The 72,089-nt window shown below is 48.5% G+C and overlaps 10 non-coding genes across 10 annotated transcripts; all 10 read right to left on the bottom strand.

The window, feature by feature from the left end:
* Positions 1 to 495: 495 nt before the first annotated feature.
* LOC134988332 (U1 spliceosomal RNA) lies at positions 496 to 658 on the bottom strand. The gene has a single exon (XR_010193817.1). It is a non-coding gene; the product is annotated as a U1 spliceosomal RNA (small nuclear RNA).
* Positions 659 to 810: 152 nt separating this feature from the next.
* Positions 811 to 974, bottom strand: LOC134988337 (U1 spliceosomal RNA). Its single transcript, XR_010193823.1, has one exon. It is a non-coding gene; the product is annotated as a U1 spliceosomal RNA (small nuclear RNA).
* An 8,204-nt stretch (positions 975 to 9,178) lies between these two features.
* On the bottom strand, positions 9,179 to 9,341 carry LOC134988330 (U1 spliceosomal RNA). Its single transcript, XR_010193815.1, has one exon. It is a non-coding gene; the product is annotated as a U1 spliceosomal RNA (small nuclear RNA).
* Positions 9,342 to 9,493: 152 nt separating this feature from the next.
* LOC134988319 (U1 spliceosomal RNA) lies at positions 9,494 to 9,657 on the bottom strand. Its single transcript, XR_010193805.1, has one exon. It is a non-coding gene; the product is annotated as a U1 spliceosomal RNA (small nuclear RNA).
* A 671-nt stretch (positions 9,658 to 10,328) lies between these two features.
* Positions 10,329 to 10,491, bottom strand: LOC134988333 (U1 spliceosomal RNA). The gene has a single exon (XR_010193818.1). It is a non-coding gene; the product is annotated as a U1 spliceosomal RNA (small nuclear RNA).
* A 152-nt stretch (positions 10,492 to 10,643) lies between these two features.
* Positions 10,644 to 10,807, bottom strand: LOC134988320 (U1 spliceosomal RNA). Its single transcript, XR_010193806.1, has one exon. It is a non-coding gene; the product is annotated as a U1 spliceosomal RNA (small nuclear RNA).
* A 670-nt stretch (positions 10,808 to 11,477) lies between these two features.
* Positions 11,478 to 11,640, bottom strand: LOC134988326 (U1 spliceosomal RNA). The gene has a single exon (XR_010193812.1). It is a non-coding gene; the product is annotated as a U1 spliceosomal RNA (small nuclear RNA).
* Positions 11,641 to 11,792: 152 nt separating this feature from the next.
* LOC134988316 (U1 spliceosomal RNA) lies at positions 11,793 to 11,956 on the bottom strand. Its single transcript, XR_010193803.1, has one exon. It is a non-coding gene; the product is annotated as a U1 spliceosomal RNA (small nuclear RNA).
* A 670-nt stretch (positions 11,957 to 12,626) lies between these two features.
* On the bottom strand, positions 12,627 to 12,789 carry LOC134988327 (U1 spliceosomal RNA). Its single transcript, XR_010193813.1, has one exon. It is a non-coding gene; the product is annotated as a U1 spliceosomal RNA (small nuclear RNA).
* A 152-nt stretch (positions 12,790 to 12,941) lies between these two features.
* LOC134988313 (U1 spliceosomal RNA) lies at positions 12,942 to 13,105 on the bottom strand. The gene has a single exon (XR_010193800.1). It is a non-coding gene; the product is annotated as a U1 spliceosomal RNA (small nuclear RNA).
* Between the last annotated feature and the right edge of the window lie 58,984 nt (positions 13,106 to 72,089).

Genomic DNA, 72,089 nt, shown 5'->3' on the forward strand with positions numbered 1-72,089 from the left:
GCACCCCCAAACAACAAACCAAATGCAACAACTAGTGCAAGCATTCCTGGGGGAAGGCCTGCAGCAGATGGATTTGCATATGGTGATGTCCTCCAAGCAGTGGGTCAAAGTTGGCTTCAACCCTCGTCTGCATATGAAAAGAGAAAAGGGGCGTGCAGGGCATGGCGGCCTTTTGCGGCGCTTGGATGACCCCTAGTTCGCATTAAACACCTCCACCCTACTTCGGTGTGGGGCTATGCCCCAGCCCCTGAAGCATTCAAGCTGATTTCTTGCAGCAGCTGGGCACTGTAACAGCTCCAGAGCTGCTCTGTAAGGCAAGTAAAAGGGTGTGGGCCCTGCAGCACTACCTGTAGTTTGCATTGTGCGTTGGAAGGCACAAAGTAAGCAGACGGGAGAAGTCAGGATAGTGCGCAAGGGCATAGAAGGGAGCAACTCAAGAAAAGAGAAGTGGAAACAGACAGCAAACTAGGCTGGAGAGAGACCAGAGACAAAGAGATCTGAAATATACGAGAGCCGACCAGGGGAAACACAAATTATGCAGTCAAGTGTCCAACATTTGGGGAAACCGCAGGAGCAGCACACCGAGAGTGCAATGGGTGAGCCTTGCCCGGGGAGAAGCACCTTCATGATCATAGTATCTCACCTGGCAGGTAAGTAGGAGTTGGGCTAGAGCTGGGGAGGGTCGCTGCTCGGGCACCCCCCTGTCAAGTGAAGGAGATCCAACTGAGGCAGCATATGGAAACTCTCGAAAGAAGAACAAGGCTAGAGGAAGATCTGAGACAAATAAATCTGACTTTTACCAGAGCTGACCAGAGGAAAGCACAAAAACAGTCCCCCACTACCACAAATAATGCAGTCGAGTTTCCCACATTTGGGGAAATCACAGGGGTCAGCATACCCAGAATGCAATGAATGAACCTCACCCTGGGAGAACAATCTTCATGACCATGGTATCTCCTATGCAAAATAAGTATGATTTGGGATAGGGCTGGGGAGGGCCGCTGCTCAGGCACATCTCTGTCAAGAATTTATAAAGTCTATACATATATATAACCAAATGTCAATATATATATATAGAACCCAGCGCTCCTATCAAAACTTATCTATTTCACCAATTTGTTGCTTATTTAATCTTTATACATCTATTAATTTTCACCATATATTATAAAATGCTGCTCCCATAGGTAGTACTGTTCTACCAATAATAAACCAAATTTTAAAGATAATCACACTTGTTATCAAGGGAGCGCAAAAAATAAAATATACAAGCTCTTTATTTTTAAAAAATATATATAGACAGAAGAAACCAACATTCAATAAAATACAATGGAGTCAACATATATAGGCACCACTATCCATATCTAAATGTAATCAGGATCTATTTCATATTGCCCTTGATGACAACGGAATGTTTATTAAAGGGTCCAAAAAATCCTACTGGATACAGCTGTTGTAATTTAATCGTTACTTTCCAATTGTAATTGATACATTAAATTCCTTCTTGTGGATGAACAGCAACAGTTGTAACCAACGCCTCTTTTCTCTAACGTCCTAAGTGGATGCTGGGGACTCCGTAAGGACCATGGGGAATAGCGGCTCCGCAGGAGACTGGGCACATCTAAAGAAAGCTTTAGGACTATGTGGTGTGCACTGGCTCCTCCCCCTATGACCCTCCTCCAAGCCTCAGTTAGATTTCTGTGCCCGACGAGAAGGGTGCACACTAGGGGCTCTCCTGAGCTTCTTAGTGAAAGTTTTAGTTTAGGTTTGTTATTTTCAGTGAGACCTGCTGGCAACAGGCTCACTGCATCGAGGGACTAAGGGGAGAAGAAGCGAACTCACCTGCGTGCAGAGTGGATTGGGCTTCTTGGCTACTGGACATTAGCTCCAGAGGGACGATCACAGGCCCAGCCTGGATGGGTCCCGGAGCCTCGCCGCCGGCCCCCTTACAGAGCCAGAAGAGCGAAGAGGTCCGGAAAAATCGGCGGCAGAAGACGTTCCTGTCTTCAATAAGGTAGCGCACAGCTGTGCGCCATTGCTCTCAGCACACTTCATACTCCGGTCACTGAGGGTGCAGGGCGCTGGGGGGGGCGCCCTGAGACGCAATAAAACATGATAAAAATACCTTACATGGCAAAAAATACATCACATATAGCTCCTGGGCTATATGGATGCATTTAACCCCTGCCAGAATATACAGAAAAACGGGAGATAAGGCCGCCGAAAAGGGGGCGAAGACTATCTCCTCAGCACACTGGCGCCATTTTCCCTCACAGCTCAGTTGGAGGGAAGCTCCCTGGCTCTTCCCTGCAGTCACTACACTACAGAAAGGGTTAAAAAAAGAGAGGGGGGCACTAATTAGGCGCAGTATTAAAACATACAGCAGCTATAAGGGGAAAAACACTTATATAAGGTTATCCCTGTATATATATATATATAGCGCTCTGGTGTGTGCTGGCATACTCTCCCTCTGTCTCCCCAAAGGGCTAGTGGGGTCCTGTCCTCTATCAGAGCATTCCCTGTGTGTGTGCTGTGTGTCGGTACGTTTGTGTCGACATGTATGAGGAGAAAAATGATGTGGAGACGGAGCAGAGTGTCTGTAACAGTGATGTCACCACCTAGGGGGTCGACACCTGAGTGGATGTACTGTTGAAAATTACGTGACAGTGTCAGCTCTGTATAAAAAAACAAAAAAAAAATACAGTGGTTGACATGAGACAGCCGGCTACTCAGCTTGTGCCTGTCCAGACATCTCATAGGCCGTCAGGGGCTCTAAAGCGCCCGTTACCTCAGATGGCAGATACAGACGCCGACACGGATACTGACTCCTGTGTCGACGGTGAAGAGACAACCGTGATTTCCAGTAGGGCCACACGTTACATGATTGAGACAATGGAAAATGTTTTATACATTTCTGATAATACGAGTACCACCAAAAAGGGGTATTATGTTCGGTGAGGGAAAAACTACCTGTAGTTTTCCTGAATCTGAGAAATAAAATGAGGTGTGTGATGATGCGTGGGTTTCCCCCCGATAACAATTGATAATTTCTTAAAAAGTATTGGCTGTATACCCTTTCCCGCCAGAGGTTAGGGTGCGTTGGGAAACACCCCCTAGGGGGGATAAGGCGCTCACACGCTTGTAAGAACAAGGGCTCTACCCTCTCATGAGATGGCCGCCCTTAAGGATCCTGCTGATAGAAAGCAGGAGGGTATCCAAAAATGTATTCACACACATACTGGTGTTATACTGCGACCAGCAATCGCCTCAGCCTGGAGGTGCAGTGCTGGGTTGGCATGGTCGGATTCCCTGACTGGAAATATTGATATCCTAGATAAGGATAGTATATTATTGCCTATAGAGCATTTAAAAGATGCATTTCTATATATGCATGATGCACAGCGGAATATTTGCCGACTGGCATCAAGTATAAGTGCGTTGTCCAATTCTACCAGTAAAATGGTCAGGTGATGCGGATTCCAAACAGCATTTGGAAGAATTGCCTTTGAAAGGGGACATTTGGGGTCGGTCTTTTAGACCTGGTGGCCACGGCAACAACTGGGAAATCCACGTTTGTACCCCAGGTCGCCTCTCAAAATAAGACGCCGTATTATCAGGCGCAGTCCTTTGCTGGCAAGCGGACAAAAGGTTCCTCTTTTCTGCTCGTGACAGAGGGAGAGGAAAAAGGCTGAAGAGATTAGCCAGTTCCCAGGAACAGAAACCCTTTCCCGCCTCTGCCAAGCCCTCAGTATGACGCTAGGGCCTTACAAGCTCAGGCACGGTGGGGGCCCGTTCTCAATGAATTTCAGTGCGCAGTGGGCTCACTCGCAAGTAGACCCCTGGATCCTTCAGGTAATATCTCAAGGGTACATATTGGAATTCGAGACGTCTCCCCCTCGCCGTTTCCAAAAGTCGGCTTTACCGACGTCTCCCTCTGACAGGGAGGCAGTTTTGGAAGCCATTCACAAGCTGTATTCCCAGCAGGTGATAATCAAGGTACCCCTCCTGCAACAGGGAACGGGGTATTATTCCACACTATTGTGGTACCGAAGCCAGACGGCTCGGTGAGACCGATTCTAAATCTAAAATCTAAAATCTTTGAACACTTACATACAGAGGTTCAAATTCAAGATTGAGTCACTCAGAGCAGTGATTGCGAACCTGGAAGAAGGGGACTACATGATGTCTCGGGACATCAAGGATGCATACCTTCATGTCAAAATTTACCCTTCTCACCAAGGGTACCTCAGGTTATGGTACAGAACTGTCACTATCAGTTCAGACGCTGCCGTAGGGATGGTCCACGGCACCCCGGGTCTTTACCAAGGTAATGGCCGAAATGATATCCCTTCGAAGGAAGGGAATTTTAGTTATCCCTTACTTGGACGATTCCCTGATAAGGGTAAGATCCAGGGAACAGTTGGAAGTCGGTGTAGCACTATCTCAGGTAGTGTTGCGGCAGCACGATTGGATTCTCAATATTCCAAAATCGCAGCTGGTTCCGACGACTTGTCTTCTGTTTCCTAGGGATGTTCCTGGACACAGTCCAGAAAAAAGGTGTTTCTCCCGGAAGAGAAAGCCAGGAACCTCCTAAAACCGAACCAAGTCTCAGTGCATCAATGCACAAGGGTTCTGGGTAAAAATGGTGGCTTCCTACGAAGCAATCCCATTCGTTATATTCCACGCAAGAACTTTCCAGTGGAACCTACTGGACAAATGGTCCGGGTCGCATTTTCAGATGCATCAGCGGATAACCCTGTCACCAAGGACAAGGGTATCCATCCTGTGGTGGTTGCAGAGTGCTCATCTTCTAGAGGGCCGCAGATTCGGCATTCAGGACTGGGTCCTGGTGACCACGGATGCCAGCCTGCGAGGCTGGTGAGCAGTCACACAGGGAAGAAATATCCAGGGCTTAGGGTCAAGCCTGGATACATCACTTCACATAAATATCCTGAAGCTAAGGGCCATTTACAATGCTCTAAGCTTAGCAAGACCTCTGCTTCAAGGTCAGCCGGTGTTGATCCAGTCGGACAACATCATGGCAGTCACCCACGTAAACAGACAGGGTGGCACAAGAAGCAGGAGGGCAATGGCAGAAGCTGCAGGGATTCTTCGCTGGGCGGAAAATCATGTGATAGCACTGTCAACAGTATTCATTCCGGGAGTGGACAACTGGGAAGCAGACTTCCTCAGCACGACCTCCACCCGGGAGAGTGGGGACTTCACCCAGAAGTCGTCCACATGATTAAAAAACTCGACAGGTATTGCGCCAGGTCAAGAGACCCTCAGGCAATAGTTGTAGACGCTCTGGTAACACTGTGGGTGTACCAGTCAGTGTATGTGTTCCCTCCTCTGCCTCTCATACCCAAGGTACTGAGATTGATAAGATGGAGAGGAGAAAGCACTATATTCGTGGCTCCGGATTGGCCAAGAAGGACTTGGTAACCGGAACTTCAAGAGATGCTCACGGAGGATCCGTGGCCTCTACCTCTAAGAAGGGACCTGCTCCAGCAAGGACCCTGTCTGTTCCAAGACTTACCGCGGCTGCGTTTGACGGCATGCCGGTTGAACACCGGATCCTGAAGGAAAAAAGGCATTCCGGATGAAGTCATCCATATCCTGATCTAAAGCCAGGAAGGATGTAACCGCAAAAACATTATCACCGCAATTGGCGAAAATATGTTGCGTAGTGCGAGGCCAGTAAGGCCCGACGGAGGAAATTCAACTGGGTCGATTCCTACATTTCCTGCAAACAGGAGTGTCTATGGGCCTGAAATTGGGGTCCATTAAGGTTCAGATTTCGGCCCTGTCAATTTTCTTCCAAAAAAGAACTAGCTTCAGTCCCTGAAGTTTAGACGTTTGTAAAAGGGGTACTGCATATACAGCCTCCTTTTGTGCCTCCAGTGGCAATTTGGGATCTCCATGTAGTTTGGGTTCCAAAAGTCACATTGGTTTGAACCACTTAAATCTGTGGAGTTAAAATATCTCACATGGAAAGTGGTCATGCTGTTGGCCCTGGCCTGGGCCAGGCGCGTGTCAGAATTGGCGGCTTTATCCTGTAAAAGCCCTTATCTGATTTTCCATTCAGACAGGGCAGAATTGAGGACTCGTCCTCAGTTTCTCCCTAAGGTGGTTCCAGCGTTTTCACCTGAACCAACCTATTGTGGTGCCTGCGGCAACTAGGGACTTGGAGGAATCCAAGTTGCTGGATGTTGTCAGGGCCCTGAAAATATGTTTCCAGGACGGCTGGAGTCAGGAAATCTGACTCGCTGTTTATCCTGTATGCACCCAACAAGCTGGGTGCTCCTGCTTCTAAGCAGACTATTGCTCGTTGGATTTGTAGTACAATTCAGCTTGCACATTCTGTGGCAGGCCTGCCGCAGCTAAAATCTGTAAAAGCCCGTTCCACAAGGAAAGTGGGCTCATCTTGGGCGGCTGCCCGAGGGGTCTCGGCTTTACAACTTTGCCGAGCAGCTACTTGGTCAGGGGCAAACACGTTTGCTAAATTCTACAAATTTGATACCCTGGCTGAGGAGGACCTGGAGTTCTCTCATTCGGTGCTGCAGAGTCATCCGCACTCTCCCGCCCGTTTGGGAGCTTTGGTATAATCCCCATGGTCCTTACGGAGTCCCCAGCATCCACTTAGGACGTTAGAGAAAATAAGAATTTACTTACCGATAATTCTATTTCTCATAATCCGTAGTGGATGCTGGGCGCCCATCCCAAGTGTGGATTGTCTGCAATACTTGTACATAGTTATTGTTACAAAAATCGGGTTATTATTGTTGGGAGCCATCTTTTCAGAGGCTCCTCTGTTATCATACTGTTAACTGGGTTCAGATCACAAGTTATACGGTGTGATTGGTGTGGCTGGTATGAGTCTTACCCGGGATTCAAAATCCTTCCTTATTGTGTACGCTCGTCCGGGCAAAGTATCCTAACTGAGGCTTGGAGGAGGGTCATAGGGGGAGGAGCCAGTGCACACCACATAGTCCTAAAGCTTTCTTTAGATGTGCCCAGTCTCCTGCGGAGCCGCTATTCCCCATGGTCCTTACGGAGTCCCCAGCATCCACTACGGACTATGAGAAATAGAATTATCAGTAAGTAAATTCTTATTATTTACTGCAGTTAAAGTTCATATGTAACTCACGTGAGTAATGAAAGAAAACAGGGGGAGAGCGCTGTGATGGTTGGTGAAACACAGCGGTATGCTACGACCCCCGTTAACCGTGGATGGATCTTATTGGCACTCGCGGTCGGGATATTTCTCCCTGCCGTGGGGTAGAGACCTCCTTTTGCTCGGTCTCAAATTGCTTTTTCCCCTTCACCGCTGTCTTTACATCAGACGTCCGCCGTGATGTAGCTCGTTCATGAACGGGCTTATATCTCAGCAATCAGAGTGTCCGGTAATCACCTTCCTTACGCGTTTCTCCGCTGTTATCCAAGAGCGGTTTCGTCAGAGGATACATCAGCAGCCTAGCAGGCTCTTTTTAAAATGCACCGGACCAATAGCATTACTAATTAGTTGATTGGATACATACATGTACTAATTGGATGCATACATGTAATGACTCACATATGGAACAACTTTCTAATTGCAATTGCACATATAAAGGCATTTCATAATATAAAAATAAGCAACATGGTGATTAAAAATAATAATAAAATAAGCAACAAGGTGGTTTAAAAAAATAACAGAAAATATATAATCTATATACAGATTAACCTATAATCTTTCAATCAATACCTCATATCTATAATCACATATACATAATTCAGAGACTCAGCACTAAGGATCCCCATTTACTTATATAAAACCTTTTAGGGTAACATAAATCCATGCCACTACTAAAGCAGTTTCTTGTGGCGCAGGGGAAACATCAAATGCACTCTATGCAGCTAGTCCCATGTTTGAATCCAACCCGCTCAGCTTAACATCCATATTATTTATTTACTTTTAATGGGATCATTCTATCAATTCATTTTTACCTTTAATTTTTGTTAATATTATTTCTATATTTCATTATTTTAACCCCTGGAATAACTACATTGCTGTTTAAACAACAAAAAGAATTGAAGAAAAAATAAATATTAAACAGACAATTTAAGGATTCGAAGATTTAAATATTTAAAGATTTTAAAATTTAAAACAGGGAGGGGGGGGAGGGAGGGGGGCCTTTTGGGAGAAGGAGGGGAAAAAAATAAAAATAGAAAAAAAATATATATATATAGAACCAAGAGAAAGTGTAAAAAGAGGATGGAGGAAGAAATCTGATGTTCATCATTACTAGTGGATTTTACTAAAGAACTTTAAAGGAACACACACAACAGGATTATACAGTTTCATCCTAAGAGGAAAGCTGTTTCCAAAATAGCTACTTCTAATAATTTTGTTTATTTATTAAACATACAATAAATGGATATTCAATAAATAATATATTAGGTGAATCAATAGATAAAATCTTCAGAGACTGCCAATGTTGTTCAGTTCGATGCTCTCATTCAGACCATCAGGTGTAAGGGTACCCAAAGAAAAAATCCAAAATGCCTCCCTTGTCAAGTAAAGGAGATTCAACTGAGGCAGCACAAGGGAACTCTCATCTGGGGACAACAACTGCAGGGAGAACACATATTTTCAGATGAACATGGGAGGGCAGAAGGCTGCCTAATACTGAAGCACCCCCAAACAACAAACCAAATGCAACAACTAGTACAAGCATTCCTGGGGGAAGGCCTGCAGCAGATGGATTTGCATATGGTGATGTCATCCAAGCAGTGGGTCAAAGTTGGCTTCAACCCTCGTCTGCATATGAAAAGAGAAAAGGGGCGTGCAGGGCATGGCGGCCTTTTGCGGCGCTTGGATGACCCCTAGTTCGCATTAAACACCTCCACCCTACTTCGGTGTGGGGCTCATGTTGGCTATGCCCCAGCCCCTGAAGCATTCAAGCTGATTACTTGCAGCAGCTGGGCACTGTTATAGCTCCAGAGCTGCTCTGTAAGGCAACTAAAAGGGTGTGGGCCCTGCAGCACTACCTGTAGTTCGCATTGTGCGTTGGAAGGCACAAAGTAAGCAGACAGGAGAAGTCAAGATAGTGCGCAAGGGCATAGAAGGGAGTGGCTCAAGAAAAGAGAAGTGTAAACAGACAGCAAACTAGGCTGGAGAAAGACATGAGACAAAGAGATCTGAATTATACGAGAGCCGACCAGGGAAAACACAAATTATGCAGTCAAGTTTCCCACATTTGGGGATATCGCAGGAGCAGCACACCCAGAGTGCAATTGGTGAGCCTTGCCCTGGGAGAAGCACCTTCATGATCATAGTATCTCACCTAGCAGGTAAGTAGGAGTTGGGCTAGAGCTGGGGAGGGTCGCTGCTCGGGCACCCCCCTGTCAAGTGTAGGAGATCCAACTGAGGCAGCACAAGGGAACTCTCGAAAGAAGAACAAGGCTAGAGGAAGATCTGAGACAAAGAAATCTGACTTTTACCAGAGCTGACCAGAGGAAAGCACAAACACAGTCCCTCACTACCACAAATAATGCAGTCCAGTTTCCCACATTTGGGGAAATCACAGGGGTCAGCATACCCAGAATGCAATGAATGAACCTCACCCTGGGAAAACAATCTTCATGACCATGGTATCTCCTATGCAAAATAAGTATGATTTGGGATAGAGCTGGGGAGGGCCGCTGCTCAGGCACATCTCTGTCAAGTAAAGGAGATTCAACTGAGGCAGCACAAGGGAACTCTCATCGGGGGACAACAACTGCAGGGAGAACACATATTTTCAGATGAACATGGGAGGGCAGAAGGCTGCCTAATACTGAAGCACCCCCAAACAACAAACCAAATGCAACAACTAGTGCAAGCATTCCTGGGGGAAGGCCTGCAGCAGATGGATTTGCATATGGTGATGTCATCCAAGCAGTGGGTCAAAGTTGGCTTCAACACTCATCTGCATATGAATAGAGAAGAGGGGCGTGCAGGGCATGGCGGCCTTTTGCGGCGCTTGGATGACCCCTAGTTCGCATTAAACACCTCCACCCTCCTTCGGTGTGGGGCTCATGTTGGCTATGCCCCAGCCCCTGAAGCATTCAAGCTGATTTCTTGCAGCAGCTGGGCACTGTAACAGCTCCAGAGCTGCTCTGTGAGGCAAGTAAAAGGGCGTGGGCCCTGCAGCACTACCTGTAGTTCGCATTGTGCGTTGGAAGGCACAAAGTAAGCAGACGGGAGAAGTCAGGATAGTGCGCAAGGGCATAGAAGGGAGCGGCTCAAGAAAAGAGAAGTGGAAACAGACAGCAAACTAGGCTGGAGAGAGACCTGAGACAAAGACATCTGAATTATACGAGAGCCGACCAGGGGAAACACAAATTATGCAGTCAAGTTTCCCACATTTGGGGAAATCACAGGGGCAGCACACCCAGAGTGCGATGGGTGAGCCTTGCCCTGGGAAGAGCACCTACATGATCATAGGATCTCACCTGGCAGGTAAGTAGGAGTTGGGCTAGAGCTGGGGAGGGTCGCTGCTCGGGCACCCCCCTGTCAAGTGAAGGAGATCCAACTGAGGCAGCACAAGGGAACTCTCGAAAGAAGAACAAGGCTAGAGGAAGATCTGAGACAAAGAAATCTGACTTTTACCAGAGCTGACCAGAGGAAAGCACAAACACAGCCCCCCACTACCACAAATAATGCAGTCGAGTTTCCAACATTTGGGGAAATCACAGCGGTCAGCATAACCAGAATGCAATGAATGAACCTCACCCTGGGAGAACAATCTTCATGACCATGGTATCTCCTATGCAAAATAAGTATGATTTGGGATAGGGCTGGGGAGGGCCGCTGCTCAGGCACATCTCTGTCAAGTAAAGGCGATTCAACTGAGGCAGCACAAGGGAACTCTCATCTTGGGACAACAACTGCAGGGAGAACACATATTTTCAGATGAACAATGGAGGGCAGAAGGCTGCCTAATACTGAAGCACCCCCAAACAACAAACCAAATGCAACAACTAGTGCAAGCATTCCTGGGGAAGGCCTGCAGCAGATGGATTTGCATATGGTGATGTCATCCAAGCAGTGGGTCAAAGTTGGCTTCAACCCTCGTCTGCATATGAAAAGAAAAAAGGGATGTGCAGGGAATGGCGGCCTTTTGCGGCGCTTGGATGACCCCTAATTCGCATTAAACATCTCCACCCTCCTTCGGTGTGGGGCTCATGTTGGCTATGCCCCAGCCCCTGAAGCATTCAAGCTGATTTCTTGCAGCAGCTGGGCACTGTAACAGCTCCAGAGCTGCTCTGTAAAGCATGTAAAAGGGTGTGGGCTCTGCAGCACTACCTGTAGTTTGCATTGTGCGTTGGAAGGCACAAAGTAAGCAGACAGGAGAGGTCAGAATAGTGCGCAAGGGCATAGAAGGGAGCGGCTCAAGAAAAGAGAAGTGGAAACAGACAGCAAACTAGGCTGGAGAGAGACCTGAGACAAAGAGATCTGAATTATACGAGAGCCGACCAGGGGAAACACAAATTATGCAGTCAAGTTTCCCACATTTGGGGAAATCACAGGGGCAGCACACCCAGAGTGCAATGGGTGAGCCTTGCCCTGGGAGAAGCACCTACATGATCATAGTATCTCACCTGGCAGGTAAGTAGGAGTTGGGCTAGAGCTGGGGAGGGTCGCAGCTCGGGCACCCCCCTGTCAAGTGAAGGAGATCCAACTGAGGCAGCACAAGGGAACTCTCGAAAGAAGAACAAGGCTAGAGGAAGATCTGAGACAAAGAAATCTGACTTTTACCAGAGCTGACCAGAGGAAAGCACAAACACAGTCCCCCACTACCACAAATAATGCAGTCAAGTTTCCCACATTTGGGGAAATCACAGGGGTCAGCATACCCAGAATGCAATGAATGAACCTCAACCTGGGAGAACAATCTTCATGACCATGGTATCTCCTATGCAAAATAAGTATGATTTGGGATAGAGCTGGGGAGGGCCGCTGCTCAGGCACATCTCTGTCAAGTAAAGGAGATTCAACTGAGGCAGCACAAGGGAACTCTCATCGGGGGACAACAACTGCAGGGAGAACACATATTTTCAGATGAACATGGGAGGGCAGAAGGCTGCCTAATACTGAAGCACCCCCAAACAACAAACCAAATGCAACAACTAGTGCAAGCATTCCTGGGGGAAGGCCTGCAGCAGATGGATTTGCATATGGTGATGTCATCCAAGCAGTGGGTCAAAGTTGGCTTCAACCCTCGTCTGCATATGAAAAGAAAAAAGGGATGTGCAGGGCATGGCGGCCTTTTGCGGCGCTTGGATGACCCCTAATTCACATTAAACACCTCCACCCTCCTTCGGTGTGGGGCTCATGTTGGCTATGCCCCAGCCCCTGAAGCATTCAAGCTGATTTCTTGCAGCAGCTGGGCACTGTAACAGCTCAAGAGCTGCTCTGTAAAGCATGTAAAAGGGTGAGGGCCCTGCAGCACTACCTGTAGTTTGCATTGACGTTGGAAGGCACAAAGTAAGCAGACAGGAGAGGTCATAATAGTGCGCAAGGGCATAGAAGGGAGCGGCTCAAAAAAAAAGAAGTGGAAACAGACTGCAAACTAGGCTGGAGAGAGACCTGAGACAAAGAGATCTGAATTATATGAAAGCCGACCAGTGGAAACACAAATTATGCAGTCAAGTTTCCCACATTTGGGGAAATCACAGGGGCAGCATACCCAGAGTGCAATGGGTGAGCCTTGCCCTGGGAGAAGCACCTTCATGATCATAGTATCTCACCTGGCAGGTAAGTAGGAGTTGGGCTAGAGCTGGGGAGGGTCGCTGCTTCGGCACCCCCCTGTCAAGTAAAGGAGATCCAACTGAGGCAGCACAAGGGAACTCTCGAAAGAAGAACAAGGCTAGAGGAAGATCTGAGATAAAGAAATCTGACTTTTACCAGAGCTGACCAGAGGAAAGCACAAACACAGTCCCCCACTACCACAAATAATGCAGTCAAGTTTCCCACATTTGGGGAAATCACAGGGGTCAGCATACCCAGAATGCAATGAATGAACCTCACCCTGGGAGAACAATCTTCATGACCATGGTATCTCCTATGCAAAATAAGTATGATTTGGGATAGGGCTGGGGAGGGCCGCTGCTCAGGCACATCTCTGTCAAGTAAAGAAGATTCAACTGAGGCAGCACAAGGGAACTCTCATCTGGGGACAACAACTGCAGGGAGAACACATATTTTCAGATGAACATGGGAGGGCAGAAGGCTGCCTAATACTGAAGCACCCCAAAACAACAAACCAAATGCAACAACTAGTGCAAGCATTCCTGGGGGAAGGCCTGCAGCAGATGGATTTGCATATGGTGATGTCATCCAAGCAGTGGGTCAAATTTGGCTTCAACCCTCGTCTGCATATGAAAAGAGAAAAGGGGCGTGCAGGGCATGGCGGCCTTTTGCGGCGCTTGGATGACCCCTAGTTCGCATTAAACACCTCCACCCTCCTTCGGTGTGGGGCTCATGTTGGCTATGCCCCAGCCCCTGAAGCATTCAAGCTTATTTCTTGCAGAAGCTGGGCACTGTAACAGCTCCAGAGCTGCTCTGTATGGCAAGTAAAAGGGTGTGGGCCCTGCAGCACTACCTGTAGTTCGCATTGTGCGTTGGAAGGCACAAAGTAAGCAGATGGGAGAAGTCAGGATAGTGCGCAAGGGCATAGAAGGGAGTGGCTCAAGAAAAGAGAAGTGGAAACAGACAGCAAACTAGGCTGGAGAGCTCTTCTGTCTATATTTTGCAAACCTGCTCTTGTCCTCTCCAGCTGCTCCATGTAGATTTGACGTCTGGAAAGGTGCATAACCCACTGACAAGCAGGCACACTCCTGCATGAGTTTTCTCTCTCACTAGCTGGATGATACACAATCATTTGCATGTGCTCCACCTCCGACACACCACCCACCCAACCACCCAGTGACCAGAGCCACCCACAAGCCAACTGGCTCCGTGATTTAATTTGCACAGTGTAGTCATCCAGGCAGCAAGTCCTTCTCAATGGAAGGATCTCTGGTTCCATGGAATCTTCCACATTGGAATGCTGCGGAATAAAAAGGATTTAAATATTCAGCTTGCTAGCATTCAATGTACCTGCGGCTTGGCTTTAGCACATGGGTCTTCATCCTGTGGCCCTCCAGCTGCTGTGAAACTACACATCCCAGCATGCCCTGCCACAGTTTTGCTATTAAGGTATGCTAAAACTGAGGCAGGGCATGCTGGGATGTGTAGTTCCACAGCAGCTGGAGGGTCGCAGGTTGAAGACCCATGTTCTAGCATGCCTGTTCTATGATGCATGTACCGTGAAGTCACAATCAGCTTGGAATGGGGTATCTAGCAGGCATTTGCTGACAGCCACTTGAGGTAGACACACATCAGGAGATGCAGCATATCGGAGGTCTTCGATGCCTTTCCAGCAAATGCACACCACCTGCTGCTGGTCTGGACACAAAACAATGCCCACAATCGAAGTCCCAAAATGCCCAACTACAGGATTCATGTAAGTAGTGAATTTAGGAATGAATTTAGAAGTAGGAAATGAAGATAGTTCACAAGTACATTCAAATTCAGATCTAAAGTCTAGGTAGGCCTCACGTCCTGGCAGCCCCCAGCACTTAAAAATGCCTTGATTAGAGGTAGAGAATTAAATGTAGATAAAAAGTAGACACAAAATAAGACTCCACAGAGCAGTTATCAGGTGTCTTTATCAATTGTTGCATTTAAAAAATCAAGCAATTAGGGAACACAATGTTGCAACAATGTAACCCTATTTGCAAAATAGTACTAAATAAGTTTGTCGATGTAAGACATTTGCAAAGGCGCATTTAAAACACACTGGAAAATGCAACTGAATCTGTTTTTGGAGGCTAGAATAGGAAATGTGCATCGGTCCAACAAGTACTGAAAGCTCTTCTACCATCTTCCTTTTCTGAAAAGCCATTTAATATATGGTTCCCAGATAGGGGACATATCAGATATTGCCTTTCAAAAGCAGCAAATATCATACCACTTCTATTGCCATCAAAGATAAACATTGATTGTTTTCAGATATTGGATTGAAAAAGCAGTCTTTATTGACATAAAGAAGCAAAAAAACATACATAAACATTACACACATAAGTACTGTGTTGCAGCACAGCCAAAACACAATACAAATGCTGTCGGTATAGTACAGTTCAAGAACTACAGCACAGGCCAGCCTACACCAGTGTTGCCAACTCTGAAATGGAAAACAAGCAACCGATGACTGAAAAATAAGCCCAAAACAAGCCCAAACCAATCCTAAAAAGCCCCAAAAAAAGCCCAACTCAAGGTTTTTTTTTTTTTATATATATATATATATATATATATATATATATAAACAGACATTATTGTTTGTCTTATTAAAATACATATAATTATTTATATAATCTGCCTTTAAGGTCTTTACAATGATATTTATCAGCACAAAACTGGCTTTTAAAGAATACTGGAATTTTTATAAATATTATAGTTAGAGTTGTGAATTTAAGATACTATGCTTTCATGTTTCCTCTAAAGAAAAATCTCAAGTGAAAATTGCCAACTGTATATACTGTATCTGTGGTCATTTGTATTCACTGTGAAATATTTATTCTATGGAAAGATAAAACAAATAATCTTACAACATCCAACTTTGTACTTCTATTAAATAAATTAAGAGGCCAAATCAAGGTAACAAAACAAAAGATTATTAAGACAATTCAAAATAATAAATGCATATATAAATATTAAATAGTAACTCAATTCAATAAATAACAAAGGAATTACTGAGAGGTAAAGTGCATTGCAGATGGCACACTGTGAGGTAAAGTGCATGGTACACTGTGTGAAGTAAAGTGCATTGCAGATGGCATACTATGTGAGGTAAAGTGCATGGCACACTGTGTGAAGTATAGTGTATTGCAGATAGCACACTGGGGGTCATTCCGAGTTGTTCGCTCGTTGCCGATTTTTGCAACGGAACGATTAAGGCAAAAATGCGCATGCGTATGGTACGCAGTGCGCATGCGCTAAGTAATTTAGAACAAAACTTAGTAGATTTACTCACGTCCGAACGAAGAATTTTCATCATTGAAGTGATCGGAGTGTGATTGACAGGAAGTGGGTGTTTCTGGGCGGAAATTTACCGTTTTCTGGGAGTGTGCGGAAAAACGAAGGCGTGCCAGGATAAAACGCAGGAGTGTCTGGAGAAACGGGGGAGTGGCTGTCCGAACGCAGGGCGTGTTTGTGACTTCAAACCAGGAACGAAACGGGCTGAGCTGATCGCAGTGTAGGAGTAAGTCTCGAGCTACTCAGAAACTGAAAATAATTATTTATTCGCAATTCTGCTAATCTTTCGTTCGCAATTCTGCTAAGCGAAGATACACTCCCAGAGGGCGGCGGTCTAGCGTGTGCAATGCTGCTAAAAGCAGCTATCGAGCGAACTCGGAATGACCCCCACTGTGTGAGGTAAAGTGCATGGCACACTGTGTGAAGTAAAGTGCATTGCAGATGGCATACTGCGAGGTAAAGTACATAGCACACTGAATTACAAAGGTTTTATGTAAAATGGATATAAGCAAATTCATCTGAGCTGTCTCCATCGTCTATAGAAGCTTCCATGTTATATATTCCTGAGTTGAAGCGCTGAAGCATATTGGTAGTTGGTTTAAAAATCCTTGCAACAAATACCCAAGCGTCTTAAACCATATCTGACATAAAGAATACCACATAAAGTGGTCCTAAATTGCTTCACTGTTGTGTGTCTGGTCAGTGTCTTTGTTGTTGTCATTGTTAAAAACAAATTAGCCCTACTGAATACACACAACCGGCAGTCGGCAACAATAGACATAATGAATGACTCATCATTTCTTTAAGACTCTATTCATCCACAACGTCTCACCTACAGTATGTCTGTGTGAGGATCTGTGTTATATGGATGAATGACTAATTATCTCTGGAAGTCGGTATCAGTGATACCTAAAAACAAAAGAAGCCCAAAAACAAGCAGCAAAAAAAATTATAAGCCCAAAAACAAGCAACCACCCCAAAAAATAAGCAACCAGAAGAAAAAACAAGCCCAATTCCGCTTGTTATAAACTGAATTGGCAACTATGGCCTACACTATAAATCATGAACTGCACTATACATTTAAACTATACAATAATACAACAGTTAATAAGGCTATGTGTGTGGAGTGTAAGAGGGTGAGGGAATCACAAGACCGAAGCTTTATTGTAACACAGACACATATAAGGGGAGGGGCAATAAATAGAAAGGTATCCTTTACTATAGAATGTAGTCCAATCAGACCTCTGTGCTCTTCCACAACTGAAAAACGGATAGTGTTCCCAAGCCTTCCATCCTGGAATATCTTTGGTCTTTCGCCAATGAAGAAAACAATCCCTCCCTCCAGCAGACCCTTCAACCACGATACAAGATCACAGCCAAAAGGCCGAGAAGCAACTACACTTGAGCTTAACAAAAATGGCTAAAACTTAGTGGAGGAAAGTGCAGTGCACCAAAACATAAGCTGTCACAATCATGGAGAATGTGCCAGCATATATGCTCTTCTATCTATATTTTGCAAACCTGCTCTTGTCCCCTCCAGCTGCTCTATGTAGATTTGACGTCTGGCAAGGTGCATAACCCACTGACAAGCAGGCACACTCCTGCATGAGTTTTCTCTCTCACTAGCTGGATGATACACAATCATTTGCATGTGCTCCACCTCCGACACACCACCCACCCAACCACCCAGTCACCAGAGCCACCCACAAACCAACTGGCTCCGTGATTTAATTTGCACAGTGTAGTCATCCAGGCAGCATGTCCTTCTCAATGGAAGGATCTCTGGTTCCATGGAATCTTCCACATTGGAATGCTGCGGAACAAAAAGGATTTAAATATTCAGCTTGCTAGCATTCAATGTACCTGCGGCTTGGCTCTAGCACATGGGTCTTCATCCTGTGGCCCTCCAGCTGCTGTGAAACTACACATCCCAGCATGCCCTGCCACAGTTTTGCTATTAAGGTATGCTAAAACTGAGGCAGGGCATGCTGGGATGTGTAGTTCCACAGCAGCTGGAGGGTCGCAGGTTGAAGACCCATGTTCTAGCATGCCTGTTCTATGATGCATGTACCGTGATGTCACAATCAGCTTGGAATGGGGTGTCTAGCAGGCATTTGCTGACAGACACTTGAGGGAGACACACATCAGGAGATGCAGCATATCGGAGGTCTTCGATGCCTTTCCAGCAAATGCACACCACCTGCTGCAGGTCTGGACACAAAACAATGCCCACAATCGAAGTCCCAAAATGCCCAACTACAGGATTCATGTAAGTAGTGAATTTAGGAATGAATTTAGAAGTAGGAAATTAAGTTAGTTCACAAGTACATTCAAATTCAGATCTAAAGTCTAGGTAGGCCTCACGTCCTGGCAGCCCCCAGCATTTAAAAATGCCTTGATTAGAGGTAGAGAATTAAATGTAGATAAGAAGTAGACACAAAATAAGACTCCACAGAGCAGTTATCAGGTGTCTTTATCAATTGTTGCATTTAAAAAATCAAGCAATTAGGGAACACAATGTTGCAACAATGTAACCCTATTTGCAAAATAGTACTAAATAAGTTTGTCGATGTAAGACATTTGCAAAGGCGCATCCAAAACACGCTGGAAAATGCAACTGAATCTGTTTTTGGAGGCTAGAATAGGAAATGAGCATCGGTCCTACAAGTACTGAAAGCTCTTCTCCCATCTCCCTTTTCTGAAAAGCCATTTAATATATGGTTCCCAGATAGGGGACATATCAGATATTGCCTTTCAAAAGCAGCAAATATCATACCACTTCTATTGCCATCAAAGATAAACATTAATTGTTTTCAGATATTGGATTGAAAAAGCAGTCTTTATTGACATAAAGAAGCAAAAAAACATACATAAACATTACACACATAAGTACCGTGTTGCAGCACAGCCAAAACACAATACAAATGCTGTCGGTATAGTACAGTTCAAGAACTACAGCACAGTCCAGCCTACACTATAAATCATGAACTGCACTATACATTTAAACAATACAATAATACAACAGTTAATAAGGCTATGGGTGTGGAGTGTAAGAGGGTGAGGGAATCACAAGCCCAAAGCTTTATTGAAAGACAGACACATATAAAGGGAGGATTAATAAATACAAAGATATCCTTTACTATAGAATGTAGTCCAATCCGGTCTTTCAACTCTTCCACAACTGAAAAACGGATAGTGTTCCCAAGCCTTCCATCCTGGAATATCTTCAGTCTCTCGCCAATGAAGAAAACAATCCCTCCAGCAGACTCTTCAACCACGATACAAGATCACAGCCAAAAGGGCGAGAAGCCACTACACTTGCGTTTAACCAAAATGGCTAAAACTTAGTGAAGGAAAGTGCAGTGCACCAAAACATAAGCTGACACAATCATGGAGAATGCGCCAGCATATATGCTCTTCTATCTATATTTTGCAAACCTGCTCTTGTCCCCTCCAGCTGCTCCATGTAGATTTGACGCCTGGCAAGGTGCATAACCCACTGACAAGCAGGCACACTCCTGCATGAGTTTTCACTCTCACTAGCTGGATGATACACATACATTTGCATGTGCTTCACCTCCGACACACCGCCCACCCAACCACCCAGTCACCAGAGCCACCCACAAGCCAACTGGCTCCGTGATTTAATTTGCACAGTGCAGTCATCCAGGCAGCATGTCCTTCTCAATGGAATAATCTCTGGTTCCATGGAATCTTCCGCATTGGAATGCTGCGGAACAAAAATGATTTAAACATTCAGCTTGCTAGCATTCAATGTAGCTGCGGCTTGGCTCTAGCACATGGGTCTTCATCCTGTGGCCCTCCAGCTGCTGTGAAACTACACATCCCAGCATGCCCTGCCACAGTTTTGCTATTAAGGTATGCTAAAACTGAGGCAGGGCATGCTGGTATATGTAGTTCCACAGCAGCTGGAGGGTCGCAGGTTGAAGACCCATATTCTAGCATGGCTGTTCTATGATGCATGTTCCGTGATGTCACAATCAGCTTGGAATGGGGTGTCTAGCATGCATTTGCTGACAGCCACTTGAGGGAGACACACATCAGGAGATGCAGCATATCGGAGGTCTTCGATGCCTTTCCAGCAAATGCACACCACCAGCTGCTGGTCTGGACACAAAACAATGCCCACAATTGAAGGCTCAAAATGCCCAACTACAGGATTAATGTAAGTAGTGAATTTAGGAATGAATTTAGAAGTAGGAAATTAAGTTAGTTCACAAGTACATTCAAATTCAGATCTAAAGTCTAGGTAGGCCTCACGTCCTGGCAGCCCCCAGCATTTAAAAATGCCTTGATTAGAGGTAGGGAATTAAATGTAGATAAGAAGTAGACACAAAATAAGACTCCACAGAGCAATTATCAGGTGTCTTTATCAATTGTTGCATTTAAAAAAATCAAGCAATTAGGGAACACAATGTTGCGACAATGTAACCCTATTTGCAAAATAGTACTAAATAAGTTTGTCGATGTAAGACATTTGCAAAGGCGCAAACAAAACACGCTGGAAAATGCAACTGAAACTGTTTTTGGAGGTTAGAATAGATGCAGGATCAAGTAGCTCAATGGGTAGGGTATTTGATTAGAATTCAACAGGTTATAGGTTTGAATCCTGGGTATGATAGTTTGAGGTGTTATTTAATAAAGTATGTTTATATATTAGTCACACATGGCTTACTTGTACAAATGGCATGTCACCAGTTAGTGCTGACTGCTGATATGCCATTTGCACAAACACGCCATGTGTGACTGTATATGCATTTAAGGAGGGCACCCCGGCAATACCACAAACCATTGAGTGTCAAGTATACTAGATATATCTTCATATCTCATGTGCTTTCTCTGAGACCAATCTTGTTATGCCCCTTCCCCACAAGGCATGCGCCTTTTGTCCATATTGCAAAAATGGGGAGGGGGGGGGGCATATAATTATCTGTCACAGGGCACCAAAAAGTCTAGTTATGGCTCTGGTATGCATTATGTAATCTGGCAGACCATATCTCCAACACTGGCTGGTTGGAATAGAAATCCGGTTATCTATGTGAGCAAATGACCATCAACGATTTACTCTCAAACACTAGAAAATGGACAAAAATGGTCCCCTAAACAAATTGGTTAAATTTTGGGTTTAACCAATTTGTGTAATGACCATTTTTGACCACTTTTCTAGTGTTTGGGAGCAAATGGTTAATTGACATTTGCTCCTATACATTACCAGATTTTCATTCCATCCATCCAGACTGGATAGATAGCCTGACAGATAATTGTGTAGTGTACGCCCAGGATAACTGTCAGTTGTGCTTTCTTTTATGACGGCACATAAATGGGTGGGCAGATCCAGAGCAAGCACTGCCCACTCATGCATAGTTGTCAACTGATGTGAAGTTCCAGGGGGCAATCTCAGTTATAAAGAAAAGTATCTGGAAATTGTCCCTAGTTTAAAAAAAAATAAAAAAAAAATTGATCAACTCCATTTATTTAGTATGATATCCCAGGTGATAGGATGCCAGCAGTCAGAACAACATACTTTATTAAATAACACATCTCAAACTACCATACCCAGGATTCAAACCTATAACCTGTTGAATTCTAATCAAACCCCCTACCTATTGAGCTATTTGATCCTGCATAAAAATTGTGAACATTATATAAAGCTATTGGTACTTTGAAAAAAAAAGTATCAGCATTACAACGCAGCAGATCCATGCAGTTTGCAGCCACACACTACATGTATCTGCTCAGCCACAATGCTGATTATTTCTTCACAAAGTACAAGGTGAGCTCCAAACAGAATTCTCTAGCTTAGAATTATGCCAAACCTAGAAGTCGGGCCCCCCACCCTGGGATCCCCCAGAGGGAGGCCTGCACCGTCATGCGGCAGGCTTGTCTGTTTTGGAAGCAGGCTGATGGGCAGCCCAGGCTTGCTTCAGTCTGGGCTTGGCAGGTCTGGAAGCATGAGCTTGCTTTGGGTATGCCTGACCTTGGGTACGCTTTACCTTGAGGATGAAAGGGCCAAGGGAAAGTACTTTTAGCCTTCTGCGTGGTAGGAGTCATACTAGGTAGGCAAGCTGTTTTAGCAGTAGCCAGATCAGCTACAATCTTATTGAGGTCTTCTCCAAAGAGAGTGTCTCCCTTGAAAGGAAGCACCTCCAGGGTTTTCTTGGAATCCATATCCACCGACCAGGATCTCAACCAGCTGTATAAAGTATTACCTTGGAACTGGCTCTCCACTCCCCATTATCTGGTTATCATGGCTTCCTCCGCCAGTGTCCAGACTCGCTTGCTGAAGCTCGGCCACTTCTTCCTAGCAGCAGGCTCCTGGATCACTGGGCAGCAGAGGTGCTTGGGAGCCGGAAGGGGGCGGAGCAATCAGGCAGGCAGTTGCAGTGCTGCCCAGCTATCTGTGGTGTGAGAAGAAGCAGGGGCACCCCACCGCTGGCAGTGCTGCAGCTAGCGGTGGTGGCAGCGGCAAGGCTGCTGGGCTGGGTCTTGAAAAGGGTGGAAAGAAGGGTGTTACGGCATGGAATGTACAAACTGCGAGACCCTGCTGGTAGCGCCTTTGTCTATTTAGTAGGAAGGGCACGTAACAGCCGGAGGGCAATGGAGGAAGCCCCTTTAGGGCTGAAGCCCGGCGGCAACTGACTCCGTTGTCTCTGGCAGTTCCGCCCCTGGACTAGAGGAATGGTCAAGAACATGGCAACATTTAATGCCAAAAAATGCAAAATCATACACGTCTCAAAAATACAAAGGCTAACTATAATATTAAGGGCATTATAATGGCAAGATGAAAGCTATCTAAGTGTTACTATTTCAGGTGAGCAATGTAACAAAGCAATAGGAAAGGCAAGTCAGATGCTTGTTTGCATAGGTAAAGAACCAGTAGCAGAAAAAAGTAATACAGGTTGAGTATCCCATATCCAAATATTCCGAAATACGGAATATTCCGAAATACGGACTTTTTTGAGTGAGACTGAGATAGTGAAACCTTTGTTTTTTGATGGCTCAGTGTACACAAACTTTGTTTAATACTCAAAGTTATTAAAAATATTGTATTAAATGAACTTCAGACTGTGTGTATAAGGGCCCTCATTCCGAGTCGTTCGCTCGGTATTTTTCATCGCATCGCAGTGAAATTCCGCTTAGTGCGCATGCGCAATATTCGCACTGCGACTGCGCCAAGTATCTTTGCTATGAAGATAGTATTTTTACTCACGGCTTTTTCATCGCTCCGGCGAACGTAATGTGATTGACAGGAAATGGGTGTTACTGGGCGGAAACAGGCCGTTTTATGGGCGTGTGGCTGAAAACGCTACCGTTTCCGGGAAAAACGCAGGAGTGGCCGGAGAAACGGGGGAGTGGTTGGGCGAACGCTGGGTGTGTTTGTGACGTCAAACCAGGAACGACAAGCACTGAACTGATCGCACAGGCAGAGTAAGTCTGGAGCTACTCTAAAACTGCTAAGTAGTTTGTGATCGCAATATTGCGAATACATCGGTCGCAATTTTAAGATGCTAAGATACACTCCCAGTAGGCGGCGGCTTAGCGTGTGTAACTCTGCTAAATTCGCCTTGCGACCGATCAACTCGGAATGAGGGCCAAGGTGTATATGACACATAAATGAATTCTGTGAATGTACACACACTTTGTTTAATGCACAAAGTTATAAAAAATATTGGCTAAAATGACCTTCAGGCTGTGTGTATATGGTATATATGAAACATAAATGCATTCTGTGCTTAGATTTAGGTCCCATCACCATAATATCTCCTTATGGTATGCAATTATTCCAAAATACAGAAAAATCCGATATCCAAAATTCCTCTGGTCCCAAGCATTTTGGATAAGGGATACTCAACCTGTAATGCCACTGTATAGGTCCTTGGTACAGCCACATTTAGAATCCTGTGTTCAGTTCCAGAAGCCATATCTCAAGCGCCTTGAGTCCTGTTGGAGAAAGAGCACTATATAAATAAATAGTATCAAAATTTGTTTCACGGCACCCCTAGGCCAAAGTTTTTTTTATTGAGAAATTCAGAAAAAAATATAAAATTAAGTAAATTGTGTTTATAGCATGTCATCCTCAGGTTCAGTTATGTTGTGAGGGAATGGTTTTGCCAATTTAATAAAGTATAAATAATTTTAATTGGTCCTGGACCACCAAACTATGCTACCAGTGCAAGAACCCCAGTTTGGAAACTACTGCCATAAAATAAACCTTTTTTGTTTTTTTTTTAAACTACATGTAATACACCTTAGATCTCAGTTCCTAAAAGGTTTTAAACCCTTGCATACAACTACACATATTTAAAAATCCTACACCGGGCACAAGTGCTCACGGGCCAATTTCATGGCAGTCTCGGATAGGAGGGCATTGTGGATTCACCAAGGGAATGCTGATGCTGACTCCAAGAAGCCTCTTCAAGATCGCAGGAGCAGAGTCCTCTGCTTCTGCCAAATCCACTGCATGACGCTGGGGCTCTCTTGCAGGAGCCCACACCAGTGGGGGGCACCAGGGGCGGAACTACTGGCAGGGCAGGCAGTGCATTGCACTGGGGCCCCGCCGCACTCAAGGGCCCACAGCCGCCGGCATTACAATGAGTCACAATGACTCATTGTATCATGCCGCAGCCGCACACCAGCGCTCCCGTCGGGTCTGCGTCCTGCGACTCCCGCCGCCCGCCCGTCGTAACAAACAGATCAGGCCAGGGCACTACGGGCAGCAGCCGCAGCACCAGACACGCTGCCGCCTCTGTAACACACGAAGAGGGAGGAGGGTCGCTTGGAGATGAGAGGAGCAGCGGCACGGGGGGGAGGAGGAGGAGGAGGGAGGTGAAGGAAGGAGCCGCAGCAGCGCTTTGTTACTGGTGGAGGCGCTGCTGCTGCCCCTCTGCTTCACTATAGGCTGTCTTCCGAGAACAGCCTATAGTGAAGCAGAGGGGCAGCAGCAGCAGCGCCTCCACCAATAACACAGCGCTGCTGCGGCTCCCTCCTCCACCTCCCTCCTCCTCCTTCTCTACTGCCCGGGAATCGTCAAGCTGCACGAGGAGCCTGAGCCAGCGGAGAGGGTAAGTATAATTCTTCTTTCTTTCTTTCTCTCTTTCTTTCTTTCTTTCTTTCTTTCTTTCTTTCTTTCTTTCTTTCTTTCTTTCTTTCTTTCTTTCGTCTCTTTCTTTCTTTGTTGGGACTGCCTGCCGCTATGTGTAAAAAGGGGGAACCTGCCTGCCGCTATGTGTAAAAAGGGGGAATCTGCCTGCCGCTATGTGTAAAAAGGGGGAATCTGCCTGCCGCTATGTGTAAAAAGGGGGAATCTGCCTGCAGCTATGTGTAAAAGGGGGGAATCTGCCTGCAGCTATGTGTTAAAAGGGGGAATCTGCCTGCAGCTATGTGTAAAAAGGGGGACTGCCTGCCGCAATGTGTAAAAAGGGGGAATCTGCCTGCCGCTATGTGTAAAAAGGGGGAATCTGCCTGCAGCTACGTGTAAAAAGGGGGACTGCCTGCCGCAATGTGTAAAAAGGGGGAATCTGCCTGCCGCAATGTGTAAAAAGGGGGAAGCTGCTTGCCGCAATGTGTAAAAAGGGGGAATCTGCTTGCCGCAATGTGTAACAAGGGGGAATCTGCCTGCCGTAATGTGTAACAAGGGGGATGCTGTCTGCCGTAATGTGTAACAAGGGCACGCTGTCTGCCAAAATGTGTAACAAGGGCAAGCTGTCTGCTGTAATGTGTAACAAGGGCAAGCTGTCTGCTGTAATGTGTAAAAAGTGTACGATGTCTGCCGTAATGTGTAACAAGGGCAGGCTATCTGCCGTTATGTGAAAAAAATGTACGCTGTCTGCTGCTATGTGTAACAAGGGCACGTTGTCTGCCGTTGTGTAAAAAAGGGGGATGCTGTCTGCCGTAATGTGTAAAAAGGGGACGCTGTCTGCTGTAATGTGTAAAAAGAGGACGCTGTCTGCTGTAATGTGTAAAAAGAGGAATCTGTCCGCCGTAAGGTGTAAAAGGGTCTCTACCTGGTGTAGTGGTGCTACTGTGCGGCATAATTTGAATAATGGAGACTACTGTGCACCGTTTTATGAATTGGTATTATTTTGTGGCCACACCCCTTAACCACGAAGCCACGCCACTATGTTTTTTTGCGCGCGCCTATGGCGCGCACTGCCCCTGTTTTGCATGCAGGGGTGGGGCTCCAATGCCGTTTCTTGCACACACTGCTAAAATGTCTAGTTACGGCACTGTTGCTAGGTATCCACTTCCCTGAGCAGGCCCCCCTCACCAGATCCTCTCCAGGGGTGAGGGGGTGGACTTGGATGGGATGGGATGGGAAGGGGGCCCAAGCCATTTTGTCGCACATGGGCCCATTGCTCGCTAGTTCCGCCACTGGGGGGCACGTCTAAAACTCTTCAGTCAGTTCTGGATTCATTCGGACCTGGACTTGTGGGTTTTACAAATAGTGTCCCAAGGGTACAAACTGGGGTTTCAAGAAGTTCCCCCTCACCGATTGTTCAAATCAGCCTTAGTCAGCAGGGAGAAGGTTTTTATTCAAGCCTCTTCGTGGTCCCGAAGCCGGACGGCTCAGTCAGACCAATCTTAAATCTGAAATCCCTTAATTTCTACCTAAAGAAATTCAATTTCAAGATGGAATCTCTCAGGGTAGTGATCTCCAGTCCGGGGGATAAAGGAGATTTCATGGTTTTGGTAGACATAAAGGATGCCTACTTACATGTTCCCATTTAGCCACTGCATCAAGCTACCTGAGGTTTGCAATTCAGGATTGTCATTACCAATTTCAGACGTTGCCGTTTGGTCTGTCCACGGCTCCGAGGATTTTCACCAGGGTGATGGCGGATATGATGGTTCTCCTTCGCAAGCAAGGAGTCACAATTATCCCGTACTTGGATGATCTCCTGATAAAGGCGAGATCCAGGTACCAGTTGGTGCAAAACATCTACTCTCCCTGACAGTTCTTTAACAACATGGTTGGCTCCTAAACTTGCCAAAATCGCAGTTGGTCCTAATGACGCGGTTGTTGTTTTTGGGAGTGATACTGGACACAGAAGAGGTTTTCTTCTAGTGGAATGGCTCTGGAGATCCAGAGTCTGGTCAAACAAATTCTGAAACCAGCAAGAGTGTTAATCCATCAATGCATTCGGTTGCTGGGGAAGATGATTGCGGCCTACGAGGCCATTCAGTTTGGCAGGCTCCATGCCAGAGTGTTTCAGTGGGACCTGTTGGACAAGTGGTCCGGATCCCACCTACACATGCACCGGAGGATAATCCTGTCTTCCAAGACCAGAATCTCACTCCATTGGTGGCTGCACAGTTCTCACCACCTAGAGGGGCGATGGTTTGGGATCCAGGACGGGATCCTAGGGACCACGGATGCAACCCTCCGAGGCAGGGGAGCAGTCACACAGGGGGAAAACATCCAAGGAAGATGGTCAAGTCAGGAAAGTTGTCTCCACATAAATGTTCTGGAGTTAAGGGCCATTTCATAACTGCAGACACAGTACGCACTGGGATGGGTGCCCAGCAACCTCTACGGACTAAGAGAAAAGGATTTACCAGTAGGTATTAAAATCCTATTTTCTCTAAAGTCCTAGAGGATGCTGGGGACTCCGTAAGGACCATGGGGATAGACGGGCTCCGCAGGAGACATGGGCACTTTAAGAAAGACTTTAGTTCTGGGTGTGCACTGGCTCCTCCCTCTATGCCCCTCCTCCAGACCTCAGTTTGATACTGTGCCCAGTGGAGACTGGGTGCTTTTCAGGAGCTCTCCTGAGCTTTCTGACAGAAAGTATTTTGTTAGGTTTTTAATTTTCAGGGAGCACTGCTGGCAACAGACTCCCTCATCGAGGGACTGAGGGGAGAGAAGCAGCCCTACTCTCTGAGTTGCAAGGTCCTGCTTCTTAGGCTACTGGACACCATTAGCTCCAGAGGGATTGGTACGCAGGATCTCACCCTCGCCGTCCGTCCCAGAGCCGCGCCTCCGTCCCCCTCGCAGAGCCGGAAGATAGAAGCCGGGTGAGTATGAGAAGAAAAGAAGACTTAAGAGGCGGCAGAAGACTTCATGATCTTCACTGAGGTAACGCACAGCACTGCAGCTGTGTGCCTTTGCTCCCATACACCTCACATACTCCGGTCACTGTAAGGGTGCAGGGCGCAGGGGGGGCGCCCTGGGCAGCAATATAAACCTTTTTCGCAAAAATATAACATATATACAGCTGGGCACTGTATATATGTATGAGCCCCCACCAATTTTACAGTTTAAGCGGGACAGAAGCCCGCCTCCGAGGGGGCGGTGCTTCTCCCTCAGCACTCACCAGCGCCATTTTTTCTCCACAGCACCACTGAGAGGAAGCTCCCCGGACTCTACCCTGCTTATACCACGTTAGACAAGAGGGTTGAAAAGAGGGGGGGGGGGGGCACATAATTCGCAAATTACATACAGCAGCACTACTGGGCAAACATTAAGTTACTGTTTTATTCCTGGGTTATATAGCGCTGGGGTGTGTGCTGGCATACTCCCTCTCTGTCTCTCCAAAGGGCCTTGTGGGGAAACTGTCTTCAGAAAAAGCATTCCCTGTGTGTGTGGTGTGTCGGTACACGTGTGTCGACATGTCTGAGGAAGAAGGCTATATTAGAGAGGAGCGGGAGCAAATGAATGTGGTGTCTCCGCCGACAGCTGATTGGATGGATATGTGGAATGTTTTAAATGCTAGTGTAAACTCATTGCACAAAAGATTAGACAAGGCAGAAGCTTCGGGACAGTCAGGGTCTCAACCCATGCCTGATCCTATGTTGCAGGGACTGTCAGGGTCTCATAAGCGCCCACTATCCCAGTTTGTTGACACAGATACCGACACGGATTCTGACTCCAGTGTCGATTACGATGATGCAAAGTTACAGCCAAAATTGGCAAAATCCATTCGATTTATGATTATGGCAATAAAAGATGTTTTGCACATCACAGAGTAACCCCCTGTCGCTGACAAGAGGGTACATATGTACAAGGGAAAGAAGCCTGAGGTAACCTTTCCCCCCTCACGCGAGCTGAACGAGTTATGTGAAAAAGCTTGGAAATCTCCAGATAAAAGACTGCAGATTTCCAAAAGGATTCTTATGGCGTATCCTTTCCCATCAACGGATAGGTTACGATGGGAATCCTCCCCTAGGGTGGACAAAGCATTAACACGCTTATCCAAGAAGGTAGCCCTCCCGTCCCAGGATACGGCTACCCTCAAAGAGTGTGCTGACCGCAAACAGGAGATTACCCTGAAGTCCATTTATACACATTCAGGTACCTTACTCAGACCGGCAATTGCGTCGACCTTGGTGTGTAGTGCTGTAGCGGCATGGACAAATGCCTTATCTGAGGGGATGGATAGCCTAGACAAGGATACTATTTTATTGACCCTGGGGCATATAAGAGATGCTGTCCTATATATGTGTGTATGCAAACTACCGGTGGTGCTGCAGGGCCCACACCCTTTTACTTGTCTTGTAGAGCAGCTCTGAAGCTGTTACAGTGCCCAGCTGCTGCAAGAAATCAGCTTGAATGCTTCAGGGGCTTGGGCATGGCCAACATGAGCCCCACACCGAAGGAGGGTGGGGGTGTTTAATGCAAACTTGGGGTTATCCAAGCGCCGCAAAAGACCGCCATGCCCCGCATGCCACTTTTCTCTTTTCATAAACAGATGAGGGTTCCAGCCAACTTTGGCCCACTGCTTGGATGACATCACCGAATGCAAATCCGTCTGCTGCAGACCTTCCCCCAGGAATGCTTGCAATAGTTGTTGCATATGGTTTAATGTCTGAGGGTGCTTCAGTATTAGGCAGCCTTCCGCCCTCCCATGTTCATCTGAAAAGATGTGGTCTCCCTGCAGTTGTTGTCCCCAGACGAGAGTTCCCTTGTGCTTCCTCAGTTAAATCTCCTTAACTTGACGAGGGTGTGCCCGAGCAGCCGCCCTCCCCAGCCCTTTCCCAACACATACTTATCTTGCATATGAGATCTCTTGATCATGAAGATAGTTCTCACAGGTTGAGGTTCATCCTGGCCCCGCTCCCCGCTGGAGAGCGCTGATGAGGACAGCAGCGGGGCTTCAGCAGCAGGGTGAGTATGTGTGGCCAGAGACCTCCCTTCCCATGTGCAGGCCTGCAGAGTGTGCCGCGCAGGATGGGGCATGTGACACTCTCCCTCCCTGGGGCTCTTCCAGATGTAGCTCCTCAGCAGTATTTTTCCCGGGCTGCGCAGCGCTCTCCCCGACTGGCATCCGCCCTGGAACACTGCCTTCCTCAACGCAACATCAGCAGGGGGCCCGGGCCTCATCACCATCCCAGGTCTTTCTCATGTATGTATCATGTATGTGTGTGTGATATATGTATGAATCATATATGTTTGTGATATATTATAAGGGCACGGTCGTGCCCTTATATTAAGGCTGAATCGAACAAACGGAATTCTCCCATAGGGAACTTCTGAGATGGGGGCATGGTGTTTGAGGGGCTACACCTCAAAACTGATTGGACGTACTGAGCTGAAATTTGGCATGGGCGTGTAGAATCGTCACCCGGTGCTGCATGCCAAATTTCAGGGCAAAATAATAAAAAATGAGGAATTGGGAGTAACCTAAAGTTCCAACTGTCAGTTTTTTTCTGTGACTTCCTTTGTGGCTTTTTGACACCGTTTTCCTATAGAGTGAATTAGATATTTTTTGGGAAGGCATAACTCCGGATAGAGGACGAATTAAGACTTGGGGTTTGTTTTACTAGATAGAGTATGCCCCAGTGTAGTGCCTTTTGGGGTTGTGGTTTTTCAGAAAGTTATAGGGTTTTTTTAATTAAGAGAAATATGCCCCATTATAGAGATAGGGCTTTTCAATTTGTTGCGGCTGCGCAGTGGCCGCCAGGAGAGCGAGAGTGAGTGAGGGAAGGGGTCTCGTGCAGGCTGAGGTTATAAAAGTAGCTGCTGGCGGCGGGAAGAGAGCCAGCGGTTCCTGGGTGTGTGCACCTGCGGTCCCTTACAGACTGCAGCGACCCATTAGGACTGTGGAGGAGAGGGGTAGCGGCATAGCAGCCGCAGGCTTACCGAAAGTGCTCACTACTGAGCAATATGGTCCCCTTACCCGAAGTGGGAGCCGCAGCGGGAGGAATAGCTGGAGCTGCGCCGCAGGAGAAAGTCAGAGGACATCCAGAAGAGACATCCGGTGCAGCGCTGACTCCTGACTGACAGCGCTTGCCTACTGAGCGGTGTGGTACCCCCACACCTGAAGCGAGTGCGGGAGCGGCAGCCGGAGAAGACAGCTGTGCTGCACGGAAGAAGTCAGGCAGCAGCGGCAGCACCAGCGGGCTGAGGTGGGGAGGATCAGTATGGTCCCTTACGTGCGGCTCACATTCAGATCCATCCGGCTCCCTTCCCCTCCTCCCCTGCACCCTTAGCAGCCTGCCCCCACCATGTATTCCATCCTGGGGAGGGGGGGGAGACTGGCAACAGTAGCAGTGGCATCGGAGCATAGATACATACTCTGCGGTAGTTACCGGCAGCAGGACGTGCGGCTCATGTTCAGATCCCTCCGGCTCCCTCCCCCTCCTTCCCTGCAACTTTAGCAGCCTGCCCCCACATCTCATTCACCCACCGCCGCAGACTCCTCCCCCACACGGTTATTATAATAAGGCCACCCCCCCTACGCCCTTCCCTCCCTGCTGTGTGTCCAGCCACCCCCACCCCCCCCCCCTCACCTGCTGTGTGTCCGGCCTACCCCCCCCCTCACCTGCTGTGTGTCCGGCCTACCCCCCCCCTCACCTGCTGTGTGTCCAGCCACCCCCCCCCCCTCACCTGCTGTGTGTCCGGCCTACCCCCCCCCCTCCCTGCTGTGTGTCCGGCCACCCCCCCCCCTCACCTGCTGTGTGTCCGGCCTACCCCCCCATCACCTGCTGTGTGTCCGGCCTACCCCCCCCCTCACCTGCTGTGTGTCCGGCCTACCCCCCCCCCCCCTCACCTGCTGTGTGTCCAGCCCCCCCCTCACCTGCTGTGTGTCCAGCCCCCCCCTCCTCCCCTGCTGTGTGTCCGGCCTACCCCCACCCCCCTCCCTGCTGTGTGTCCGGCCACCCTCCCCTCCCCTGCTGTGTGTCCGGCCACCCTCCCCTCCCCTGCTGTGTGTCCGGCCACCCTCCCCTCCCCTGCTGTGTGTCCGGCCACCCTCCCCTCCCCTGCTGTGTGTCCGGCCACCCTCCCCTCCCCTGCTGTGTGTCCGGCCACCCTCCCCTCCCCTGCTGGGTGTCCAGCCTACCCCCTCCCCTGCTGCGTGTCCAGCCTACCCCCCCCCTCCCCTGCTGCGTGTCCAGCCTACCCCCCCTGCTGTGTGTCCAGCCTACCCCCCCTGCTGTGTGTCCAGCCCCCCCCCTCACCTGCTGTGTGTCCAGCCCCCCCACTCACCTGCTGTGTGTCCAGCCCCCCCCCTCACCTGCTGTGTGTCCAGCTCCCCCCTCACCTGCTGTGTGTCCAGCCCCCCCCCCCACCTGCTGTGTGTCCAGCCCCCCCCCCTCACCTGCTGTGTCCAGCCCCCCCCCCTCACCTGCTGTGTCCAGCCCCCCCCCCCTCACCTGCTGTGTGTCCAGCCCCCCCCTCACCTGCTGTGTGTCCAGCCCCCCCCTCACCTGCTGTGTGTCCAGCCCCCCCTCCCCTGCTGTGTGTCCGGCCTACCCCCCCCCCTGCTGTTTGTCCGGCCACCCTCCCCTCCCTTGCTGTGTGTCCAGCCACCCCCCCCCCCTCACCTGCTGTGTGTCCGGCCTACCCCCCCCCCCCTGCTGTTTGTCTGGCCACCATCCCCTCCCCTCCCCTGCTGTGTGTTCGGCAACTCCCCCCTCTTCCCGCTGTGTTCGGCCACCCCCTACCCCCTCCCTGCCGTGTGTCCGGTCACCCTCCCCTCTCTGCTGTGTGTCCAGCCACCCCCCCCTCTCTGCTGTGTGTCCGGCCACCCCCAACAGACACGCAGCGCCTGACACACACAGACATGCAACGCCTGACACACGCATACGCATATGCAGCGCCTGACACACACGCACACACACACACACACAGCACCTGACACACACGCACACACACAGCACCTGACACACACACACACACAGCACCTGACACTCACACGGACCTGACACACGCGCACACACTCACACGCAGCACCTGACACACACGCAGCACCTGACACACGCACACACAGACGCAGCACCTGACACTCACACGGACCTGACACACACGCACACACTCACATGCGGCGCCTGACGCACATAGACACGTGGCGCCTGACGCACACGCGGCGCCTGACGCACACGCGGCGCCTGACGCACACGCGGCGCCTGACAGACACGCGGCGCCTGACACACACGCACAGGCAGCGCTTGACACACACGCACAGGCAGCGCCTGACACACGCACACGCAGCGCCTGACACACGCAGCGCCTGACACACACAGACACGCAGCGCCTGACACACACAGACACGCAGCGCCTGACACACACAGACACGCAGCGCCTGACACACACAGACACGCAGCGCCTGACACACACAGACACGCAGCGCCTGACGCACAGGCAGCGCCTGACGCACACGCAGCGCCTGGCACACGCAGCGCCTGACACACGCACACGCAGCGCCTGACACACACACGCACCTGACACACACACGCACCTGACACTCACATGCACCTGACACACGCACTCACACGCAGCACCTGACATACTCACACGCAGCACCTGACACACACGCAGACACGCAGCACCTGACACACACACACGCAGCACCTGACACACACACGCAGCGCCTGACAGACACGCAGACACGCAGCGCCTGACAGACACGCAGACACGCAGCGCCTGACAGACACGCTGACACGCAGCGCCTGACAGACACGCAGCGCCTGACAGACACGCAGACACGCAGCGCCTGACAGACACGCAGCGCCTGACAGACACGCAGCGCCTGACAGACACGCAGTGCCTGACAGACACGCAGACACGCAGCGCCTGACAGACACGCAGACACGCAGCGCCTGACAGACACGCAGCGCCTGACACACACGCAGCGCCTGACACACACGCAGCGCCTGACACACACGCAGACACGCAGCGCCTGACACACACGCAGACACGCAGCGCCTGACACACACGCAGACACGCAGCGCCTGACACACACGCAGACACGCAGCGCCTGACACACACGCAGACATGCAGCGCCTGACAGACACGCACACACACACAGCACCTGACACAGATATGCAGCGCCTGACACACACACGCAGACATACAGCGCCTGACACACACGCAGACATGCAGCACCTGACACACACATGCAGCACCTGACAGACACACACACCCACACACACACACAGACATGCAGCGCCTGACACACACACACACACACATGCATCACCTGACACACCCACACACATGCATCACCTGACACACCCACACACACACACAGACATGCAGCACCTGACACACACATACACACATACAGACATGCAGCGCCTGACACACACACACACACACACATACAGACATGCAGCACCTGACACACACACACACACACACACACACACACACACACATACACGCAGCACCTGACACACATATATACATGTGGCATTTAACGCACACACGCACAGCACCTGACACACAATCATATACACTCAGAGCACCTAACACACACATACACTCGCAGCACCTCACACACACTCGTATACACACGCAGCACCTGCCACTCACACATATATACACATGCAGCACCTGCCACTCCCACATACATGAACAGCACCTGACACACACATACACGCGCAGCACCTTACAGTCACACACATACAGATGCGACAGCTGACACAAACACGCTCAACACCTGACACCCACGTGGCAGCTGACGCATACAAATGCAGCACCTGAAATACACACATATACACGTGCAGCACCTGAGACACACACATACACGTACAGCACCTGAGACACACACACACACACATGCATGTACACGCGCGGCTCCAGGCACACACATACGTACGTACACACGCGGCACTTGACACACACACGTACACGTGCGGCACCTGACACACACACACAAACACACACGTATGTACGTACGTACGTACGTACACGTGTGGCACCTGACACACACACGTATGCACACGTGTGGCTCCTGACACACACGCGCGTTGCTCCTGACACACACACATGTACGTACACGCTCGGCTCCTGACACACACACGTATGTATACGCGCGGCACCTGACACCTACACGCATGTACGTATACGCCCGGCTCCTGACACCCTCACGCATGTACACGCGTGGCTCCTGGCACACACACACACACACACACACGTACACGTGCGGCACCTGACACATACACACGTGTACGTACACACATGCACAGCACCTGACACACGCACATGTATGTACGCGCCACCTGACACACGCACGACACCTGACACACACGTACGTACGTACGTACGTACGTACGTACGTACGTACGTACGTACGCGCACGGCACCTGACACACACGTACATACTAGTGATGAGTGGGTTCGGTTCGTCGGAATCCGGACCCCCCGAACTTCACCCATTTTACATTGGTCCGAGGCAGGTTCGAACCTTCCCGCCTTGCTCGGCTAACCCGAGCGCGCCCGAACGTCATCATCCCGCTGTCGGATTCCCGCGAGATTAGGATGTCTGCATTCGTGGAAAGGGGTCCCATGTGTAAACATGGGACCCCTTTCAGTCCGTCTGGTCCGGGTGTTCGGTTTGTTGTTTTGCCAAGTACGTGGATTTAATCTGGAACCTGGATCAGGTGAGTATAATTATCTTTTATTTTCAGGTACCCGTGGATTCTACTTGGAGAAGAGGACCGACTGCTTCGTGTCAACATAGGTAAGTGTGTGTGTGTCGGCAGGTGTGAAATAAAGTTATACTTTCACGGTGTCTGTGTCCTGTTTTTATTTGGGTATTTTTTCCCCAGTAGAACTACAGGTACCAGCGGGCCCGTTTTTCTCCCGCATGCTGGTACTTGTGGTTCTCAAAGTACCAGCTTGCGGGGGAGGCTTGCTGGGACTTGTAGTACTACTGGAAAAAACAATATTCTTTCAATTTTCTCAAGGCTATCAGCCTCCCATCCGCAGCCCTTGGATGGGGGGGACAGCCTCGGGCTTCACCCCTGGCCCTTGGGTGGCTGGGGGGGGGGACCCCTTGATTGAAGGGGTCCCCACTCCCCCAGGGTACCCCGGCCAGGGGTGACTAGTTGGATATTTAATGCCACGGCCGCAGGGCACTGTATAAAAGTGACCCCCGGCTGTGGCATTATCTGTCCAGCTAGTGGAGCCCGATGCTGGTGTAAAAATAATGGGGGACCCTACTCTTTGTCCCCCGTATTTCTCTAACGTCCTAAGTGGATGCTGGGGACTCCGTCAGGACCATGGGGTTTAGCGGCTCCGCAGGAGACAGGGCACAATAATAAAAGCTTTAGGATCAGGTGGTGTGCACTGGCTCCTCCCCCTATGACCCTCCTCCAAGCCTCAGTTAGATTTTTGTGCCCGGCCGAGAAGGGTGCAATCTAGGTTGCTCTCCTGAGCTGCTTAGAATAAAAGTTTAAGTTAGGTTTTTTATTTTCAGTGAGTCCTGCTGGCAACAGGCTCACTGCTACGAGGGACTTAGGGGAGAGAAGTAAACTCACCTGCGTGCAGGATGGATTTGCTTCTTAGGCTACTGGACACCATTAGCTCCAGAGGGAGTCGGAACACAGGTCTCACCCTGGGGTTCGTCCCGGAGCCGTGCCGCCAACCCCCCTTGCAGATGCCGAAGTTGAAGAGGTCCAGAGGTCCAGAAACAGGCGGCAGAAGACTTTCAGTCTTCATAAGGTAGCGCACAGCACTGCAGCTGTGCGCCATTGTTGTCAGCACACTTCATACCAGCGGTCACTGAGGGTGCAGGGCGCTGGGGGGGGCGCCCTGGGCAGCAATGTATTATACCTTTTTTATGGCTAAAATACATCACATATAGCCCTTGAGGCTATATGGATGTATTTAACCCCTGCCAGATCTCACAAACTCCGGGAGAAGAGCCCGCCGTTTTAGGGGGCGGGGCCTATTCTCCTCAGCACACGGCGCCATTTTCCTGCTCAGCTCTGCTGTGAGGAAGGCTCCCAGGCTCTCCCCTGCACTGCACTACAGAAACAGGGTTAAAACAGAGAGGGGGGGCACTTATTTGGCGATATGATTACATATGTGAAAATGCTATAAGGGAAAACACTTGTATAAGGGGTTGTCCCTGTATAATTATAGCGTTTTTGGTGTGTGCTGGCAAACTCTCCCTCTGTCTCCCCAAAGGGCTAGTGGGGTCCTGTCCTCTATCAGAGCATTCCCTGTGTGTGTGCTGTGTGTCGGTACGTGTGTGTCGACATGTAGGAGGACGATGTTGGTGAGGAGGCGGAGCAAATTGCCTGTATTGGTGATGTCACTCTCTAGGGAGTCGACACCGGAATGGATGGCTTATTTAGGAATTACGTGATAATGTCAACACGATGCAAGGTCGGTTGACGACATGAGACGGCCGGCAAACAAATTAGTACCTGTACAGGCGTCTCAGACACCGTCAGGGGCTTGTAAAAACGCCCATTTACCTCAGTTGGTCGACACAGACACGGACACTGACTTCAGTGTCGACGGTGAAGAAACAAACGTATTTTCCTTTAGGGCCACACGTTACATGTTAAGGGCAATGAAGGAGGTGTTACATATTTCTGATACTACAAGTACCACAAATAAGGGTATTATGTAGGGTGGGAATAATCTACTTGTAGTTTTTCCTGAATCAGATAAATTAAAGTGTGTGATGATACGTGGGTTTCCTCCGATAGAAAATTATTGGAGGTATACCCTTTCCCGCCAGAAGTGAGGGCGAGTTGGGAAACACACCTTAGGGTGGATAAGGCGCTCACACGCTTATAAAAACAAGTGGCGTTACCGTCTCCAGATACGGCCGCCCTCAAAGAGCCAGCTGATAGGAAGCTGAAAAATATCCTAAAAAGTATATACACACATACTGGTGTTATACTACGACCAGCAATCGACTCAGCCTGGATGTGCAGCGCTGGGGGGGCTTGGTCGGATTTCCTGACTGAAAATATTGATACCCTTGACAGGAACAATATTTTATTGACTATAGAGCATTTTAAGGATGCATTTCTATATATGCGAGATGCGCAGAGGGATATTTGCATTCTGGCATCAAGAGTAGATGTGATGTCCATATCTGCCAGACGATGTTTATAGACACGACAGGGGTCAGGTGATGCAGATTCCAGACGGCACATGGAAGTATTGCCGTATAAAGGGGCGGTCCATCGGACCTGGTGGCCATGGCAACAGCTGGAAAATCCACTTTTGTTACCCCAAGTCACATCTCAGCAGAAAAGGACACAGTCTTTTCAGTCTCAGTCCTTTCGTACCCATAAAGGCAGGCGGGCAAAAGGCCAGTCATATCTGCCCAGGGTTAGAGGAAAGGGAAGAAGACTGCAGCAGGCAGCCCATTCCCAGGAACAGAAGTCCTCCACAGCTTCTGCCAAGTCCGCAGCATGACGCTGGGGCCATACAAGCGGACTCAGGTGCGGTGGGGGGTCATCTCAAGAGTTTCAGCACGCAGTGGGCTCACTCGCAAGTGGACTCCTGGATCCTACACGTAGTATCCCAGGTGTACATTGGAAATTCGAGACGTCTTCCCCTCACAAGTTCCTGAAGTCTGCTTTACCAACGTCTCCCTCCGACAGGGAGGCAGTATTGGAAAAAAATTCACAGGCTGTATTCCCAGCAGGTGATAATCAAAGTACCCCTCCTACAACAAGGGAAGGGGTATTATTCCACACTATATTGTGGTACTGAAGCCAAACGGCTCGGTGAGATCTAAAAGATTTGAACAATTACATACAAGGGTTCAAATCAAGATGGAGTCACTCAGAGCAGTGATAGCGAACCAGGACGATATGGTGTCACTGGATATCAGGGACGCTTACCTACATGTCCAAATTTTGCCCTTCTCACCAAGGGTATCTCAGGTTCGTGGTACAGAACTGTCACTATCAGTTCAGAAGCTGCCGTTTGGATTGTCCACGGCACCCCGGGTCTTTACCATGGTAATGGCCGAAATGATGATTCTTCCTAAAAGAAATATGGGCGCTTTCCTGATAAGGGCAAGGTCCAGAGAACAGTTGGCGGTCGGAGTAGCACTATCTCAAGTAGTTCTACGACAGCACGAGTGGATTCTAAATATTCCAAAATCGCAGCTTTTTCCGACGACACGTCTAATGTTCCTAGGAATGATTCTGGACACAGTCCAGAAAAGGATGTTTTCTCCCGGAGAAGAAGGCCAGGGAGTTATCCGAGCTAGTCAGGAACCTCCTAAAACCAGGAAAAGTATCAGTGCATCATTGCACAAGGGTCCTGTGAAAAATGGTGGTTTCTTACAAAGCGATCCCATTCGGTAGATTTCACGCAAGAACCTTTCAGTGGAATCTGCTGGGAAAATGGTCCGGATCGCATCTTCAGATGCTTCAGCGGATAACCCTGTCTCCAAGGACAAGGGTGTTTTCTTCTGCGGTGGCTGCAGAGTGCTCATCTATGAAAGGGCCGCAGATTCGACATTCAGGACTGGGTCCTGGTGACCACGGATGCCAGCCTGAGTGGCTGGGGAGCAGTCACACAAGGAAAAAATTTCCAGGGAGTGTGATCAAGTCTGGAGACTTCTCTCCACATAAATATACTGGAGCTAAGGGCAATTTACAAGGCTCTAAGCTTAGCAAGACCTCTGCTTCAAGGACAGCCGGTATTGATCCAGTGGGACAACATCACGGCAGTCGCCCACGTAAACAGACAGGGCGGCACATGAAGCAGGAGGGAAATGGCAGAAACTGCAAGGATTCTTCGCTGGGCGAAAAATCATGTGATAACACTCTCAGCAGTGTTAATTCCGGGAGTGGAAAACTGGGAAGCAGACTTCCTCAGCAGGCATAACCTCCACCCGGGAGAGTGGGGACTTCAGCGGGAAGTCTTCCACATGATTGTAAACCGTTGGGAAAAACCAAAGGTGGACATGATGGCGTCCCGCCTGAACAAAAAAACTAGACAAATATTGCGCCAGGTCAAGGGACCCTCAGGCAATAGCGGTGGACGCTCTGGTAACACTGTGGGTGTACCAGTCAGGGTATGTGTTCCCTCCTATGCATCTCATACCAAAAGTACTGAGAATCATAAGAAGGAGATGAGTAAGAACGATACTCGTGGTTCCGGATGGGTCAAGAAGGACTTGGTACACGGAACTTCAAGAGATGCTCACGGAAGAACCGTGGCCTCTACCTTTAAGAAAGGACCTGCTCCAGCAGGGGCCTTGTCTGTTCCAAGACTTACCGCGGCTGCGTTTGACGGCATGGCAGTTGAATGCCGGATCCTGAAAGGGCATTCCAGATGAAGTCATCCCTACCCTGGTCGAAGCCAGGAAGGATGTAACCGCAAAACATTTTCACCGCATTTGGCGAAAATATGTTGCGTGGTGTGAGGCCAAGAAGGTCCGTACAGAGGAATTCCAACTGGGTCGTTTCCTACATTTCCTGAAAACAGGACTGTCTATGGGCCTAAAATTAGGGTCCATTAAGGTTCAAATTTCGACCCTGTCGAATTTCTTCCAGAAAGAACTGGCTTCAGTGCCTGAAGTTCAGACGTTTGTTAAAGGGGTACTGCATATACAGCCTCCTTTTGTGCCCCCAGTGGCACCTTGGGATCTCAATGTTGTTTTGAGTTTCCTAAAGTCACATTGGTTTGATCCACTCACCACTGTGGAATTAAAATATTTCACATGGAAGGTGAAGATTCTATTAGCCCTGGCTTCAGCCAGGCGTGTGTCAGAATGGGCGGCTTTATCATATAAAAGCCCTTACTTAATTTTTCATTCTGACAGGGCAGAATTGAGGACTCGTCCTCAATTTCTCCTTAAGGTGTTTTCTGTTTTTCACATGAACCAACCTATTGTGGTACCTGCGGCTACTAGGGACTTGGAGGACTCCAAGTTACTTGACGTTGTCAGGGCCCTGAAAATATATGTTTCCAGGACGACTGGAGTCAGAAAATCTGACTCGCTGTTTAGCCTGTATGCACCCAACAAGATGGGTGTTCCTGCTTCTAAGCAGACGATTGCTCGCTGGATTTGTAGTACAATTCAGCTTGCACATTCTGTGGCAGGCCTGCCACAGCCAAAATCAGTAAAAGCCCATTCCACAAGGAAGTGGGCTCATCTTGGGCGGCTGCCCGAGGGGTCTCGGCTTTACAACTTTGCCGAGCTGCTACTTGGTCAGGGGCACACCCTGACTGAGGAGGACCTGGAGTTCTCTCATTCGGTGCTGCAGAGTCATCCGCACTCTCCCGCCCGTTTGGGAGCTTTGGTATAATCCCCATGGTCCTGACGGAGTCCCCAGCATCCACTTAGGACGTTAGAGAAAATAAGAATTTACTTACCGATAATTCTATTTCTCGTAGTCCGTAGTGGATGCTGGGCGCCCATCCCAAGTGCGGATTGTCTGCAATACTTGTACATAGTTATTGTTACAAAAATCGGGTTATTCTTGTTGTGAGCCATCTTTTCAGAGGCTCCTTCGTTGTTATCATACTGTTAACTGTGTTCAGATCACAGGTTGTACGGTGTGATTGGTGTGGCTGGTATGAGTCTTACCCGGGATTCAATATCCTTCCTTATTATGCACGCTCGTCCGGGCACAGTATCCTAACTGAGGCTTGGAGGAGGGTCATAGGGGGAGGAGCCAGTGCACACCACCTGATCCTAAAGCTTTTATTATTGTGCCCTGTCTCCTGCGGAGCCGCTAAACCCCATGGTCCTGACGGAGTCCCCAGCATCCACTACGGACTACGAGAAATAGAATTATCGGTAAGTAAATTCTTATTTTTTTGCACCAGCACCAGGCGCAGAGCCCGGAGCTGGTTTTTTAAAAATACGGGGGATCCCCTGTCCGTTTTTCCCCCGGTTTTTTAGAACCAGGACCGGCTCGAAGAGCCCGAGGCTGGTTATGCTTTGGAGGGGGGACCCCACGCAATTTTTCTTTTCCGGGTTTTTCACATTCCATTTAAAAAAAAAAAAAATAATAATAATAATCTTTTAAAAAATATATAAATAATACTTGTGCCTCCAAAAAAGACAAACCAAGTACCTAATCCCTTCTAATATAAATAGATATGCTATTACCCCAAAAAAAACATGTTTTAAATTTTTTTTATTAGATTCCGCCTGCAAAGTGTGGCGGATTGAAAATGACGAATTTACTGTTTAAAAGCACTGTTGTCGAATTGACAAACTTCAATTGAATATACTTTTGTTGAATTGCCGCATTTGTACCATTGCAGAAAAGTCGAATTTGTCAAATGTCGAATTTTAAAAAGTCGAATTTTGAAAGGATGCAAGAATAGGCCCCGCCCCCTTCACATCAGCCGTCCCCTTCTACCCCTGTACCTTGCTCTCTCCTGTCTGTGCTCTCTCCCGTCTGTAGGACTAGGCCCCGCCCCCTTCTTACCCTCCAGTGACTGCTCTCTCCTGACAAGTGGACCAGGCCTGCCCCCTACACGCTGCTGGTGTCTTCATTCTTACTTGGTCTGGAGCTCCGTTGGGGAGAGAACTCACGTGAGCTCATTAAGAATGAGGAACTGGGATGTTTTAATTTTATTGTGAGTAGTGTAGTGTGGTGATGTAGTATGTTGTATGGGGGGTATAGTGTAACTATGAAGTGCAGCATATGGGAGGGCTATAGCATAGTGATGTAGTGTGGCATATGGGGGGTGGTAGCGCATAGGCGTGCGTACAGGGGGTGGCCGGTGCGCACAGGCACTCCCTAATGTCCAGCACCGCTGCACGCCACGCTTGCTGTAGCACAGTGATCGCTGAGTGTGTGATCGGTGGAGCCTAGCCTGTAGCTCATTTCCGTACCTCCCACCACCGCTGCGCCCACCCCCCCTCTGCCTGCTGCTAATACTATGCTGAGTGCATTCGTCGGCGGCCTCACTGGGGGGACTGGTGTCACCTTGCAATGTGACGTGGTGATGTCCGCCTATGCTCTCCTCCCGCCCACCCGTGCTTTCCTCCCGCTGCGGTCTCTCAGTCCTAGTGTGCCGCGGCTGCCACACCACTGGCAGTGTTCCTCTAGGGGGGACTGGGAGCCGCCGGCAGACACATTCTGCTGAGACTTACTTGTCAGTGCGGGTTCCGGATGGCAGGCGGCGGGTGGGAGGGCAGACGGGGAGCAGGTGTCACAAGGAGTGTGTGGGTAACTAATTCACAATACTTCCGCTCAACGTGGCACTGCTGGTCCTTCATCTCCCATGTCTCTTCACCAGGTGGCGGGCGGCCCGGAAATTAAGTGATATGTTGTGCAGCAGTCAGTGTGAAGTGACTGTGAGTAACACTGATGGTGCTGATGATGCTGCTGCAGAATCGGGAAGCAATTAATTCATAAATTTAATGTACTCTATCAGTGTATTATACATACATAAACATGTACATACGTGTATTTGTGTATACATGTATATACATGAGTGTGTGTGCATATATATATATATATACAGCCAGTTCCCAGGAACAAAAGTCCTCCCCCGCTTCCGCTAAGTCCACAGCATGACGCTGGGGCTCCACTGGTGGAGCCAGGTGCGGTGGGGGCCCGTCTCAAGTGCTTCAGCGATCAGTGGGCTTGCTCACAGGTGGATCCCTGGATTCTACAAGTAGTGTCTCAGGGATACAAGCTGGAATTCGAGACGTCTCCCCCTCGCCGTTTCCTAAAATCTGCCTTGCCAACATCTCCCTTGGACAGGGAGGCTGTGATAGAGGCAAATTCACAAGCTGTATTCGCAGCAGGTGATAGTCAAGGTACCCCTCCTTCAACAAGGAAGGGGTTACTATTCCACAATGTTTGTGGTACCGAAACCGGACGGTTCGGTGAGACCCATTTTAAATCTTTGAACACGTATATAAAACGGTTCAAGTTCAAGATGGAATCGCTCAGGGCGGTTATCTCAAGCCTGGAGGAAGGGGATTACATGGTATCACTGGACATCAAGGATGCTTACCTGCATGTCCCCATTTACTCTCCTCACCAGGAGTACCTCAGATTTGTGGTACAGGACTGTCATTACCAATTCCAGACGCTGCCGTTTGGTCTGTCCACGGCACCGAGGGTGTTTACCAAGGTAATGGCCGAGATGATGATACTCCTGCGAAAAAAGGGAGTTATAATTATCCCGTACTTGGACGATCTCCTGATAAAGGCGAGGTCCAAGGAACAGTTGTTGATCGGAGTAGCACTTGCTCGGCAGGTGCTACAACAGCACGGCTGGATCCTGAATATTCCAAAGTCGCAGCTGGTTCCTGCAACACGTCTATTGTTCCTGGGGATGGTTCTGGACACAGAACAGAAAAGGGTGTTTCTCCCGGAGGAGAAGGACAAGGAGTTGTCATCGCTAGTCAGAGACCTCCTAAGACCAAAACAGGTGTCGGTGCACCACTGCACGCGAGTCCTGGGAAAGATGGTAGCTTCTTACAAAGCAATTCCGTTCGGAAGGTTCCATGCACGGATCTTTCAGTGGGATCTGTTGGACAAGTGGTCCGGATCGCATCTTCAGATGCATCAGAGGATAACCCTGTCTGCAAGGACCAGGGTGTCTCTACTGTGGTGGCTGCAGAGTGCTCATCTTCTGGAGGGCCGCAGATTCGGCATACAGGACTGGGTCCTGGTAACCACGGACGCCAGCCTTCGAGGCTGGGGAGCAGTCACACAGGGAAGAAATTTCCAGGGACTATGGTCAAGCCAGGAAATGTCCCTACACATAAATATTCTGGAACTAAGAGCTATTTACAATGCCCTAAGTCAGGCAAGACCCCTGCTTCAAAGTCAGCCAGTACTGATTCAGTCAGACAACATCACGGCGGTCGCCCATGTAAACCGACAGGGCGGCACGAGAAGCAGGATGGCGATGGCAGAAGCCACGAAGATTCTCCGATGGGCGGAAAATCACGTGTTAGCACTGTCGGCAGTGTTTATTCCGGGAGTGGACAACTGGGAAGCAGACTTCCTCAGCAGATACGACCTCCACCCGGGAGAGTGGGGACTTCATCCAGAAGTCTTCCGGCTGATTACAAACCGATGGGAATGGCCACAGGTGGACATGATGGCGTCCCGCCTCAACAAAAAGCTAGAAAACTATTGCGCCAGGTCAAGGGACCCTCAGGCGATAGCGGTGGACGCTCTAGTGACACCGTGGGTGTACCGGTCGGTTTATGTGTTTCCTCCTCTTCCTCTCATACCAAGGGTGCTGAGGATAATAAGAAGGAGAAGAGTAAGAACTATACTCATTATTCCGGATTGGCCAAGAAGAGCTTGGTACCCAGAACTTCAAGAAATGATCTCGGAGGACCCATGGCCTCTACCGCTCAGACAAGACCTGCTGCAGCAGGGGCCTTGTCTGTTCCAAGACTTACCGCGGCTGCGTTTGACGGCATGGCTGTTGAACACCGGATCCTGAAGGAAAAGGGCATTCCGGAGGAAGTCATTCCTACGCTGATCAAAGCCAGGAAGGACGTGACCGCAAAACATTATCACCACATATGGCGAAAATATGTTGCTTGGTGTGAGGACAGGAAGGCCCCAACGGAGGAATTTCAACTGGGTCGATTCCTGCACTTCCTACAGTCAGGGGTGAATATGGGCCTCAAATTGGGGTCCATTAAGGTCCAGATTTCGGCTCTGTCGATTTTCTTCCAAAAAGAACTGGCTTCCCTGCCAGAAGTTCAGACTTTTGTTAAAGGAGTGCTGCATATTCAGCCTCATTTTGTGCCTCCAGTGGCACCTTGGGATCTCAACGTGGTGTTGGATTTCCTTAAATCACATTGGTTTGAGCCACTTAAAACCGTGGAGTTAAAATATCTCACGTCGAAAGTGGTCATGCTATTGGCCCTGGCTTCGGCCAGGCGTGTGTCAGAGTTGGCAGCTTTGTCATGTAAAAGCCCTTATGTGATTTTCCATATGGATAGGGCGGAATTGAGGACTCATCCCCAATTTCTGCCTAAGGTGGTTTCAGCGTTTCATTTGAACCAACCTATTGTGGTGCCTGCGGCTACTCGGAACTTGGAGGATCCCAAGTTGCTGGATGTAGTCAGGGCCCTGAAAATTTATATTTCCAGAATGGCTGGAGTCAGGAAAACTTACTCGCTGTTTATCCTCTACGCACCAAACAAGATGGGTGCTCCTGCTTCAAAGCAGACTATTGCTCGCTGGATATGTAGCACAATTCAGCTTGCACATTCTGCGGTGGGACTGCCGCATTCTAGATCAGTAAAAGCCCATTCCACGAGGAAGGTGGGCTCTTCTTGGGCGGCTGCCCGAGGGGTCTCTGCTTTACAACTTTGCCGAGCTGCTACTTGGTCGGGGTCAAACACATTTGCAAGATTTTACAAGTTTGACACCCTGGCTGAGGAGGACCTGGAGTTCGCTCATTCGGTGCTGCAGAGTCATCCGCACTTTCCCTCCCGTTTGGGAGCTTTGATATAATCCCCATGGTCCTTACGGAGTCCCAGCATCCACTTAGGACAGAGAAAAAATAAGATTTTACTCACCGGTAAATCTATTTCTCGTAGTCCGTAGTGGATGCTGGGCGCCCATCCCAAGTACTTGTACATAGTTATTGTTAACAAAAGGGTTATTGTTGAGAGCCATCTGTGCAGAGGCTCCGTTGTTGTCATACAGTTAACTGGGTATAATATCACGAGTTGTACGGTGTGATTGGTGTGGCTGGTATGAGTCTTACCCGGGATTCAAAATCCTTCCTTAGTGTCAGCTCTTCCGGGCACAGTATCCTAACTGAGGTCTGGAGGAGGGTCATAGGGGGAGGAGCCAGTGCACACCAGGTAGTCATAAAGCTCTCTTTAGTTGTGCCAAGTCTCCTGCGGAGCTGCTATTCCCCATGGTCCTTACGGAGTCCCAGCATCCACTACGGACTACGAGAAATAGATTTACCGGTGAGTAAAATCTTATTTTATATATATATATATATATATATATATATGACTTGGGGTTTGTTTTATTAGATAGAGCATGTCCCTGTGAAGTGCCTTTTGGGGTTGTGGTTTTTCAGAAAGTTACAGGTTTTTTTTAATTAAGAGAAATATGCCCCATTGTAGAGATCGGGCATTTCAATTTGTTGCGCCTGCGCAGTGGCCGCCAGCAGGGGGTGTACTAGAGTGCCTTCTCTTGAGAGCCGCAATATGGCCGCCTTCTCCCCGGTTATTCTGTAAATAGGAAAATAACCTCACAGGTTCACATAGGGCAGAGTTGCCACTACTAGTGCAGGGCTGTAACTTACAGTACTAAGGAAAAGCCATATACTAAAGCGGCACGGTGACCTCACCCCTCTCAGAGACACCAGGGTGCAGCACACTGGTACACACACCTGTTAGCTCAGGGCAGCACTATAGGACCCTCCTGTAATGCTGTGCTGGCGGCGTGTAGTGATCAGGGCACTGGGAGACTGGCTGGCTGGTCTCTGTCTCTGCTGCCTATAGAACTTCCACCTCTGTTATATATCAGGGCTGCTCTCCTGTTGTTATGATTCCAATACTCTGGTCTGGGGATATCTTATAGCAAGGACCTGAGTACTGGAACGTAATGCTTGGAAAGGGAGTGGGAACGGGAATAGCCCCTGGCGCCCTATCTCCGTTGTCTCGCCCGTGCTGTCAGAAATCTCTTGCGAGACTATGGTTGCTTGGGCCTATGGCAGCCGCGTTTGAAGGGCGGATTACGTCTGCCCAACTCCGATGCCCCCTCAGGTCTTAATGGGAGACAAAGAGAAATCCGAGACAGGGTGATAACAAGGGGCACTCTACAAAACAACAAAGCCAGGGGCTCAAAACTAACTTTAAACTAGAGTATGTGCGGAAAACCGCCAGGGAAAAGGACAACCAAAATACCCACTTGTCCACTCTTCTACCCGGCACCGGCGAGTTCCGGAGAGGACTGTGGGAGCGGAAACCTCCGCAAATGCACCAACACAGAATACAAAATAAAGCGGCCTAGGCCGCAGCACGCGGCAGAGCCGCCACTCACGAAAACCACACGAGATCCTCTAGCGACTGTTGCGGGTAAATGAGGACTGGAAGACTCCTTGGGAAGAGATGACAACACTAAGATTCAGGAACTCTGAGGACAGGAATGACCGGACACAGCAAAACTGGAACAGACGTCAGCATACCAAAGCAGCATGCAGGAAGCTATTACCGGCGTCTGTGTGAAGCACTGAGAAGGTATTTAGCAGGGAGTCCTCCAATCAGAAGTTCAGAGCCTGATTAGCACAATGCCGTGCAGCTGCCTTGCTGCACGACCAGAAGACAAGTGTGTGTGTGTAGTTCACTTGATTGACCCTGCAAGGGGAGCGCAGTCCGTCCGTGGCGTCCCCGTTGCTAGGGTCCAGGCGGCTCAGCGCGCCCGGCGTCCTAGCGTTGCTAGGGAGCCGGCGGCTAGCACGCTCGGCGTCCCTAGTTGCTAGGCGCCGGGCCGCGAGGACATCGCGGACCACGGCGCCTAACACCTGTGTGTTCTCTTCCTCTCCTACCTCACACTGGAACTGGCCGCCCAGAGATCGAGAGGGCAGCGGCTGACATCAGAGAGGGTGCAGCAATCTGTGTGGGCAGAGCCCCTCACAGCAAGGTGTCCTTATGCTGTGCCCCGTGTAATCACTGTGATCCATACAGACTCTCACCCTGGTATGCTCTCTATTTATTATTTATTTTTTTACACTGCGGCATGCTCGAGGGTAGGGAGAAGGCACCACCCCACCGCCACTACTCCTCCGCCAGCATCACTGCCGAGCCGGTCAGTGTTCCGGCGGCAATGAGCAGTAGGCAGCCACCAGCAACAACAGTCAGGAAGCTGTTACTCCCGGCAGCAGTAGCGTCAAGCTGCAATTCAGCCAGCGGCACGATGATCCGGGAGACAGTGGCAGCACAGGGAAGCAGTACCCCCTCCAATCGCAGCACCAACTAGGAGACTGAGGCAGCAACCTGCCCCCCAGCAGCAGCACGACCCTGATGATAGGTAAGATGCATTTTGGTGTCACAAGAAGGTGGCCGGAGTAGTGGCTGGCTGTGGTCACACCCCGGGGAAAAGTGATAGTGATTTCAGTGTTCCCTTGCGCGGGGATTGGATGTGTAGATGCATGGAGGCTATGTATGTATAATTGTGAGCGGCAGTGTGCGGATGTATGAGAGCGGCAGTGTGCGGATGTATGAGAGCGGCAATGTACGGCTGTATAACTGCGTCGGTGTGCGGCTGTATGAGTGCGATGGTGTGCGGCTGTATGCGTGCGGCGGTGTGCGGCTGTAAGAGTGCGGCAGTGTGCGGCTGTAAGAGTACGGCTGTAAGAGTACGGCTGTAAGAGTACGGCTGTAAGAGTGCGGCTGTAAGAGTGCGGGGTTGTACGGATGTATGAGAGCGGCAGTGTATGGATGTATGAGAGCAACAGTGTACAGTTGTGTGAGAGCGGCAGTGTGCGGATGTATGAGAGTGGCGGTGTACGGATGTATGAGAGCGGCAGTGTATGGATGGCAGCGTCATAGGGAGGGATGTCGGAATGCTGTTATAGGGTTCCTAATACAAAATGCCACGTTGGGCTTGATGGGCAGGTAGTGCGGCAAGCACACCCAAATTGGCATCTGACGTCGCCCGCAGTCCACACTGTTGTGAGGAGTCAGAGTTAATTTTGACTGTGTAGTGTACTCACAGAGGACCTACCGCCTGTCCCCTCCTCGCATCTAAGCAGCAGGTCAGGCTCTTATTTTCTTTTTAATCAGGAGAGGCCGAGTGAACTGTGAGCAGGGGGGCAGAGCTACATGGGACCCAGAGGGGCTGCTGTGCTGTCAGAGAGGGAGAGGAAGAGAGAGATGAAGCTACTGCAGATCCCCAGCTGATTGTGAGGTGCCGGGTTGAAGGGTGATGTGATCACCCTTCTCCCTCGCTGCCGCTGGGGACCGCATCTAGGCTTCCTCCATCGAGGGCATGCGGCGCAGCAGTGGGCAGCGTGTAATGAGTTTGTCTGACTCATTATACTGCTGCCTGTTGTGGACACCTCCGTCCGTACGGACTGGTGTACATGCCCAGCACAGAGGTGACAGTGTTGGTGGAAGTGCTGCCCAGTTCTGACCCTGCAGGCCTCCCTGATCTGACTGCGGCCGCTGCTGCTGCTGCGGCCCGAAACCCCTGCCGGTCCCCTCCATAGACTTCTGCCTGTCCAGCGCTGAGGTACTAGGGGTAGCCCAGCTGCGGGAAGGGTATGTCTCTGGCTTTCTCTCTGGCAGGGGAAGGTGACAGCGGCGGAGGAAGTGCTGCCCACCTCAGACACTGCAGGCCTCCCCGATCCAGCTGCGGCCACAGCTGATGCTGCCAGAACCCCCTGCTGGTCTCCTTTGTTGACTGCCGCATGGCCAGTGCTGAAGTACTGGGGGTAGGCCAGCTACGGGAAGAGTGTCTCTGCCTCGGGCTCTCTCTCTCTGTCAGGGGAAGGAAGGGCTGATTCTCTGGCACAACAGGGAGGGCTAGGCTGCAGGAACACAGCACTGGAAGAAACAGGAGGCCGAACTCATGACCAAAAAGTGAGCAGTGCAGTGATCAGCACCCTAGTCTTTCCCTCTCTCTGGGTGCAGAGCTGTATTCTACAGAGAGAACTGGGATGGGAAGAAGGGGAACGGCACCTGACACACACATACACGCGCAACACCTGACACACACATACACGTGCGGCACCTGACACACACACACACGTAGCATCAGACACAATAAAATAAACATGCAGCACCTGACCCACACATACACGCGCAACACCTGACACACACACATATACACGTGCGGCACCTGACACACACACGTACCATCAGACACAATAAAATAAACACGCAGCACCTGACACATGCATATACACGCAGCACCTGACACATGCATATACACGCAGCACCTGACACATGCATATACACGCAGCACCTGACGCATGCATATACACGCAGCACCTGACACATGCATATACACGCAGCACCTGACACATGCATATACACGCAGCACCTGACACATGCATATACACGCAGCACCTGACACATACATATACACGCACACCATCAGACACACACATACACACGCAGTGCCTTACTCACACACACATAGACACGTGCAGCACCTGAGGCACACACATGTACACGCGCAGCACCTGACGCACACATGTACACGCGCAGCACCTGACGCACACTCATGTACACACGCAGCACCTGACGCACACTCATGTACACGCGCATCACCTGACACAGACATACGTATTCATGCACAGCACCAGACATACACTTGTACACACGCGGAGCACCTGATACTCACACACATATACACCCGCAACACCTGACACACACACACACGTGTGGCAGCTGACGCATACACACGCACCATCCGACACACTCATATATACACGCAGCACCTGACACACACATACACACAGGAGCTGACACACACATACACAGGCAGCACCTGACACACACACACATATACACGCGCAGCACCTGACACCACGCATACACGTGCGGCACCTGACACACACACACACGTAGCATCAGACACAATAAAATAAACATGCAGCACCTGACCCACACATACACGCGCAACACCTGACACACACACATATACACGTGCTGCACCTGACACACACACGTACCATCAGACACAATAAAATAAACACGCAGCACCTGACACATGCATATACACGCAGCACCTGACACATGCATATACACGCAGCACCTGACACATGCATATACACGCAGCACCTGACACATGCATATACACGCAGCACCTGACACATGCATATACACGCAGCACCTGACACATACATATACACGCACACCATCAGACACACACATACACACGCAGTGCATTACTCACACACACATAGACACGTGCAGCACCTGAGGCACACACATGTACACGCGCAGCACCTGACGCACACTCATGTACACGCGCATCACCTGACACAGACATACGTATTCATGCACAGCACCAGACATACACTTGTACACACGCGGAGCACCTGATACTCACACACATATACACCCGCAACACCTGACACACACACACACGTGTGGCAGCTGACGCATACACACGCACCATCCGACACACTCATATATACACGCAGCACCTGACACACACATACACACAGGAGCTGACACACACATACACAGGCAGCACCTGACACACACACACATATACACGCACAGCACCTGACACCACGCATACACGTGCGGCACCTGACACACACACACACGTAGCATCAGACACAATAAAATAAACATGCAGCACCTGACCCACACATACACGCGCAACACCTGACACACACACATATACACGTGCGGCACCTGACACACACACGTACCATCAGACACAATAAAATAAACACGCAGCACCTGACACATGCATATACACGCAGCACCTGACACATGCATATACACGCTGCACCTGACACATGCATATACACGCAGCACCTGACACATGCATATACACGCAGCACCTGACACATGCATATACACGCAGCACCTGACACATGCATATACACGCAGCACCTGACACATACATATACACGCACACCATCAGACACACACATACACACGCAGTGCCTTACTCACACACACATAGACACGTGCAGCACCTGAGGCACACACATGTACACGCGCAGCACCTGACGCACACATGTACACGCGCAGCACCTGACGCACACTCATGTACACACGCAGCACCTGACGCACACTCATGTACACGCGCAGCACCTAATGCACACTCATGTACACGCGCAGCACCTGACGCACACTCATGTACACGCGCATCACCTGACACAGACATACGTATTCATGCACAGCACCAGACATACACTTGTACACACGTGGAGCACCTGATACTCACACACATATACACCCGCAACACCTGACACACACACACACGTGTGGCAGCTGACGCATACACACGCACCATCAGACACACTCATATATACACGCAGCACCTGACACACACATACACACAGGAGCTGACACACACATACACAGGCAGCACCTGACACACACACACATATACATGCGCAGCACCTGACACCACGCACTCACACGTACAAGCAATGCATTTCACGCCTACCTCCAGCCTCAGTTACAGGCTGCTGCCGCCTACCCCCCTCCCTGCATCAGCTGCAAAGGCAGCAAAATATTTTGACCAAAGTCTAAAGGCCCATACACATTAAACGATGTCGCTCTGTGAGCGACATCGTCTAATGTTTCCCCTCCCGGGCCGGCCGGCGGCCGACTGTACACACTGAGCGATATGACCGCTCATATCGCTCAGTGACGTCACGCCCCCGCCAGCCCTGCATGAAGGTCGTGGACGACAGTCCACATCCTTCCTGCATGCCCTACCGACAGCGACGATTGTTGCCGACCCGCGGGGCCGCGCATCGTTTGTCGCTGGCTGCATACACACTTAACGATAAAATGAGCGACGTCGCTCATTAAATCGTTAAGTGTGTACGGACCTTAAACAATTCGGTTTGGTTAATAAAATAATTTTGCACAGAACAGTGATGTTATACGAACATTTTCATTAAACATTTAAAAAATCAAATGTTTATTCTTACAGTGAAATTTTACATTTCTGAATAAAAAAAATAAATTTAAAAAAAGCGATGAAATTCCATAGACAAAAAACCTTACGGTTTCACATGTCCCATTAAGGCTTCTTAGACATGATCAAAATTTCAGAAACCTGTTGTAACTCTTCCACTCAAACTCCAAAAAGCAATGAAATTCCGATCATTAAGGCTGACGCCTTAATGGACGTGTTCCTTGCGCAATACAGATATGGTATGCCATCACAGCCTGTGGGTAAGTGCAGATTCAGCACTCTCACAGAGTGAGATTGCTGTCACTCACACAATGGTGGAGCTGCTAATTCACAGATTTGTGTGCTCATTGGAATACACACATGCAGTCTATGCAACTGAAGGTCTGAGCGGAAGACAAAGCTGCTCAGATGAGGTAAGAGTGTTATTGATTGGAGGGAGGAGAGCGGTGTGGATGGGGGAACAGAAGTGTGTGGATAGAGGGAACACTAAGCAGCACTAATGGGGGGGACAGAGAAACACAGGGGGTAATTCAGACCGCAGCAGCAGCAGCGATTGCAGTCTGAATTAGTTTGTGAGGTGCGCACGTGCAATGGCCGCACTGCGCGTGCGTACCCCAGGAGCCCAGTGAGATGCTATCACCCTGCCTGATTGATAGGCAGAGGTGGTTGCGGGGAAGGAGGGGGGCGTGCAAACAGCGTTAGAATGCCATTGGCAGGGCATGGTCTGCACAACGGAGGCGTTTCCGGACCACTGGGGGGTGGGCTGTGGCGGTTATCCCCCTGCCAAGAGCGCAGGATCCACTAAATTTACCTTCAGGATGTCACCCCATTCATGTAGCTAAGAGTGGTGTGGATAGAGGGCAGATTAAGCAGCAAGTATGGGAAGGGAGACAGAGCGGTGCAGATGGGGGAAATGGTGCAGATGGGTTGAAAACACTGGCATGGATGGGTAGAAAACTGGTGCAGATGGGAGAGAAGACAGTGTGCCATGTACTGGAGGAGGCAGAGTGACGTTGAAGAAGGAAACACTGAGCAGCACAGAGAGAAGGAAACGGTGGTACAGACAATGCACAGGTGGGGAGAGACAGATGGTACAGATAAGTTAGTACAGACTAGCACAGATGGGAGAACACAGCAGTAGGGATTGGGGAAGACCGGGCAGCAAGGGGGTGTATAGGGGAAGTAAGTGTAGATGCATAGACCGTAGATGGGGTATTATAGTTTAGCAATTAACCAAGATGTTTGAGGGAGCTAAATGTGTATACTAAGTGAGATGGATGTATGGAGTTAGAAGGATGTTGTAACAAGGTGGCATTGTTGTGGTGACTGAATGGGATGGTTGTGGGCACTGTGTGGGATGGGAGCACCACAAAACTGCTCAGACCTTTAGTTGCATAGACTGCATGTGTGTATTCCAATGAGCACACAAATCTGTGAATTAGCAGCTCCACCATTGTGTGAGTGACAGCAATCTCACTCTGTGAGAGTGCTGAATCTGCACTTACCCACAGGCTGTGATGGCATACCATATCTGTATTGCGCAAGGAACACGTCCATTAAGGCGTCAGCCTTAATGATCGGAATTTCATTGCTTTTTGGAGTTTGAGTGGAAGAGTTACAACAGGTTTCTGAAATTTCGATCAAGTCTAAGAAGCCTTAATGGGACATGTGAAACCGTAAGGTTTTTTGTCTATGGAATATATATATATATATATATATATATATATGTATATATGTATATATATATGTATCTATCTATCTATCTATCGTATGTGTGTGTATATATGTATCTATCATGTATGTATCTATCTTGTATGTATGTGTTCTATCTATCTATCTATCTATCGTGTGTGTGATATATGTATGTATCTATCATGTATGTGTTATATGTATGTATCACACCTTCCTCTATACACATACATACATACATACATACATACATACATACATACACACACCTATATCTGTACGTACACTGACATACACACACCAACATCTATACATAAACACGCTGACCCCTAAACGTACACCAACGTACCCACATGTGAATCTATACATACATGTGCTGACACCTGGACATACACTGATGTACCCACACCTAACATCTATACATACACATGCTAACAACTGGACGTATACAGACGTACCCACATTTGCATCCATGCATATATAGATGTAGGTGTGTGTACGTCAGTGTACGTCCAGGTGTCAACGCGTGTATGTATAGATGCAGGTGTGGGTACGTCTGTGTATGTCCAGGTGTCAGAATGTGTATGTATAGATGCAGGTGTGGGAACGTCAGTGTAGGTTCAGGTGTCAGCGCGTGTATGTATAGATGCAGGTGCTTGTATGTCCAGATGTCAGTGCATGTATGTATAGATGCAAGTGTGGGTACGTCGGTGTATGTCCATTTGTCAGCGCGTGTATATATAGATGCAGGTGCTTGTATGTTGGTGTATGTCCAGGTGTCAGCATGTGTATGTATAGATGCAGGTGTGGGAATGTTGGTGTATGTCCAGGTGTCAGGGCGTGTATGTATGGATATTAGGTGTGGGTACATCAGTGTATGTCCAGGTGTTAGCGCATGTATGTATAGATGCAGGATAATAATCGCACAGCGTGCCCCCCGCCAACCACAAACCTCCCCCACCCCCCTGTATGACATAAACACCGCTAATTCCACTTACACACAATAATTTCAGTTTGCGACCAGGAGCCGGCAATGTATGTGCACCCAAATGAAGCCACTGTACATGCCCTGCAGGCTGCTATGTACTGCACAGGTGCAACAAATTTAAATGCCCTATCTTTAAAATGGGGCATATTTTACTAAATTAAAAAAACCTGTAACTTTCTGTAAAACCTTAACCCCAAAAGGCACTACACTAACATCGGGGTGTAGAGTTGGATGTTGATCCAAGGCACCAACAGGCTAAAGCTTTGACTGTTCCCAGGATTCCTTGCACCGCCTCCTCTATAACCCTGCCCAGTGGCGTAACTAGACCTTTGTGGGCCCCATAGCAAAATTCTGAATGGGCCCACCAGCACTCAACAAGAATGAGTGGCGTTTGGGGTCAGAAAAGTAGAGGGGAAGGGGTCTGACAGAGTAGGGGGCAGGACATGAATGAATAGAAACTGAGGTGTCCATTATATAAAGAAATACAGTATGTGTGTCTGTGTGTATATCACACACACACATATAAGGGAAATTCAAATGCCCTCAATTATTGCGCCCATTACACTCTGGTTTAGGTGCACAAAGCACCTAAACCTGAATAAAGTAATGGGCGCGATCGTGAAAAGACACCGTTTGGTTGCCCAAATGGGTCTCTTTGCACACATTTCAGCTTGTTTCCCCTGGGGGTAGCGAGCTGAAATAAACATATCGGACCCGTTGGCAGCAACATTAGAATAGCTGCTGACGGGCACGATTGAGGGAGGAAAGGGACATTTGAATCCAGCCCATAGATGCAATGTGAATATGTAATTTGTACCTTCCTATCTTAAAATGTATATAGTAGTGTATACACTAGAGGTCTTTCCGAACCCCCTAATCCTAACATTGTAATTTGCTTTAGGGCGCACCTCCAATTAGTCTAGTGTTTCGTATTTTCACATTAAATACTTTCTTGCATTGGTTGGTTAAAGATTAGATCGTATATTTCTCTAACGTCCTAGTGGATGCTGGGAACTCCGTAAGGACCATGGGGAATAGCGAGCTCCGAAGGAGGCTGGGCACTCTAGAAAGATCTTAGACTACCTGGTTTGCACTGGCTCCTCCCACTATGACCCTCCTCCAAGCCTCAGTTAGATTTCGTGCCCGGCCGAGGTTGGATGCACACTAGGGGCTCTCCTGAGCTCTTAGAAAGTTATAGTCTTAGAATTTGTTATTTTCAGTGAGACCTGCTGGCAACAGGCTCACTGCAGCGAGGGACTAAGGGGAGAAGAAGCGAACTCACCTGCTTGCAGCCGGATTGGGCTTCTTAGGCTACTGGACACCATTAGCTCCAGAGGGATCGACCGCAGGCCCAGCCTTGATGTTCGGTCCCGGAGCCGCGCCGCCGTCCCCCTTACAGAGCCAGAAGCAAGAAGATGGTCCGGAAAATCGGCGGCATGAAGACTCTGTCTTCACCAAGGTAGCGCACAGCACTGCAGCTGTGCGCCATTGCTCCTCTCACACACTTCACACTCCGGTCACTGAGGGTGCAGGGCGCTGGGGGGGGCGCCCTGAGGCAGCAATAAAAACACCTTGGCTGGCTAAAATACCTCAATATATGGCCCCAGGGGCTATATATGAGGTAAATACCCCTGCCAGAATTCCATAAAAAACGGGAGAATAGGCCGCGAAAAAGGGGCGGAGCCTATCTCCTCAGCACACTGGCGCCATTTTTCCCTCACAGCTCGGCTGGATGGAAGCTCCCTGGCTCTTCCCTGCAATTCTACAGTACAGTAAGAGGGAAAAGAGAGGGGGGGCATTAAAATTGGCACTGTATACAGTATATTATATAAAAGCTATTAGGGACATAACTCAGTTAGTCCCTGTATATATATAGCGCTCTGGTGTGTGCTGGCATACTCTTACTCTGTCCCCCCAAAGGGCTTTTGTGGGTCCTGTCCTCGTTTAGAGCATTCCCTGTGTGTCTGCGGTGTGTCGGTACGGCTGTGTCGACATGTTGAATGAGGAGGCTTATATGGTGACAGAACAGAGGCCGATATATGTGATGTCGCCCCCTGTGGGGCCGACACCAGAGTGGATGGATAGGTGAAAGGTATTAACCGACAGTGTCAACTCCTTACATAAAAGGGTGGATGACGTAACAGCTGTGGGACAGCCGGCTTCGCAGCCCGCGCCTGCCCAGGCGTCTCAAAGGCCATCAGGGGCTCAAAAACGCCCGCTCTCTCAGATGGCAGACACAGATGTCGACACGGAGTCTGACTCCAGTGTCGACAAGGTGGAGACATATACACAATCCACTAGGAACATCCGTGACGTGATCCCGGCAATAAAAAATGTGTTATACATTTCTGACTTTAACCCAAGCACCTCTAAAAATGGGTTTTAGGTTTGGGGAGAAAAAACAGGCAGTGTTTTGTTCCCCCATCAGATGAATAAATGAAGTGTGTGAAAGCGTGGGTTCCCCCGTTAAGAAACTGGTAATTTATAAAAAGTTACTGATGGCGTACCCTTTCCCGCCAGGTGGATAAGTTACGCTGGGAGATATCCCCTAGGGTGGATAAGGCGCTCACACGTTTGTCAAAAAAGGTGGCACTGCCGTCGTAGGATACGGCCACTTTAATAGGTACCTGTTGATAAAAAACAGGAGGCTATCCTGAAGTCTGTATTTACACACTCAGGTACTAGACTGAGACCTGCAGATAGTGCTGCTGCAGCGTGGTCGGTGACCCTGTCAAACAGGGATACTAGTTGGAAAACATAAAAACATATTAAAGACGTCGTCTTATATATGGGGGATGCACAGAGGGATATTTTGCCGGCTGGCATCCAAAATAAATGTAATGTCCATTCTGTCAGGAGGGTATTAGAGACCTGTCACTGGACAGGTGATGCTGACTTAAAAAGCGCATAGAGAGCCTTATAAGGGTGAGGAATTATTTGGGGATGGTCTCTGGGACCTCGTATCCACAGCAACTGCTGGGAAGAAATAATTTTACCTCAGGTTTCCTCACAGACAAAGGTACAGTCCTTTCGGCTTCAGAAAAGCAAGCGGGTCAAATGGCGCTTCCTTTCTGTACAGAGACAAGGGTAGAGGGAAAAAAGCTGCACCAGTCAGCCTGTTCCCAGAATCAAGATTCTTCCCCCGCCTCCTGTGAGGCCACACCATGACGCGGGTGCTCCACAGGTGTAGCCAGGTACGGTGGGGGGCCGTCTCAAAAATTTCAGCAATTAGTGGGCTCGCTCACAGGTGGATCCCTGTTTCTTTCAAGTAGTATTTCAGGGGTACAAGCTGGAATTCGAGATGTCTCCCCCCAGCCGTTTCCTAAAATATGCCTTGCTGACAACTCCCTCAGGCAGGGAGGCTGTGCTAGAGGCAATTAATAAGCGGTATTCCCAGCAGGTAATACTCAAGGTGCCCCTACTTCAACAAGGACGGGGTTACTATTCCACAAGGGTTGGGGTACCGAAACCGCATGGTTCGGTGTGACCCATTTTATATTTAAAATCCTTGAACACAAAAATTCAAGTTCAAGATGGAATCGCTCAGGGCGGTTATTCCAAGCCTGGACGAGGGGGATTACATGGTATCCTGGGACATCAAGGATGCTTACCTGCATGTCCCCATTTACCATCCTCGCCAGGAGTACCTCAGATTTGTGGTACAGGATTACCATTACCAAGTCCAGACACTGCCGTTTGGACTGTACATGGCACCGAGGGTGTTTTATCAAGGTAATGGCCGAAATGTTGATACTCCTTCAAAAAAAGGGAGTTGTAATTATCCCGTACTTGGACAATCTCGTTATAAGGGCGAGGTCCAAGGAGCAGTTGGTAGTCGGGGTAGCACTATTTTGGAAAGTGCTACAACAGCATGGTTGGATTCTAAACAGTCCAAAGTCACAGCTGGTTCCTATGACACGTCTACTGTTCCTGGGGATGGTTCTGGACATAAACCAGAAATAGTGTTTCTCCCGGAGGAGAAAGCCAAGGAGTTGTCATCTCTAGTCAGAGACCTCCTGAAGCCAAAATAGGTAGCGGTGCATCATTGCACGCGAGTCCTGGGAAAAATGGTAGCTTCCTACGAAGCAATCCCATTAGGCAGGTTCCATACAAGAACTTTTCAGAGGGACCTGTTGGACAAGTGGTCCGGATCGCATCTTCCGATGCATAGGCTGATAACCCTGTCTCCAAGGACCAGGGTATCTCTACTGTGGTGGCTGCAGAGTGCCCATCTTCAAGAGGGCCGCAGGTTCGGCATACAGGACTAGGTCCTAGTGACCATGGATTCCAGCCTTTGAGGCTGGGAGGCAGTCACACAGGGAAGAAATTTCCAGGGACTTTGGTCAAGTCAGGTTATTTCCCTACACATAAATATTCTGGACCTGAGGGCCATTTACAATGCCCTGAGGCCGGCAAGGCCTCTGCTTCAAAACCAGCCGGTACTGATCCAATCAGACAACATCACGGCAGTCGCCCATGTAAACCAACAGGGCGGCACAAGAAGCAGGATGGCGATGGCAGAAGCCACAAGGATTCTCCGATAGGCGGAAAATCATGTGTTAGCACTGTCAGCAGTGTTCATTCCCGGAGTGGACAACTGGGAAGCAGATCTTCTCAACAGACACGACCTCCACCCGGGAGAATGGGGACTTCCTCCAGAAGTCTTCCAATAGGATTGTACACCATTGGGAAAGGCCACAGGTGGACATGATGGCGTCCCGCCTCAACAAAAAGCTATAAAAGATATTGCACCGGGTCAAGGGACCCTCAGGCGATAGCTATGGACGCTCTTGTAACACCGTGGGTGTACCAGTCGGTTTATGTGTTCTCCCCTCTGCCTCTCATACCAAAGGTACTGAGAATAATAAGAAGGCGAGGAGTAAGAACGATACTCGTGGATGGCCAAGAAGAGCTTGGTACCCAGAACTTCAAGAATTTATATCAGAGGACCCATGGCCTCTGCCACTCAGACAGGACCTGCGGCAGCAGGGGCCCTGTCTGTTCCAAGACTTACCGCGGCTGCGTTTGTCGGCATGGCGGTTGAACGCCGGATCCTGAAGGAAAAGGGCATTCCGGAGGAAGTCATTCCTACGCTTACTAAAGCCAGGAAAGAGGTTACAGCAACTCATTATCACCGCATATGGCGAAAATATGTTGCATGGTGTGAGGCCGAAAGGGCCCCAACAGAGGAATTTCAACTAGGTCGATTTCTGCATTTCCTGCAAGCAGGAGTGACTATGGGCCTTAAATTGGGTTCCATTAAGGTACAGATCTCGGCTCTGTCGATTTTCAAAAAGAACTAGCTTCAGTACCTGAAGTTCAGACATTTATAAAAGGAGTGCTGCAGAGTCAGCCCCCGTTTGTGCCTCCTGTGGCACCTTGGGATCTCAACGTGGTGTTGAGTTTCTTAAAATCACATTGGTTTGAACCACTAAAAACCGTGGATCTGAAATATCTCACGTGGAAGGTGGTTATGTTATTGGCCTTGGCTTCTGCCAGGCGAGTATCAAAGTTGGCGGCTTTGTCTTGTAAAAGCCCTTATTTGATTTTCCATATGGATAGGGCAGAATTGAGGACGCGTCCCCAGTTTCTCCCAAAGGTGGTGTCAGCGTTTCACCTGAACCAGCCTATTGTGGTGCCTAGGCTATTAGGGACTTGGAGGACTCCAAGTTGCTAGACGTTGTCAGGGCACTGAAAATATATGTTTCCAGAACGGCTAGAGTCAGAAAATCTGACTCGCTGTTTATCCTATATGCACCTAACAAGCTGGGTGCTCCTGCTTCTAAGCAGACTATTGCTCGTTGGATTTGTAGTACAATTCAGCTTGCACATACTGTGGCAGGCCTGCCACAGCCAAAATCTGTCAATGCCCATTCCACAAGGAAGGTGGGCTCATCTTGGGCGGCTGCCCGAGAGGTCTCGGCTATACAATTTTGCCGAGCAGCTACTTGGTCAGGGGCAAACACGTTTGCAAAAATTCTACAAATTTGATACCCTGGCTGAGGAGGACCTGGAGTTCTCTCATTCAGTGCTGCAGAGTCATCCGCACTCTCCCGCCCGTTTGGGAGCTTTGGTATAATCCCCATGGTCCTTACGGAGTTCCCAGCATCCACTAGGACGTTAGAGAAAATAAGAATTTACTCACCGGTAATTCTATTTCTCGTAGTCCGTAGTGGATGCTGGGCGCCCATCCCAAGTGCGGTTTATCTGCAATACTTGTACATAGTTATGGTTAACTAAATCGGGTTATTGTTGAGCCATCTGTTGAGAGGCTCTATTGTTTCATACTGTTAACTGTGTTTCATATCACGAGTTGTACGGTGTGATTGGTGTGGCTGGTATGAGTCTTACCCGGGATTCAAAATCCTTCCTTATTGTGTACGCTCGTCCGGGCACAGTACCTAACTGAGGCTTGGAGGAGGGTCATAGTGGGAGGAGCCAGTGCACACCAGGTAGTCTAAGATCTTTCTAGAGTGCCCAGCCTCCTTCGGAGCCCGCTATTCCCCATGGTCCTTACGGAGTGCCCAGCATCCACTACGGACTACGAGAAATAGAATTACCGGTGAGTAAATTCTTATTTTTTCTAGATATAGCTGTGCATAGTCTACAAGGCTACATGCTTCTCCCCTAACTAGAGATGTGCAGCGGGCATTTTTCGTGTTTCATGTTTTGGTTTTGGTTTCGGATCCGCAGTTGTGTTTTGGATACGGACGCGTTTTGGCAAAACCACCCTTTCGGGTTTTGGATTCGGGTGATTTTTTTTTAAAACCTCAACAGCTAAAATCATAGAATTTGGGGGTAATTTTGATCCTATAGTATTAAGCTCAATAACCATAATTTCTACTCCTTTCCAGTCTATTCTGAACACCTCACACCTCCCAATATTATTTTTAGTCCTAAAATTTGCACCAAGGTCCCTGGATGACTAAGCTAAGCGACCCAAGTGGGCAGCACAAACACCTGGCCCATCTAGGAGTGGCACTGCAGTGTCAGACAGGATGGCACTTAAAAAAATAGCCCCAAACAGCACATGATGCAAAGATAAATAAAAAAAGAGGCGCAAGATGAAATTGTAGTGTGTCTCTCCTGCTCAGTGTCAGTTCTCAGTAGTATCCTCATCAGTGCTCAGTATCACTGCTCATTGTCTTGTGCTGCATTGTGGTGCTCAGTATACTAGAGTACATTACTAATAGTCCAGTGCTGCATCTTGCTGCTCAGTGTCAGTTCTAGTATCCTCATCAGTGCTCAGTATCACTGCTCATTGTTTTGTGCTGCATTGTGGTGCTCAGTATACTACAGAACATTACTAATAGTCCAGTGCTGCATCTGGCTGCTCAGTGTCAGTTCTAGTAATCTCATCAGTGCTCCGTATCACTGCTCATTGTCTTGTGGTGCTCAGTATACTACAGTACATTACTAATACTCCAGTGTCTTGTGCCGCATATGGCTGCTGTAGGGTGCTGTGGTAGTGTCCTGTCACTGTGCATATGTCATCATTCCAGTCACAGTGACATACCCTCCAACTGTACCTTTTTAATAGGTACAGTACCTTTTTTTCATGGTCTGTACCTATTTTTGGCTCTCCAAACTTCCATTGAAAGTATAGGAAAAGGGGCGTGACCACGCCCCCCTTTACCCGTGACCACGCCCCTTTTTCTAATTTGTACCAATTTTTGTGTGTAAAATGTTGGAGGGTATGCAGTGATATCTGGTATCTATCTAGTGGTATCTAATTCCAGACATTACCACCGTCTAATTCCAGATATATTACTGGCATATAATTCCACACATTAAAAAATGCAGGGCCGGCGCTGCCATTAGGCAGCTTTAGGCAGCTGCCTATGGGCAGCAGCCACTAGAGGGCGGTACACCACTCCTGCTGAATAAATTATGCTTAAAAAATTATTTTGTGTAAGCCAGCCTACCCTAGTGGCGATCGCGGCGCAGGTGTGGCCAGCCGCAGCCACCATTATCAGTCACCTTCACCCCAGCCCCCCCTCCCCCCCCTGTCCCCGTGCTGACCGTTCACGGAGACCCAGCAGCACAACAACGGCTCCCGTTCACCTCTGCAGCTACACTGGCTATAGCTCAGCCAGGCAGGCTGCAGTGAAGGAGTGTATTCTCACCACAGGACAGCTGATGGGCCTCCGGAATGCTACCACAATACGAGGGAGGGATCCTGCACACAGAGATAGAGAGGAGACTGCTGACGAGAACATTAATCACATTGGAAGGTATGAGGCGCTGCACCATAGATTTACAGCCATACATACCAGCTACTTTAACCCTTAAAAGCAGCCCTGCACTGTGGGGGGAGTCTCTTTTGGGACACTATATTCCAGGAAGCAACTTGACCTAAAATAGCACTTTCTTGCCGTCTATCCAATAAACTGGCAGACATATTATATATATATATATATATATATATATATATATATATAACCATTTTGCAATAAGGCAGCACTCTGGAGACTTGAAAATGTGTGAAAGGATGTTGTATTTAAGTCATACACCATTTTATATATATATATATATATATATATATATATATATATACACACACACACACACACAGAGTGGTCGAAGTGGGGCGGTATGGTATACCGCCACTTCTTCCACTGACCCGGAAATGCGGAACTGAAAGTGCAGCAGGAGGCAAGGGAAATGGCCATCCTGCTGCACATTGTGCTCCCCATCCCTGCGCGGCGGCCGTGTAGAGTGCTGTATTAGCTCACAGCCGCCCACCGCACGCCGATCACCACCAGCCGATCACCGCTCGCCACCAGCCGCCCGCCCCCGCCAGCAGCCCACCGCTCACCACTGCCAGCCACCAGCAACAAATTAGGTAATGTTCCCCTGTCGTCACTCTCTCTCTCCCTGTCGTCTCTCTCTCTCTCCCTGTCGTCACTCTCTCTCTCTCTCCCTGTCATCACTCTCTCTCTCTCTCCCTGTCGTCACTCTCTCTCTCTCTCCCTGTCGTCACTCTGGCTGTCCCTGCTGTCACAATTTAAGCTCATTAAGTGTGCTATAATGTGAATTTCGGCTCATTAAGTGTGCTACAATGTGAATTTTGGCTCATTCAGTGTGCTATAATGTGAGTTTCCGCTCATTCAGTGTGCTACAATGTGAATTTCAGCTCATTCAGTGTGCTACAATGTGAGTTTCGGCTCATTCAGTGTGCTACAATGTGAATTTTGGCTCATTCAGTGTGCTATAATGTGAGTTTCTGCTCATTCAGTGTGCTACAATGTGAATTTCGGCTCAGTCAGTGTGCTACAAGGTGAATTTCGGCTCATTCAGTGTGCTATAATGTGAATTTCGGCTCATTCAGTGTGCTATAATGTGATTTTCCGCTCATTCAGTGTGCTACAATGTGAATTTCGGCTCATTCAGTGTGCTACAATGTGAATTTCGGCTCATTCAGTGTGCTATAATGTGAGTTTCCGCTCATTCAGTGTGCTACAATGTGACTGTCGGCTCATTCAGTGTGCTACAAGGTGAATTTCGGCTCATTCAGTGTGCTATAATGTGAGTTTCCGCTCATTCAGTGTGCTATAATATGAGTTTCCGCTCATTCAGTGTGCTACAATGTGACTGTCGGCTCATTCAGTGTGCTACAATGTGACTGTCGGCTCATTCAGTGTGCTACAAGGTGAATTTCGGCTCATTCAGTGTGCTACAATGTGAATTTCGGCTCATTCAGTGTGCTATAATGTGAGTTTCCGCTCATTCAGTGTGCTACAATGTGACTGTCGGCTCATTCAGTGTGCTACAAGGTGAATTTCGGCTCATTCAGTGTGCTATAATGTGAGTTTCCGCTCATTCAGTGTGCTATAATGTGAGTTTCCGCTCATTCAGTGTGCTACAATGTGACTGTCGGCTCATTCAGTGTGCTACAAGGTGAATTTCGTCTCATTCAGTGTGCTACAAGGTGAATTTCGTCTCATTCAGTGTGCTATAATGTGAGTTTCCGCTCATTCAGTGTGCTACAATGTGACTGTCGGCTCATTCAGTGTGCTACAAGGTGAATTTCGGCTCATTCAGGGTGCTATAATGTGAGTTTCCGCTCATTCAGTGTGCTATAATGTGAGTTTCCGCTCATTCAGTGTGCTATAATGTGAGTTTCCGCTCATTCAGTGTGCTACAATGTGACTGTCGGCTCGTTCAGTGTGCTATAAGGTGAAAGGGGCACCAGTACTAGATAGTATAAGGGGTTCTACTACACTGGACACGCCCATTTTGGACAACCGCGCCCCTTTTGGGGTGACCACGCCCCCTTTCTGGAGGCATAACTACGTCCTTTTACTATTGCATACCCCCACTTTGAAATTTCCACTTCGACCACTGTAATAGATAATATAAATATAGTACCAGTTTGCACACACCTAGGGTGGATGAATCCTTGGGTGCACATTCAAATACATCCGGTAAGCATCTCTACAGAAGTCCGCAATGGACAAATAGCAGCAGAACAGCACACCACCTCTTATGGGCCCTACACACTGGGCAATATTACTGAAAGATATGAACGATCTCGTTCATTAATGAACAAGATACTGTTCATATCTTTAAGTGTGGAGTCACCAGTGATGAACGATGCGCGACCCCGCGCTCGTTCATCGCTGGTGCCCCGTCGCTTGTGCATGCAGGCCAATATGGACGATCTCATCCATATTTGCCTGCAAATCTATGGATGCGGGTGACAGGGGGAGTGAAGAAAATTCACTCCTCCTGTCATTTCCCCTCCCCACCGACGGGCAGCTCGGCGTCGGATTGCGCAGTGTGTAGGGCCCATTAGAAAAGTAGACAAATAGCATTCTTTAATTTGAAAATAGCTTCAGGCCTTCAACAAAACATAGCAGCATTTATACTCATCCGAATATCATGGATGCAGTCAGCATATTGGCAGATGGCTATCCTTACAGCCCGTTTCGGTTATTGCACCTTTGAAAATTAAAGAATGCTTTTTTTTCTATTTTTCTTCATTTTGAATCTGGAGCCATCTGCTGGCCAATCGGCGCTCACGGACTGGCAGCCAATTTTGATGTGGCATAATGTGTAAGGGCATTACTATTGTGCGGCATAATGTTATAACGGCATTACTGTATGACATACTGTATGTTATAAGGGGCAGTCCTACTGTGTGTCAAGACATGAATGGGCTCTACCAGAATGTGAATGGGTCTTTGTGGCAGAACTTGAATGGGCTCTACTGTGTGGTTTAGTGTAAATGGTCTCTACTATGGTATAATGTGAATAAGGGGCACTACTGTGTGACATAACCTGAATAAGAAGGGGAGGGGGGGAGTAGGTTTAAGATTTGCCTAGGGTGCCAAGAAACCTTGCACCGGCCCTGAAAAAATGGAGAACAAAAAGGTGGAGGGTAAAATAGGGAAAGATCAAGATCCACTTCCACCTAGTGCTGAAGCTGCTGCCACTAGTCAAGGCAGAGACAATTCAATGCCATCAACATTATGTAATGATTATACGATACATTATATATCATATCATTGTATGGTTGTAAAATACAACTTAAAAACTTTAATGAATAAATACATAAAGTAGCTTTTATGTAACCTTTTTAAACCTATTAGCATAGACCGAATCTCATCGTGTGTATAGGCCTTTAGTTCAACAACAGCATGGGACCAGTTAGTGTGTTTTGACCACTGCACAGCACCTGGTGTTATATAGTAAGCACCACTATGGCATAGTATACAGCATTATGGGCCTGATATGAGTGTGACCAGCGGTGATGTGGAATGCAGTAGGAGGTGCTGTTTAGTAAGCACCACTTCTATATTCACCATGCAGTATATTGTGTGAATATAGAAGTGTTGGCTGTGTTATATATTAGAGTAATTATTGCAGCTCCCAGCTAAAATTGCAACAATGTAATTTAGTGACAAGCTGCAGAGATTAACCCTTTCTGTGGCTGCTGCACAACCTCTATTCATATCGCTGAATTCAATTAGGGAGATGTTCTCACCCCGCGAGCAAGCGCAGGTATATGCCACACTTATGGTAACATTGGATTTACAGATATTTTCTTGCAGGGGTGTTTCTAAACAATTTGGCTTCAAATGCGTGCCCACCGCCACCATTGGCATTAAAAATTGTGCCCCTCCCCCATATATATATATATATATATATATAAAAAAAACTATATTTGCGTGAGCGCTCCGGATGGGATGGGGGGGCGTGACCTCGCAAAAATGGGTATGGTCTCCATAAAATGGGCGTAGCCTTGCAGGCAAAGACTACCTTACACCCCAGTTCTTGACCCTGCACCAACAGACCTCGGCCACCACAGGGAAAAAAGTACAGTAATTTCCACCATGTTAAGCCCCACACATTAATGCCCTTTGGAACATATTATGTCACTCACCACAATATCTGTGATACACTATGCCCTACAGTAAAGCTTCTAATTACTTTTACAAAAACTGCTCAATGCCAAGAGTTTCACGTGCTGGGTGTCATGCTCATTGCCAGGGGTTTCACTCTCTGGGTGTCATGCTCATTGCCAGGGGGAACGCAGTAGGAGGTGTTATATAGTAAGCACCACTATGGCATAGTATATAGCATTATATATATTGTGAGCACTGGTGATGAGTGCAGTAGAGCTGCTGCTGGGTAATTACAATTGACTACAACCACCAATATATTCTGCTGCACTATATATATGCAAAGCTAATTCTGCTGGGTAATTACAACTGACTACAAACACCAATATATTCTGCTGCACTATATCTATATTTGCAAAGCTAATTCTGCTGGGTAATTACAATTGACTACAACCACCAATATATTCTGCTGCACTATATCTATATATGCAAAGCTAATTCTGCTGAGTAATTACAATTGACTACAACCACCAATATATTCTGCTGCACTATATCTATATATGCAAAGCTAATTCTGCTGGGTAATGCAAATTGAAACATTATTGCATAGTATGTTATTTTGAAGTACTTTTTTAAAGTTTTGAATGATATAGACCCAGTTTAATCTTTGTGGAATGCCTGGTTGTTGTTTTTAAGGTAATTTATTGCCTGGCATTTGAGGGGGTGGGGTGTGGTTACAGATTTCAATTATTGGTTTCACTTGTAATAGTCTTCTACTTAAGTCCAATGGTGTAGGCTGTGCAAAGCCGTTTGGCTGTGCATTTATTGATCTAAGCGTGCATTTTTATCAAAGCGTGATAAAATTGACACAACAGCAGCGTTCAATCAGCGTTCATTTATCTTCAGCTGATATCGATTGTGAATTGACGTTTCTTCTCTTCTTGTCACCTACAGGTAATTACAATTTACTACAACCACCAATATATTCTGCTGCACTATATCTATATATGCAAAGCTAATTCTGCTGGGTTATGCAAATTGAAACATTATTGCATAGTATGTGATTTTGAAGTACTTTTTTAAAGTTTTGAATGATATAGACCCAGTTTAATCTTTGTGGAATGCCTGGTTGTTGTTTTTACGGTAATTTATTGCCTGGCATTTGAGGGGGTGGGGTGTGGTTACAGATTTCAATTATTGGTTTCACTTGTAATAGTCTTCTACTTAAGTCCAATGGTGTAGGCTGTGCAAAGCCATTTGGCTGTGCATTTATTGATCTAAGCGTGCATTTTTATCAAAGCGTGATAAAATTGACACATAACAGCAGTGTTCAATCAGCGTTCAATCGAAGTGAAAAAGAAGGAAAACAGAAGCACACCAATCTAACAAAACAAAGAAAACTGAAGAACTAATAACAAATGTGAGTCACTTACTCCTCAGATCACTCACCTCCTGATTGTTGCATCTGATTACATAGCACAGAACTACCTTACTTGGACATTTCATAAACCATCCATTTCACCTACAAATGCCTGTATCTGTATTATTGTAATTTTGTTTTTTAAGCACAGCTGCATCAATGCAATTTTACCTGCAAACACTTAAAACATCTAACATAATTACCATTGCTTCTTAAACCTCTCACAATCCTTTCATTTCTTACACTCTAAATACTTTTCTGCACCCACTTTATCTACGCTTTTGACTCATTTCATACTAAATCTACACCCCTTGAGCCTACACTGCTTTTCTCACCTGCATTTCTGCAATTCTTCTGCTCGGATTGCCTTAGTCTCCTCTCCTACTTCCACTTTCCCTCAACCTATTTACCTACTTAACACTATGTCAAGGTTTTCTTATACTCCCCACATCACTCAGTGTCTACCTAATAATGTATCTTTAGCCTTCCCCCCTAGTCTCCTCCACCTCCTCCTCTCTCCCCTCCTCTGTCTCCCCTCCATCCCTCTGTTTCCTTCCCCCACCTTTCCTGTTACCCCACTTTCATTCACCTCTGCCCCATGGTCCTGCTACCCCACAACTCAGCCCTGCTCCCTCTCTCCCTTCCCTGTCACCTCCCCACACCCCCATCCACATCACACTGACCTCCCTCCCTGCCCACCTCCTGCAGTTTCCCCTCCTATCTCAGGCACCCGTACCATCACTACTCTCTCATCATCCCTGCCCTCAAACTTAATCCCACCTCATCGCTACAGCAACCCTGAAAATCTAATTCACATCTCTCCCACAAACTCATACCCCCTATCCTGTGCCCTCTGGAATGCCAGATCTGTTTATAACAAACTGGTCCCCACTCATGACCTTTTCATTTCCAACTCCCTACACCTACTAGCCATTACTGAAACTTGGATTACGCCCTCTGACACTACTTCTGCTGCTGCTCTCTCTGCTGGGGGCCTTACATTCACACACACACCCCGACCTGGGGGTCGCCATGGGGGTGGTGTTGGGGTCCTTTTACCTTCTAGTTACTCCTACCAACTCATACCACCAGAACCATCCCTTATATTCTCTACATTTGAGGTCCACGCCATATGCCTCTTCCAACCAGTCCATCTTAGAGTAGCTGTCATTTACCGCCCCCCTGGCACTGCTTCCAAATTAATCGACAACTTTGCTTCCTGGCTTCCTCACTTCCTCTCTTCTGACATTCCCACCATTATCCTAGGCGATTTCAACATCCCTATTGACATCCCCACACAATCCCCTGCCTCTAAACTCCTTAACCTCACCTCTTCACTTGGTCTCTCCCAGCGGACCTCCTCACCCTCCCATGTGAATGGGAGCTCACTGGATCTGGTCTTCACTCACCGCTGTGATATTTCTGATTTTTCCAACTCCCCATTTCCCCTCTCTGACCACCACCTGCTCTCCTTCAACCTATCTCTCTCGACTTCCCCATCTCTACCTCCTAAGGCTACCATCACTAAGCGTAACATTGAAGCTATTGACACCACATTCCTTTCCTCCCTGTTTGACTCACCTCTCTCTCCTATTCTCTCTCTCTCATGCCCTGAACAAGCCACTTCCACATACAATGCTTCCCTTACTTCTGCTCTTGACTCTGTTGCTCCACCAACCACTATTCACCCTCACAAATTAACACCTCAACCCTGGCACACCAAATGCACCAGATATCTGCAAAAATGCTCACGTACGGCTGAGCGACACTGGAGGAAAT

Source organism: Pseudophryne corroboree, unplaced genomic scaffold (genome assembly GCF_028390025.1).
Source record: "Pseudophryne corroboree isolate aPseCor3 unplaced genomic scaffold, aPseCor3.hap2 scaffold_1046, whole genome shotgun sequence".
NCBI classification, from domain to species: domain Eukaryota; kingdom Metazoa; phylum Chordata; class Amphibia; order Anura; family Myobatrachidae; genus Pseudophryne; species Pseudophryne corroboree.